Source organism: Leptonychotes weddellii, chromosome 13 (assembly GCF_054177405.1).
Source record: "Leptonychotes weddellii isolate Sample4059 chromosome 13, ASM5417740v2, whole genome shotgun sequence".
NCBI lineage: Eukaryota > Metazoa > Chordata > Mammalia > Carnivora > Phocidae > Leptonychotes > Leptonychotes weddellii.
Genome location: NC_138381.1, coordinates 71,819,233 through 71,889,966, shown reverse-complemented (window position 1 = coordinate 71,889,966; position 70,734 = coordinate 71,819,233). Strand labels below are relative to the sequence as shown.

Genomic DNA, 70,734 nt, shown 5'->3' with positions numbered 1-70,734 from the left:
TCCGCGTGCTGACAGATAGTACCCACACTTATCATGGGGGTCATTTTGTAAGGTATAAAAATATTGAATCACTCTGTTGTATGCTGTATGTTGAAACTGACAGGATATTGTGTATCAATTGTTTGTCAGTTAAAAAAAAAAAAATGTCTCCGGAGGCGCCGGGTGGCTCAGTCGGTTAAGCATCTGATCCCGGGTCCTGGGATCGAGTCCCGCGTCGGGCTCCCTGCTCAGCGGGGAGCATGCTTCTCCCTCTCCCTTTGTCTTTCCCCCCTGTTTGTGCTCTCTCTCTCTCAAATAAATAAATAATCTTTAATAAAAAGTCTCCAGACATGGCTAGATTCCGGGGAGTGAAATCATGCCTGGTTGAGAACAACTGCTCTGGAGTAGGGACCCCGAAGGAAACTGGCTGCATTAGAAGGGTGCACATTTTTCCCTGGAGTTGACAATGCTCCAGAGTACCAGCACGGATTCACAATCTCTAATTTTCTGGGACTATCCTGCGGGCAAACATGCTATCCTTGTCCCTGTGTGTCTGGATTCAGACTTGGGGCCACACCCCCCGAGCACCTCCACTTTTCACACTGCTGCCTGCAGCCCGAAGCTCAGGCATGCTGTCATGTCTAGGAATACAATTCTAGAATCCAGAATCTAGAATGTGAGCCTAAAGGTCGGGAGTAGGAACGTGGGTAAGGAGGAGCCGGGTTCTTTCTGGTTTTCTTCTTTCTTTCCTTTTTTTTTGTTTTAAAGTTCATTCTGCTGAGGGGAGGGGAGGATACTTCCCCCATCCTGCCTCCCCCCACCTGAAATTTCCAGAATCAGTCTCCTTAAGGGGACACAATCTGTATCCTGGTTGCAACCTGAGTTTTATAGGCAATGAGCACAGTGAACAAGAGGAAGGAAGACAAGGTAAGCGGCCGAGAGAAACAGAAAGAAGCTTCCCAGGTCTGTGTGCATCTGTGCTTGGGTGTATGTGTCCGAAAGAAAATTAAATCCACAGGCTGGGAAGGAAGAGGAGGGGTGGGGGAGCCACAGGCCCAGCCAGTCATGTCTCTTTAAGCGAGATAAGCTGCCTGTCCCATCCATCTCTTTGACGCTATCAGCCTGTTGTCTAAAGTACTTACAGTTCCCTCCTCGAGAGGAGAAGCCTGACATGGGGGTGCGGGGGGAGGGGAGACAGGGAGGCATTTAGGACCGGGCGCCCTGGCTGCCTGCTTTCCCAAAGAGCAGAGTGAGGAGGTCACCCCTGCCCCCACGCCTGTTTTTAGATCAGCTCTGAGTGCTGGGGAGATGGTCCCGCCCTGGCTCCCTACCTGGGGCCCCATTCCCAGGGGAACCACTTGAAACCAAAGCTTGTTGTTCTCAAGTGGCTGGGGGAGTGTGAAACGTAGGAAGGAGAGAGTGAGCAAAAGAGAAAGGTCTGTAGTTCCAACCGACCTCAGCTCTGCCCCAGGATCCTTTAAAAACTCACCGTGGCCCCTACTACACTGGGAAATGAGTGCTAGTCTCCTCCCTGTCCCAGAGGCAAGGAAATCAGAGCCAGAGACATTGAGAAACTCTCCTACGGTCACACAGCCAATCAGAGACATCCATGGGATTTGAACCTAGATTTCTCTCGATTCCACAGATGACTCCTTAGTGCTTTAACCAGGGTATTCCTCGCACGCTTCTGTTATGAGAAGTCATGTTGATGAAGGATTGTCTGAATTAATGTACAGCCATTTATTCTGTATTCATTCAACAAATACTTTTGAAGCATCGTCTCTGTGCCAGGGTTTGCTCTGGGTCCTGGTGATAAAGACACGGCCTCAATTGCTTATTGACATCTAGAAAATATCCCCTTCGATTAAGCCAGACCTGCAGAGACCTTGGTTTGGCCTCTGGACCACTTGATTTTGCCAGATTGTGATTTGGGATTTTGTAGTCCATCAAGAGAATCCAGGAGAAACAGTCCTATAATATTCGTTGTCGGGCTTAACATGATGGTATCTTCAAGAACATCACCAAAAGTCACGTAGCACTACATCGTCTTTACAAGAACCCAAAGGAAAACTCTCTCCTGGTTTTTAGCAAACATCTCGACTGGTTTGTCTTGTGCAAACTCTCAGACTATTGTAACCAACTATAATTCTCTCCTTGTTTTGGCAGCTAAGAAGTTCAGAGCCAAATACATTTCTATTAACTACACAGGATGTTCCAGCTCTGAAAGATGAGAAGCAAAATACCCGAATATGTAGTGGCGCTAAGACGATGCTTTCCGATGCTCCTGGATTCTGTGGGTCGGTGATTCAGACAGCGCAGGGCGGGAGCCGGGAGCACAATGAGCTGCAGGCTCTGCGTGCACGTGCTAGCAGGCTGGAGGCTTCAGCTTCCCTCCCGGACCTCTCCTGGACGTGGACCTCTCCTTGTGGGCTCCCCCGGTGGGCTAGTTTAAGTATCTTCACAGCATGGCGACTGGGGCTCAAGAGCGAGCGTCCCGTTGCAGGGGCAAGTAAGGCAGAAATGGTCTCACTGTCCATGACCTCGCCTTGGAAGGTTTTCCCACTGAGGAGGTCACTCCGTTTCCCCACCCTTGACCTGATCTTTGTGCTAGGGAGCATCAACCCCGCCACAGTCTATTTGCCAGAAGTTAGCCGCCACATCCAGCTCATAACCAAGAGGAAAATCAGACTCCATCTCTTGATGGGAAAAGCATCACGGTTCTAGAAGACAATGAGGGATAAAATTGTTGCTATGGCCACTTTGGGAAAAATACAGTCTGCCACATGGGACCAAAGAGAGTCCATTGATCTGTGCTCATGACGCTTGGCTTTATCACCTTAATTGTCATCTGTGAATTGCATGTATGTTGCAGCCCAGGATTCTTTATGGAACCAGGCAAGCTTAATCAGCGCTGTTTTCCGAGTGCTTTTTATGTTTGGTGCTGTACAAATAGATCCTTCCTTCTCCTTCACCGGTTTAATTCACAAACAATCCATTTATCAATATCTTACAAGTAAAGAAACCAGAGCGCAGGAAGCTGACGAAGTTCACCAGATTCAGCTTGGTGGAGAAGAGACAGAGGAGGGGCTCCATCCTGGGCAGCCCGAAGCAGCTCTGCCAGGTAGAGTCCCCCCCTACACTTTCATTCTCGTCCTTGGAGCCTCACTCAGCACCAGGCTCCTGACTTGATATTGTAACACGAAGACGGTAAAAGAAGCCCTTCCTTCCCCCAAATATCTTCTCTGACCCCCGAGTGTTCTTATGTGCAACTTTCTCTGAGAAATAAGAGAGTATTCATTGGCCTCTGCATATATATCAAGATTAACATTCTCTCCAACTTAGATCAGCCAGCCTGTGGGGAGTTGGGGAATTTGGCCGAAAGTCTCTGAGCACCCACTTCCTGCCAGGCCCTGAGCTAACTCTCAGGAATCCAGACACGAGACATTTAATGTCACACTGGCCTGAGATGCGTTTGAAGGCAGGGACCTTGCCATTTGGGCTTTGTAGTTGGGCACTTGGCGAGCACCTCACATCGTGAATGGAGAAAGTGGAAGTGTTTGTCTATTTCAGCAATGAAGCCTTGGGTGAGTGACCACCTCTCTGAGCCTCCATTTGCTCACCTGTAAACTGGGGATAAGAACAGTCCCCGCACACCTCACAGGACTGTATCAGAAATCTCGTAACTTCTAAAAAGCTCAAAAGCAAGTCTGGCGCCTGTTCCTGATCATCATGTAGAAGGCTCAGCACACAATCAGCCCTCAATCCACAGGGCTGTGGAAGCTCTTTGGAGCTGGGTCTAAGCTCAACTGAGGTTGATGGCAAGAGGAGGGAAAGAGTGGATAAGGTCATTGGTCTTCTGGCTTTCCCACCTCTGCAGGTGGCAGCCTCGATGCAATGGGATGCAAGTCAGGGACCCGGTGATTAAGGAACAAACAGAAATCCCCCACGTTCTTTTTTGTTTTGTTTTGTTTTATTTTGTTTGTTTTGTTTTGTTGGTAAACTCTTGATCCTTTAAGCCAAGGTCTTTAGCCAGTGTGTGAATTCGTGGATCTAAGCAAATGCAGTCAATGACCATCAGAGGTTGCAACTTCATGGGTGGGTGCCTGGTTGAGGGCGCCAGGTAAGAAGGTGGACCAGCAGCCTGAAGAATCCGAGACATGAGCTCAACAGACCAGGCGTTGCTTGCTCTCTGTGGGCCCGGTTAGCACCAACCTCGACTTTTATTTTCCATGTAGAATGCGGCTGGTGAGTCAGGAGGAAAGGAGAGCTTCATTATTTGCTTTTTGTTAGCTCTTGAAAATATCAAGAATACTTGGCCCTCAAGACAAACCCCAGCTCTAGGCCTAAACGCTAAGTCCAGATATGTTATATATTTATTCAAGGCAGCAATTGGCCAGGAAACAACTATAAAACACACATTTTGAATAAAAGAGGGAGATTTATGGTGCATTTGTGAATCTGAGTCATATCTCTCTGCCTCCCCCAGGCCACGATCCCTTAATCACTAACATACCCCCAGCTTGTACACTCGGTGGGCATAGAATTGCTTCCTTCTGGTCCCGTCCCAGTTAAAGATGTGATGGGGATCGTGCTACTTTATCTGACAGTCAGTAAATGAATTGCCAATTCATTCTGAACTGCGATGGGGGCTGGTTTTTGCTTTGGGAAGAAAAAAAGTGGGGTCCTTTCATATGTATCTTTGATCAGTCGGGACTTGACAAATTATTTTCATAGGAATTTCTCTGTCCTTAATGCCACAGGGAAAAAAATGGATTTACTCTAAAAGAATAGCTTTTATGTTTCAGAAATTAGAGCAACGTAAAAGTTTTCCTGACCTCTCACTCTCTCTCTTCTTTCTTTCTCCTTTCCCTTCCACTGCATTTTTCTCTAGGGAAAAGAGGCAGGTAGCAGAGAGAGTGGCTGGGCTTCCAGCTGGTTGAGTTACTTCAAGCATATAAACATAACAGGAAAATAAGCTTCACCCCCTGTATACAACTGGTATTGAGAAAGCCAAGTCAGCTCTTCGGCCCCAAGCTTCCCTTGTGATAGCTGACTTTTTTTCTCCTCTGGATTTTTGTTTTAGGCACAAAGTTCAACCTGAAGAATACCTGAATTATGTTTCAGTAGGATTCAACTATACTGCAACTATCTCATGCCCATGGTTTAGACATTGACTTATCTGAAGGCAGAGGGCTGGAGCAGAACATCTCTAAGTGATTTCCATATCAAGACTTTTATCAGCTATGGCACAACGTTAAAGAACAGAATTATGGAGAATATTAGCAGTACAGAGCTGCCATGAACAGTTGGGCAGGCTGCGCACTGCCACAATTCCGAGAGGCACCATTCAGATAGACTGTCATTGTGAAGGCTATGCTCTGAGGGTTGTGTCATGCTCAACCTATACAACTGTGGGTGACAGCTTTGAAAGGGAACTCACAGAAGTGAAGGGAAGATTGGAGAACCACAATTTTAAGAAAGGAACAATCCTTGGGGATGCAGGTGGAAGGAACTAAAAGAGAGTTTAGTTAGGGCCCAGGGTGAGTGAGCACTAGCAGTGTCAGTCTGTTCATTTCTCTGCTCAAGATTCTCTCTCTGGTGGGGCACCTGGGTGACTCAGTCAGTTAAGTGTCTGACTCTTGATCTCAGCCCTGGTCTTGATCTCAGGGTTGTGAGTTCAAGCCCCATGTTTAAAAAATAAAATAAAAAGATTCCTTCTCTGGGAAAGACAGAGACAGAAACAATGAGCCTTTCTTGGGTCAAGCACTCCTACTCTCTGGTCTAAGGGGGTGGGGAGCCGTTGGATTAGCAGTTCTACTTTCTTACTTCAGGATTTCCTCAATGCAGACCCTGAAACAAGGATTTGGGAGCAGGGGTCTGTTTGGGTGAGAGAGAGCAGTGAGACAGGAAGGGAAGGGGGCAGGGGCTTGTTCGAGGTCGTGGGACTATTTAGTGGCAGAGGTGGGGCGAACACCTGCACAAAACTGTATTTGTTCTGGATTCCTCGTGTGATGGCTATTGAATATTTTTCGACCTCCTTGCATCCATTTCTCCTTTTTTTTGAAGAAGGCACCCCAATGTTTCGATGGGGTTTCTCTCTCCCTCATGGTGTGTGGTTTTGGTGGGTCTAAGCAGGTGCTGTGAGTGCCCGGGCCTGACTCCTGGGCCTAGTCCTGTAGGACTGGTGTCTTTCTAAGAGACACCAGAGCTCAGTCTCCCTGTCTTTCCCTCCCTCCCTCCATGCGCACAGAGGACAGGCCAGGTGAGGACACGGCAAGAAGGTAGCCATCTACAAGCCAGAAAGAGAGCCCTGCTCAGAAACCAACCCTTAGGGCACCTTGATCTTGGACTTCCAGCTACCGGAACTGTAGAGAAATCAATTTCTGTTGGTTAGCTGTCCCGTCTATGGTGTTTTGTTCCCACAGCCAAGCAGACCAAGACACTGCCCTTCCTAATAGTCTGCCCTACGGATTTCAGACTCACCTACCGGCCCCCACAAGCACACGAGCCAATCCCCTGCAGTAAATCTCTTACTATATATCTCCATATCTCTTACTTGCTCAGCTGGAAGCCGGGCAGAGAAAACTTAAGAAAAGGCTTGTCTATGACTTACATACACACCATACGCAGCCTGGTCTAAACATCAGAGTGATACAGGACCCCGTGGAGGATGAGAAGTCACGCAGGGCAGAATGAGGTCATCCCATCCAAAGGCCTCCTAGATCCACCCGCCCCCAGCCCATCATCAGCCAATCACAGACACCGGAGCCCAGCCGAGCCCAGCTGAACTTGGCCCAGAACCGCCAGGTCCATTCAACAATGAAACCACCCAGCCACTGTTTTGCGCGTGCACAACACTAAACAGGTGATTGACACAGGCCGCAGGGGCTTTGTGGTGGACCGTTTGGGAGCCCTCATTGGGGCTCCAGACCGTGGCTGGATGCTTGAGGTCAGGTGCTATCAGCACTGCACTGTCCCCCTTTACGCCTCAAATCTGAGGTGGCCAAAGAGGATGCAAACAAGGCGTAAGTCACCTGCCACAGAGTCCTTGACTTCTCGCCGAGCCCTGCTCTCTGAGGAGCACTTGTCTTGAGCCACTTACGAATTCATTCACGACATAGTTGGGGAACACCTTCGGAATGAAAATACAAGCAGGCAAGACTGGAACGTTCCAGTGCTCACGAAGCCCTCCCGACCCCAGGAGAGAAGATACGAGATTACGCAAGTAAGAAGAGTGAACGGCGGTGAATGTTCGGGAAAGGGGAAGGCTCTCCTGACTCATCTGGGGTACAGCAAAGCCTTCCTGGTGGATGTCAGGGCTGAGCTGAGATCTGTCTTTAGGCCTCTGTTTATTAAATGTAGAGAGGGGCCAGATGCCCTGCGGAGCGCATTCCATAAGGGCTCCCGTGTGATCCCTGTCCCACGCCTGCGAGGCTGATCTTATCACCCCCATTTCTCAGACATGGAGACAGAGCCTCAGGAAGTGAATAAGTAGCTCACACACCCGGGGTTAGCGGGGCATCCGAGACCAGGGAGCCCACAGGCCTTGCCCTGCTTCCAGCTGCAAAACTGCACAACCTCCCCTACGTTCCCTGAGGTTGAAGGTCCAGAATGTTGCCCTGGCACACTCCAGCCTCCCTGTCCCTCCCTCTCTCCTCCGGGCCCCCAGGGAAGGGCAGAGACTCCCTCACATTCAGGAGTCAGCAGCACGCGATGGTGGCCAAGCCACTAATAAGCACAGTGACCTTGGACATGTCACGGACACTCTCTGCTTGGGTGCTTCCTCATCTATAAAGCAGGAATAAGACAGGTTCCTACCTCCCGATAAAGGGGCTGTATAGGTATGCTGCTTGCTGTGGCGACCAGCAAACCGTGTATGGTCAGGAGATGAAGCTGTTCTTTATTACTTCTTCTGCTCCTAATAGCAAAAGTAGGGGACGTCAGCCAAACATTAAAGCTTAGCCCGGAAGAGCCTCCCCCTGCTCTCCGGGCCACTCCCAGCCTCCAGCACTCGCCGCTCTAGGCACAGGGAGCAGGTGTTCTTAAATGCATATATTTGGCAGGATTCACATGCATGACTGCTTTTTTTAAGAGGTTGAAGAAGGCATTCTGAGGTCAGAAAAGAGATGGTGCTGGGTTGTCAGCCTTTTAGGGATGTAGAAATTTCTGGTCCCTCTTGGTTGCCACAGAGGATCCAGGGTTGGTAGTCACTTACGATGCCAGCTATTGAAATCATCCTTGAGATGGTGCCTGCGTGGAACAGCTGTGTTTTAATTATTGTTCAAAGTGATGATGATGGTGATGACGATGATGGGGATGTTTTCCTAACCCTGGCTGAGCTGAGGTCCATTATAAAAATAATAGCAATCACAGGGGCCAATTTCCCAACCAGCAAAGGAGGGGCAGGGGTAAGAGGGGGAAAAGGGGACGGAGGACTAGCAATAATAATTGATAGTGATTCATCTTCTTATCAGCCAACCGTTATTGCCCTAAACCAGGCACGGTGTTCAGAACTTCATACTCACTCTCTCACTGCGTGTCCACTAGAACAACTCCCCCGGGGGAATACTCTTATTATCCTCATCCCATAGAGGATTACATAGAGGGTAAAAGAGGTTAAGTGACTTGCCCAAGGTCACGGAAGCAGTGAGTTGGAAAGTGAATTTTATAAGCCAGGTCAGGTAGAGAACAAAGGTGAGATTCTTAAAAGCACCTGAGCCAACAAGTTATGTGTGTGTGCGTGTGTGTTGTATGTGTGTGTTTGCACGTGGGTGTATGTGTCTCTGTGTGTTTATATATGTGTACATTGCATCTGTGTGTTGTGTGTATCTGTGTGTTTGTGTGTGTGTATGTACGAGTGTTTGTGGGTCTATGTGCACGTGCACGTGCCTGCCTGTGTGTTAGATTTGTTAACAAGAGAATCAGAGTCCGCCCCCAGGACAATAGCCCAACCCACCAAGAGGAGCAAGTCAGCAAGGGGCAATCCCAGAAAGTGGAAACAGAGAAGCAGCTGGGTGTCTCCTTGTTTCTGAGGTAGAATGTTCCACGATTAGCGGTCAGCTGACTAGTACCAGTACCCAGCTCTGTCACTTCCCCGGGCCAATGGTGCTCCTTACTGGATCTGCATCCCTTCGTCCTCAAAGTCGACCCAGGGGGCCCCACCTTCCTCACAAACTCGATTTGACCATGGCCAAGGAATACACTAGATTTTATTTTACCAATTCTATTCCTCATTATAAAGATAACTCATCGTCATCACACAAAAAAAATTGAGAAATACCCCAAAACACAAAGAACATGTGAACACTCATAGTCCTGCCACCGTTATTATTTTGTTCTACAAACTGTTTTTTTTCCCCTGCAAGCCGAATGAACACAGTTGCATTTAGTAAGACTGAGAAGCTGCCATGCGCGTTACTTGTAATCAGCTTCTTTTAGTTACAATGTATCTTAAATATCCTTTTCCAATTGTCTTCACAAATGTATTTTTTAGTAAGCCGTGTGGTCTTCCATTGCATGGGTGTACACTAATTTATTTAACCAGCACCATATTAGTGGATAATAAGTCTGTCCCCAGTTTTGTATGATTTTAAAAATCATGATTAACTTCCCAGAAAATTAGTATGATGCACATCCCTGATTATTTCCTTAGGACCAATTCCTCCAAGTGCAATTACCAAACGAACCGATTAGTACGATTTTAAGGCTTCTGATATCTTTTGCCAAATTCTCCTCTTAAAAAGTTTATCTATTTTCATTCCGGCCAGCAGTTTCTGGGATTTATTTTCTCATTAGCAATAGGTATCATGATTACTTAACTATACATTTGCTAAGCCAATGCATACAAGTTAGGCTTGTGTTTCATTGATAAGTCTGTCTTTTCAGGCATTTATGGAACATGTACTGTGGTAGGTACTTTATGGTACATTTCTACAGATATTATTCACTTAAACTTCAAGGGACAATAGTCCTTTGAAGCAGGTACCCTATCTCCTTTTAATGAACAAGGAAGCTAAGGCTTGGGCAGACTGAGGTTTATGCTGAGCTCTGCCGCACACCAGCTGTGTGATGGTGAGGGTGGTGATCCCAACCTCTCTGAGCTCAAGAATACCAATGATCTGAGTCTCTCAAAGTTCCAGTGATCCTTCTAGTGATCCCATGACTTTGAGTCCCATTCAATGTTGGACCAGGAAGCCAGGAGGGGACTTTAACACTCCTCTCTCAAGTACAAAGAAGCCTACCAGCTCACAGATCCAGTCCTTTGCAGTCATGGGAACTAACTGGAAAAGAGCCTAACACAATTAGTAGGTGCTCAACAAATCAGGATGTCTACCACACAGGGTGGGACCTTAACACATGCTTGTTGAATAAATGAATGAATGCAGAGTAGGTCATTACCACCCGTCCATGAACCCTACAGCTCATTCTTTCATCACCATTTCTGCCTCAGGATCTTTGCCCAAGCTGTTCCCTCTGCCTGAAATGCTTTTCCTCCCAACTTTTCATCTGGCTAATTCCTACTTAGCCTTCAGGGCTCAGCCCAGAAGACACCTCCTCCAGATCAAGTGGGGACTCCTTGTCTTATCCCTTTATGACATCATGCATGCTGCCTTCATACGTCTTGCCTTTGCAATCCATCTGCAATCTGATCATGCAGATTACATAAGGGCTGTGTCACTAAACCATACACTCCAGAAGAATACAACCTCTATCACCTTGTTCACTACTGTGTCCTCAGCATTTCCACATGTCCAGTCCAGAAGAAGCATCCACTAAATATACTACAGGAATATGGCAACTTACACCATGTCTCTTGACATCGGAACAATAATAAAACTACACAAATATTTGCATGTGACATCCTTAAGCCTACCAATTCAGTGGAGAGATACTTTGTAACCATTGTTTGGAACCCAAAGAAGTTAACTTGCATCTGTTATGGAACGAGATGTCCCTTCTATGAAACTTGCTGCGAGCACGTTTTGAGTGATTTTCCATCGGCAGCAACTGTTTGAGCGCTGCGCTGGAGGGGTGTTAATTCAGTATTCTTGTAATGTTCTTGTGAAAAAATAAGACTGACTACCTTGTATAGTTGCTAAATGAGTTTTGGAAGGTAATTTTTTCAAATGCAACCTTTTTTTTTTTTTAACCCAACAGAATAAATACCTATTTAGGGTACAGTCAGAATTTATTCAGTGAAACTTTAATTCATTCTCTGCGGGGATGAGAATACATTGACTAGTTTCTCCACTGTACCTGCAAGAAACTGAGTTGTCATTTCTTTATAATTAATTCACATGTCTTGGGAGTTCTTTGCCTAGGAAAAGTTCCAGGGGGATCTGATTAAATGAATAATTTGTAATCAACAATCTAGTTGTTCCTGTTTCAAGGGGATGTGATATATCTGATGGTTCTTGATCATTTGAAAGGTACAGGCATTGAAATTACAACAATTTTGAAAAACTGCAACATGAATTTACTCACAAATCTGCTGCTCTGCTCTGCCCTATATGTATTATACAGGACAAACTCACACATCTTAAATTTGGGTGTTTTAAATAAATAGCCATCGAAGGTCCCTAAGGTTGCTTGCATTAGGACCTCCAAAAACTTGATTCCAGCAATTAATTCAAAGAAAGAGATCCTTCAGAAAATCAAGTACTAGGTGTTAGAGAGTATGACCGATATTTTTTGGTCAGTTGAGATTCCTGATGATCTTTTTTCTTCCAACGCCGACACAAATTCAATGAAAGCAAATAATTCCATCCCAGGGATAAAACCAAGAGATAAATATATTCAACTCCATCACACTCAAGTACGGGATTCCAAATACTCCCTGAGACCAGTTGGAGAAAGAAGATGGGGTAAAAATTGCACCTGCAAGACAACTTTTTCCCATGTCCTCCACCTAATTTCCCCTCTATTCAGTCAGTAGAAAGAACAGGGTAAAAAAAAAAAAAAAGGGTATTCAAGTCCCTTGTACTTTTTAAGCACATGGTATTTATTAGGCATTAATTGGCACACAAATATACGAAACGAGTACTTAATTCTCACCCCACCCCTTAGCAACATAAAAAGGACATAATCGAATGAGGACACTCACGTACAAACATACTCACACACTCGCACGTACTGGGACATACTTAGCCTCACATATTACCCTGTTCTCTTTATTAGGGTCAGTTTAAAAAAAATTTTTTTTTTAATCAAGAAAGCAAAGCACATTCGAAAGAAAAAAAACGCAAACTTGGTTTTGAGTATTAATAAAATTAAAAGCTCTTGGCCAGCTCTTATGCTGGATTTCATTTCATGTTATTACTTAATTAGAACTCCTATTTATAAATAAATAGTACCAGTAAAATATTACATCTGAAGAACCCTGCAATAACATTTTACTTACACGCTTATTTATTTTTTTTAATACTGTTTTCTGCTTTCAATAACCGCAGTTTTGTGTCGGCATCTGGTGTCGGTGTGATTTCTTTGGAGAGAACCAATCGGCGAGCACGTTGGGCCCCTTCTGTAGGAACAGTGGGTTCTGCTTGGCATCCGGGGCGGGTCGTCGGTGATGGAGGTTTGGGAGCTTGGGGCTGGCTTTGTGTTTTATCAGGACCAATATTTACTTTGGCCTTTTTGCAACGCTTGTCAGCACAGAGCTTGCTCCTTGCTTTATCACAGTTCTGCCCACATGTAAACCAGGGCTTTTCAAGTTTTTCAAAGCAAGCTTTCCGGTCGGGAAGCCATAGGCCACGTTTTAGCGACAGACGGCTGGAAAGACACAGAGCTGGGAAGATGGGAGGGCAGAGGGAGATAGGAGGCCAGATGGAGGCCCGCGTTATAAGGAGAGGGCCACACTGGGCTCTGTGATGATGGGCAAGAGAGGAAAAATCGGACAAAAGCTGGGACCTAGGGAACTTTTTTAGGAACATCACATGGCAGAGGTAGGTCATTTCTTAGTCAAGTGCAGGGTGGCAAATTTAGGTTTCAGGGGTGGTATATCTGGGGGGGAACCCCACAAGTACATATTTTGAAACACACTTGCCTCAGACCTCCCCCAAAATAAGGGACTGGGTCCCATTAAGAAAATTGAAAGAAAAAAAATATATTATTATTTATTATATAACAATGTCAACATTAACACCAAGACAGGGAAGACTCCCATCTACGCCATTCGGCTAAAACACTCGGTAAGGCAAGGCTTTCTGGAGACCAAAAGAAGGAATCACTGAGGACATCTGCAGGTGGTGTGAACATGGCCGGCCGACGAGTGCGGTGGTCGTGGGGGGTGGGGGCTCCTCTTTTTTCGGTTGGTTTTGAGACAGAACAACAAAGTCACATTTTTTGAATTGTGGTTTCAAGCGGCCGATTAGATCAGCGCCCAGGGCTCTGGAGTGCAGACGTGAACACTGAAATGAAAAATGCCGTCCGTGGGGTTCTCTCTGCTACTGTCTCTCTCCCGCTCTCCCGCTCTCCCGCTCTCCCTCTCTCTCTCTCTCTCTCTCTCTAGCAACCGTCTGTGAGGAAGCAGGCCTCACTTTAGCTGTTCTCACTCCACTCTGGCACCATGCCCACACCGTGCACCGAGTGATACTGGTGGGGGGACAGGGTCCGCGGCACGCCGTGAGAATAGAGGAACTCGGACGGTTGCAGGCCGCCGGGGGACTGCAGGCCAGTCTGAGGCCCACACTGCCTGACCACAGGCTGGTGGGCCACGGAGGTCTGGTGCTGGAACATTCCCTCTCCGAGCTGCGGGGAGCCGTGGTTGGCCATGCCGGCCAGCCGGGGGACCAGGGGCCCCGAGGTGAAGTGGGCCGAGAAGTGCTGGTAGGGGAGCCTGTCCATGGGCTGCACCGTGGTAACCGTGCAGCTGCTGTAGGAAGGCATGCTGGGCCACGTGTTGCAGCTGATGTCCTCCAGGCTGGGCACCGGCTCGCTGGGTGGCCCGGCACTAGCGTACATGCAGGCCTGCCGCTGGGCGGACTCTGTCCTGTAGGAGGCGCTCAGGCCCTGCTGCTGGGGGTAGCCGGAGCGGTAGAAAGGGTCCTCCTCACTGGGCGACGTCTCCATGTAGGGCTTCTTGTAGGGATGGTCCGCGGTGGAACATTCTTCATCTGCGGAGACAGGAGGACAGAGACCAGTGAGGCCGGGAACTGGAGGCGGACGCAGCCACAGGACTCAAGGATCCCGTCCGGGGGACTCTGAGCGCCAGCCTCCATTCTGATCACGAGAAGTGGGGACAGTAATGGTGGAGGCCCGGAGCACAGACCTTGACCCCTCTGAGCTCGGCGTGTACGTTCCACAAAGGCGGGACATGGTCTGCGCTACCCACCACGGTATTCCCCAGGATCCAGAACCTGGGAGCCAGAATAATACTAAGACCGTCCACGATAACAGTATGAACGCACACAAACGGCATTTACTCCGCCTGGGGCTGTTCCGAGCGCTCTCCGGAAAGGGACCCCATGCAGCCTGCTCAGCAACCCCATGGGGTGGGCTCTGCGAGGATCCCCATTTTGCAGATCACAAAACGGAAGCCCAGAGAGAGGTCAAGCAACCCGCCCGAGGTCTGCAGCTAAACAGTGGAGCGCGGTGGGTTAGAATTCAAGTAATCGAATTACAAGTCTCTGCTCTTCAGGACCACACTACCCAGAGAGGCACGTACTGAGTATCTGTGCAACAGACAGAAGGACGGATGGACAAGTACACAGATGGACGGGAGCTCGGGCGAAGCCCCGGATCCTTCCCCAACGCCTCTGTCGGCAAGTCCCAGTTAGTATCTGTTAAGAGTCGGTACAACTTAACGGGTCACCGTTTCCTTATTGAAAAAGTCACTTCCCTTCCCCCCAGACACCAGCTAGCCCCCAGCGTAGGGCCATGGAGATCATTCTGTCTCTGAAAGAGGGTCTTCCGTAACTACTTTGGGGTCACTGCCTCCTTTGGGAACAGTCACAAGCGCTGGGCTCTCTCCTAGAAACACACACCGAAACACAACGTTTTGAAAACCGCCTGTGTGCCTAGCACAGCTTTGCACTAACTTTCGGGAGCTCAGGGAGCCCCTAAAATCCGGACCCCAAGTTAAGAAGTGTAGACGTATCTGAGTTTCAATCTGGTTCTCCTACTTCCTATCTGCGTGCCAGGAGCAGGGCTGGCCTCCCTGAGACCCACGCTCAGCTTGTCTAAATCAGAGTTAGTAATACTTACCTCACCTGGCCGCTAAGAATTCAATAAATCAAGCACGTAAATCTCCTGATACCTGTCATCAAGAGCAGCTCTTGTTGCAAGGGAAACACCACCAGTCAGTCTCTCAGCAGACCTAACACAGATTAACACACCTCCAGGTGTTTCCTTCGGGGAAGCAATGCTTGAGAGTTTCGATCAAGGTGTAAACCTCAACACAGATTCATTCCTTCGCTGGGATTTTATCCGCCAACCTGGAGATTTTTCTGTCCTCATCTTCCAATCTCTTTCGAATCAATACATGTTAAGAAAAAGTGTCTGTCGTTGGGGGGTGTGAAGAAAAAGGAAACACTGGGGCATCCCTGCACCTGCTGTGATGGTCAGTGGCCTGGGGGCAGGACATGGAACTAAATAATGGGAGGAGATCATCGTGATTAGGTATTGAGCACCTACTAAGCGACCTTTCCCTGGTCTCACAGTAATTCCTCCAGGTGGCCCCTCTTGCGCCTGTCAAGGGGCAGAAACTGAACTCAGAGAAGTGACCTTCCCAAGGTCACGGAACTGGGAAGGAGCACGGGCTGGAATCGAAGCCACGTCTGGCTTCCTTGCCAACCACACCTTGCTTCCAGCTCTCTCGATTTCTCACAGCGAATGCCACTCACCTAGTCATCCAACAGAGATGTGCTGAGCCACGACCAAGTGCCAGTTGCTGGGCATAGAGCGGTCAATAAATAGCCAGGGTCCTGCTCAGTGCACTTTGGAGGTGGGGGGGGCTCTCCATCCCACCCTGAGCAGTGACAGTGGGAGGCTGACGCTCGGTGAACGGGAGGTGGTCCTTGCATATAAAGCTTCACCCCACAGGGAGTCCTTTGGTTTTTGCACAGGATTTTAAAACAGCTCCCCAACTCGAGTAGGAGAGCTTGGGTTTGGGTTCCACCGAATGCTTCCATGGGCATCATACCCTGAGTAACACCCATAGGCGGGTAAAACTCTGCCCCATCTAAACCCATCTATGCTGGGACTGGACCCACCTCCCAGCAAGCACATTTATTTTTAGCTAGACTCTTTCTGGGACACATCTGGGCCCCATAGGACGCCCAAACATTTGTCCAAAATAAAAGCCAAAAACGCGGCCTCTCTTCCAGGTGCTTTATCTACATCATGCCAACCATCCAGATGTTTGAAGACATCCAGATGAGCCCGTGGCCACTTTTTCCACCTTTCAATGGGGCATTTGTCTTTGGTGTCTTGAAGACATTGCTACACTCGACGTTTTCTGTCCTCCCCACCTCCTCCCTCGGTTCCCTCGTGCCTCCATGCTTCCTTCCAACCCACCCACCTCCCCACCCCCCACCCCCCACCCCAGATCCATAAATCTGAATGTTTCCATTATTGCTAGAATCATAATCTTTGGGTTTTCCATTTAACCAGGGCGTTCCCCTTTTCAATAATCAAGAGTACAGCTGCAGGGTACCCTTGGCAAGAGAAAAAAAACAAGGCAAACTAACCATTCCCGAGTTTCTGATCCCCTTCCAGATTTGTTACAAGCAAAAAAAGGAAGAATAATATGAAAAAGGCCGGAGCACATTTTGGAAAATCGTAAAATTACACATTCCAGTCTTTAATAACCCGAAGATCTGATGCAGAGTCCTAAGAAAAGCAAAAGACTGGCTTATTCATGAAAGCGGGTCCTGAGCGTTCTCAAATTCCTCTTTGGACCTCATCACATTGTAAATAAATTCCAAAGCACAGATCCAAATTTCAGGTCGGTGGTGATCAATGGTTGGGATATAATCCCTATGTTTGTTTTGGCCATGGTTTGGTTTCTTTCTCTTTATTGGGAGCCTGATAATTGCTCAACAGCAAAGATCTCTTTCCCAGCCGAGTCGTGTTTCCCTTCCACGGCTGGGGAATAGGTAGTCAAGCATCAAGTCTTCCATGAGATGGGTCCAGAGCTCAGTTTCAGAAAGGTGAGTAGCAGGAGCAGTCAATTATATTCCACCTGTCCTGAACCCAACTGAGTCTCGTGAATAACAGGAAAGCTCTTCCTGATTCTGAGCACTGATCACCACATAGCACCGCGAAATATCCCGGCACCTTGCATTTTTCTAGTGGTTTCTGATTCTGGATAAATGGCTTTAACGATCTTTCCAGAGCACAGATTTTAGGGCATGTCTCTGACTCTCCCTGCCTATCTGACCTTGCATGGGCCACTGCACCATATCCCAATCTCAGTTCTTGACTAGGTAGGGGGATAATGCTTAGATTCCTTGCAGGAATGGAGATGATAATAAAGTGTTCAAATCTTATCTGTCCAAGTAACACGGGTCTCCTCTTTTTTCCCTCTTAGAAGATCGGATGGATGGCTGTGTGGAGGCTGTCCAATGCTTGAAGGTGTCTGGGTGGATCCCAGAGCAGGAAAATTCACAAGGCCGCTTTTAAATTGCTCATCCCATTAAGCAAATATTGTCACTATTTCCAAATGGGTCATTTCTCTTGCTGATTGGGTTTGTTCGGATGAAAGATCTGGGTGAACCGCCACTCCTGGGCTGAGCGACCTTCAGCAAGTCAGAAGTGGAAGTATGATTCAGGCTTTCTGAGTCACAACACAGTGCTCTTTCTGACAGACAGCCTAAGTTTTTCAGTTTCCGTGTCCAGGAAAGATGAAAAGATGGTAACCTTGACCTGGTGGGTGGATGGATGGATGGATGGATGGGACAGCCTAAGCCTTTCGGCTTTTGTGAAACTCACTGTGTCCAGAAAAGATGAAAAGATGGTAACCTTGAGCTGGTGAATGGATGGATGGATGGATGGGTGGACAGATGGATGGATGGTGTGTGTGTGTGTCCCCGTAATGTTAGCTCTTAGCTCAAAGTGGAACAGACTGAATCAGTATTTGTGAGAAGATTCTCAGTTGGGAATCAAAAGACTCGGGTCCAATCCTCACTGAACCACCATCTGAAAATCATGACATTTATTTATTTGCTTATTATCTGTCTCCCCAAGGAGAATACAAATTTCGGGAAAAGAGGGACCTTCGCCCCCTTGCTGTCCCCTTATCCCACGTACAAGGGACAGCGCCCGGTACAAAGTAAATGCTCAACAAATATTTATTTCACGAACGCATCCTGGATCTGCCACTCACCAGCCACACGACCTTGGGAAGCCAATCCAACCTCCTAGTCCCCTGTTACGCCCTGCAAAATGGGGATGGAGGGCACCACTGCCCCCAAGCCCGGCTCAGGGGCTGGAAGGAAGGTCCAGGGAAGGAAGCAGTGTGAAATTGGTCTAAAAAGCACACAGCACGGACAAAATGCAACCCACAGAACCCTTTACTGTATTCTCTTCCTCCCCCCTTCTGCCTTCCCTTTGAATAGCCAGGGTAGTAGATGGCTTTGCTCAAATCTTTATTTGGGTTGCCTCTGGTTTCTAAGGTTGGGGAGGGGGGCGGTTATCAGGGTGGGAGGGGGAAAGAAAGACAGACAAGTGCTCTCCCAGGCCCCGGGGTCCTGGATTTGATTGAGTGGCATTGATAAAAGACCTTCCTGGCTCTTTCGGCTCCATCCACAAGGAGAGATAGTTTGGAGACAGCTGGGTCCAAACACAAGAAACCCTCTGGCCTGCCTGGCCCTTTGACATTTCATTGGGCCTGCCTCCTGGGCTCGTTGGAAAGGAGACAGACAATGAGGGGAAGTCAGATAGTGGGGCAGGCAGGGGCCGCGGGGCGGGGCGGGGGGGGGGAGCCACCCACGGAGCTATCACTTCACGGGAATCCCAAACTGGAAGGAAACCTTGCTGATTCCTTATCACCTTACAATGGAGGCTGATGATGAATTGCTTTTTGTCGGCACGCGGGACAGACAGAGCTCGGCTGGAATGCTCCCTGTCCCCGGGAGCGCCCTTTTGGGGGTGGAGGGAGGTGAGAAGGGCAGAGGTTTGTGGCAAGGTGAAAGGGGTCCTGCAGGGTGCACGCCCCCTGCAGCCCGAATGCACGGACCGTGGCGTGAACTTGGGGTGGGACCACTCACGAGCCGGGTGATGCTGGACCAATCACTCAATCTCCCTGAGCCTCAGTTTCTGCATCTGTGGAAAGGGAGTCATTCTTCACCTTGTTATCGGCAACGGGTCCCTGGGGCCTGACTGTACCCACACCTGCAGATCTTGTGCCGGCAGCCGGGGCTTAGCACTGTCATTTCCCGCCTCAGGGCCTGCAATAGCCTCTCAGCAGAGCTTTGGAGCCAATCCTCGTCCCCCCACCCCTTACCCCCCAACACAGCAAAATGCCTGCTTCAAAACAGAAACCTCATCACGTCCCTTGTGGGTCAAAACCCCTCTGATGGCTGCCTGTTGGGGTCAGGATAAAATCTAAAGTCCTGGGGTGCCTGGGTGGCTCAGTCGTTTGACCCTCTGATTCTTGGTTTGGGCTCAGGTCATGATCTCAGGGCCCTGGGATCGAGCCCCTCATCAGGCTCCCTGCTCAGCATGGCGTCGGCTTGTCCTTCTCCCTCTGCTCCTCCCCCTGCTCATGTGCATGCTTTCTGTCTTTCTCTCATAAATAAACAAATAATCTTTTTTAAAAAAATCTAAAGTCCGGGCGCCTGGGTGGCTCAGTCGTTAAGCGTCTGCCTTCGGCTCAGGTCATGATCCCAGGATCCTGGGATCGAGCCCCACATCGGGCTCCCTGCTCTGCGGGAGGCCTGCTTCTCCCTCTCCCACTCCCCCTGCGTGTGTTCCTGCTCTCGCTATGTCTCTCTCTGTCAAAAAAATAAATAAAATCTTTAAAAAAAAAAAAAATCTAAAGTCCTCAAAATGGCTTACAAGGGCTGGCAGCGTGCTGGTTCCTGCCTTTCTCCATAGCTCATCTGCCTCCCCTTCCCCTCACTGTGTTCCAGCCACAGTGGCCCTGTGTTTGCTCCCCAGAGGGGGCTGGCTCCCCAGTTTCTGAGGGGCTGCACCCATACCCTTCTCTCTGCCTGGATCCCCGGCCATCTCCCCTCTTTCTCCTTCCAGCTTCCGCTCTGCAGACCTTGGCTTAAACTCCCCCCGATCCCCCGGCTCCTGCATCACACCCTGCATCATACGTACGCATCGGCACGTTTCCTATCTCCTTCACAGCATCAGATCACCGTTTTAATCAAGCAGTCGTATCACCGTATATAATTACACATCTGACCCACTTGCAGCCGTGAGCTTCCTAAGTGCAGAGTGGTGGCCAGCTAACACGCATCGAGCACTTAGATGTGTGGGGTACTCTTCCGGGCGCTTCGCATGAACCCTCTCATTCCATCTCATCACGACCCTACGGGGGAGGTGCTACTGTAATCCTCATTTTGCAAAAAAGGGAGTTGAGGCTGAGAAAGCAAGCAGCTTGCCCGTTGCCATGCTGCTGGAAAGCGTCAGCTGCTGGGATGTCCTGCGGCAGACTGGCCACCAAGTCCGGCTTCCCCAGTGGCCACCTCAAGTCGACCCTGAGCTCACCTGAGGATCCCGCCAAATACCCTGTTGTGCGTCATCTGCTCACATCATTGGAAGGCTTCATCCCCTTGCCTTCAAAGCCTTCTCACACCACCCTCCAGGAGAAAAGCCTTTACAAGGATGATGCTGTAGATACTGAATCTAAAAAAGTACCTGGATTCTTTTTAACTTCTTCCTCCCCTTCTTTTGGCCTGGCATTAATTTAATTGACAGAACTCCCTAATTCAAACCTAGTGAGCTCTTCATCAGTATGTTTGACTCAGTCTCCAGGCCAATCTCTAGTGAAAAGTGGCATTCTGAGATTAGGGCTGATAAGCAAAGGTAATGGGGACCGTGTACAATGTGACTCGGAGCTCAAGCAGAGCCTGCAGACCAGGCATGGGTTCAAATTCCCACCTTCGGGAACCACGAGCACATGATTTTACCTTTCTGAGCCTCAGTTTCCCTGTTTGTAAAGTGAGTGAATAACAGCACATACGTAATAGTGTTGTCAAAAGGCTATGGCATAGAACCTAGGCAAGGCTTGCCTTCAATAGGACATAGATCCGAATCTTCATGCAGTACTGTGCCCCAAGGGACATGCTTAAACCCTGCTCGTGCCTGAAGAGGCTGACGTGTTTGCAGGCATCTGGTCTCCAGCCCAGGCGGCAGTGGACATGCTGGGAGCCGGGCCAGGGGGCCCATTGGGGTGATATTATTGTTTAGGCCTTCAAGATCCAAGGAGCTTGGATGGGCTTCAGGTTAAGTCTGGAAACTTAGCCTCGCCCAGGGCAGCTCCCCAGCCCCAGGCTTGAACCAATGACAGCCCTTCTCTCCTTCAAGATCGGTAATATCAAAGAGTCAAACTGTGTTACTTTCCTTGAGTAACCTCAGCTCAGAGAAGACTGCCAAAGCATCCATTTCCCATCAGTTCTTGTTAGTGAGCTGATTTAAAGGAAGAAGAAGATGAATGAGAAGAAGAAAAAGAAGAAGGAGGAGGAGGAGGAGGAAGAAGAGGAGGAGGAAGAGGAGGGAGAGGAGGAGGAAGAGGAGGAGGAAGAAGAAGAAGTAGTTGTTCCAGACACTGGGCGCTGGACTTCTAAAGGCATCGAGTTGGCCACTGAGGCTGGGAGGTATGAGAGACCCCTCTCAAAGACTAAGATCTGGGCCTGCTGGAGCAAACCAGTGACTGCTTCTTGGGTCAACCTTGTGCTAAATATGGCAAGCACACTTTCATGAGATCATCACACCACGCCTATGGGACAGGTCTGATCATGAGACCAAATCTACAGATTAGAAAAAATAAGCCTTAGAGCAGTTAAGGAACTTGCCCCAATCATAAAAACCTGCAAATGGCAAAGGTGGGATTCATCCCAACTGTACGTGGTCCCTGCCCCCCCCATATCTGCTTTCTCGAAACTTCACCCAGATAAGCAGCCTTCCCTTCCTCTGTGGATGCTCTCCCTGGAGCCGTACCTGCCACTCACACAATCAGACCTAACACCTGCTGGGTGCTTACTGAGTATCAGATGCTCTGGGGATCTCAAGCACCATTTACAAGGTGAGAAACTGAGGCATAGAGAGGCCAGGACACCTGCTGAGGTCACACAAGAAGCTGGTGGTAGAGTTGAGACTCAAGCCTGTGTCATCTGGCCCTGTCGCCCATGCTGTCCCCACCTTGCCGGTCTGCCATTCACACAAGCGACCGTTCTATTAAGCTGAACTCAACCACATCTGCTTCGACTCTGGCTCAAAAAATGTGCCACCAGAAATTTCCTTTTGTATTACAGCCCTCAACTCAGATGACTTAGGAAAAGTCACCCATTTCTCATTTGGCAAAGAAGACAATGAAGGGTCTCAGACAGAATTTAAACTAGATTTAAAGACAAAATGCAAAGGAGAGAAGATCAGTTGTGATTTTTTCTTTTTCTTTCTTTTTTTTGATTTTGATCTGGAATGAGAGAAGAGCTCAGAATCCACCCACCCAAGAGAAACCCTAGCACATGAACCAAAGCACATCCAACTACAAGAAGGCTCTCTGCAGCCTGGCTTGCAATACAACCACAAACGCTAGAAGCAGCCACCTTGGCCACTCGTGGGAGTGAAAAATAAATTCTGCTTCATCCTTTTGAGGCCATATTTTCTCTTCAGCAGCTTTTAAAAAGTGCAAGGCAGCTCTAGGTTCATGAAAAGATCATCTACAACGTATTCCCGAGCTTAAGAAAGGCAATGCAAAATACAGACAGTATAATCTCAACTGTTAAAAGTAAAAAGAAAACTATTTTTATGTGTCTCTGCACACATGGTGTGTGTGCACGCACATGTGTAAATGAATTAAATAGGACCGGACAGTTCAAATAAGTTTTCCCCAAGCAAGGGGCCAGAACTGGAGGAGATGTATCAAAGGAGATCCTTCCCTTTTACTGATATGGTTTGAATTTCTTACAATTTCCATGTATTTTTATATTGCTTACATTTTTTAAATAAATAAATGTAGTTGTGTGTACTTTTTTTTTCCCCAAGGTAAGGAAGGAAAAACAGAAAAGGGTCATCACACTCACCTTTCCTCTTGGTGCAATGATAAATCTGACCGTGCTCCTGGGGCAGTGGGTATGGGTTGGGCGGGGGCAGGAGGTCCTGGGAGGGGCCGGACACACCATTCTCGCACTGGTACTGGGACCCCAAGTTGGATGAGGCAGAGAGAGCTCGAGGCTCACTGCTGAAAGGACTGTGGTTGGAGGCTACTTTTTGTCTTACTGTGCTCCTGGGAACCACAGGATATTCTTTACTGAAAGAGAGAAGATGGGAAATAACATTGATCAGTGCCCCGATACAGATCCCCCACTGGCTGAACCACAGGGTCAAAGAATCCACCAAAAATGCATCACAGAATAAGAAAAAAAGGAGTCTTTGATGAACACAGTGATCCAATTATACCCAAGTGCTTCAAACACCACAGACACATATATCCATGCATTAACTTTTCATGCCTTATACATTAGGCAAGTAGGTTTATGAATAGTTCTATGTGTATGCCAAAAATTAAATGAGCATCCCCCACGAGGAACCCCTCTTCACATGGCATTTTGAAATATTTCAACCTCATGTATATGTCTCTGAATTCCCTAACTCAAAAGCTAGAAGAGTGAAGCAGTCACTTAGACTGAACTTCTGGGTTTCCATCTTTAAAACAGGGCTGAGGTCTTGGTCCAACATTAGTAAAGAAGTTGCTGACCACCTAGGATAGTCAGGTATGATCTTCGGCTACCCTAATCTGGGTTGTTTGCTGCCTATGCCTTCAAATTTCCTTTTGAGCAGGTGTACTTGTCACCACTGACAATATTTAACTTATCCTCCATGCCTGGCTAGTAAAAATTCCCAGTTCAAACGTTGCTGAGAGAAGAAATGAACACGTGTGAAAAACTGAACATAGCAAGTGCTCCGCAAATGGCAAGCATCATCATTATTGCCATTGTTTTGAGAGAGTAGGAGAGAGAAAGAGAGGGAAAGAGAGGAAGGAAGGGAGAAGGAAGAGCAAGGATAAAGGAAACCGAGCAAAGAGCATGGGGTCTAAAATTAGGCAGATCCAGATTCACATCCCATCCCCATCACTTACAGACTGTGTGCCCTTCGGAGCTTCAACGGTCACACGAGTGAACCAAGCAGAATAAAATCCAGTGACATCCTATGAATAGCGTCCTCCCAACGGCTCAAAATGTGGTTCCTCACCCTCTTAGGATACACCATCCACACGCCCTTGCCTTCAGCTTTCATACCAGTATTCCCACTCTCTTCCTCACGATAGCCTGGGTACTTCAACTGAAACCTCCCCTGGGAAGGAGGGAGGTGTGCTCAGCAGCCCCAGGAGCCCCACAGGAAGCCAGGTGGGTGGGGAGGGTCAGAGTGGGAGTCTGCAGAGGAGCTGGGAGGAGGGGTGGCTCTAAGATCAAAGGAAGAATTGAGAGAAGCTTAAGAAGAGAATGGTCTGGCCTGGAACACGTGCTCATCCCATGCAGGGGAGGGGGCTGCCAATGTTTGGGGTGGGGAGAGGAAACTGTGGGCAGGAGAATCACAATTACACTGCACAGGCTGGTGGAGGGGTGATCCAGCACATCCTTTCTGGAAGGCAACTGGATAGCATCCCTTTTCTTAAAAACGTACAATAACGTAGATGCAGCAATCCAATTACTATGCGTTTTCCTAAGAAGTTGTTCAAGTCGGGGCACGTGGGTGGCTCAGTCAGTTAAGCGTCTGCCTTCAGCTCGGGTCATGATCCCAGGGTCCTGGGATCGAGCCCCGCATCAGGCTCCCTGCTCAGTGGGAAGCCTGCTTCTCCCTCTCCCGTTGCCCCTCCCCCACTCATGCTCTCTCTCTATCTCAAATACATAAAATCTTAAAAAAGAAAAAGTTGTTCAAGTCGGTGTGCAAAGACATAAGCATGAGGCTTCTCTCTGCAGCACTGTTTATAACAGGGAAAAAACGAGAAACAGCCTAAATGCCCTCATGAATGGTTAAGTAAACTCTGGCAGAGATGAGAATGGAATATTACACAGGCTTCAAAAAGAATATGGAGACTATCCATACATGGATGCAGAAAGCCGTGCGAGATGAACCAAGGTAGTAGGACACAGAACGTCATCTAACTTATGAGATAATTACCAGGGCTCCCTTCAGGAGCCGGGGACATGGGAAAACTTTTAGGGCACTTACTATTTTGTGCAAAGTGGAAGCGCTGCTTGGATGAAAAGCAAAATAGAGATGAAGACGAAGATATTCAAAGCCCTCCCCATGCTTCTCCCAAGAAGACTACTTGCAGGTGGGAGGGGGAGAACCGGATTTGAATCTGATCCCAAGTCACCTGGGAAATGCAGAAAAGCTGCTACTTCCGGGAAATGCCCAGTCTTCATAAAGTCCCCAGAAACGAGTCCCTCCACCGCCCCCCACAGCCTGTAGCACACCCAGGCCAATGTCCTTGCTAGCTCTGTGAGCTCAGATAAAGCAGGTCGCCTCACTAAGCCTTAGTTTCCCCGTCTGTGAGTTGAGGAAAACACAGAGATGATGCGGAGAAACCACACCATTCTACCCTGAGCCCCCCGATACCTTCCTATCCCTGAAGAACCCACTGGACGCTGATTTCTATTTAGATATTTAAGAATCTGGACGTAGTGGAAAGAATGAAGGTGTTGGATTCGGGAAGATATGTGTTCTCTAAAAGATCCGCCATCTAATGCTGTGTGGCCTTGGATGAGGCACTTAACCTCTCTGAGCCTCACGAGACTGTTGAAAAGATCCCACCATATGCCCTAGAAAATACCTGGCACTTAGTAGAAACTTCTGTTATGCCTTCACAAAAATGACTCATGCTTTCAGCCCACGGAATTTCTCAGGAGAAAGCCTGTCTCCTTGACTTGGGAGGCCTTTCCTCAGGGGGAAACTTAAGGTTCTAAATTTGGATTTGTAAAATGACGTCTTTATTTTCATTAATCTTAAATTGAAATTTAGCATTCCTTTCTGTTACAAATGTAGGCAACAAGCCACGGTTGTATTAGCAGCCCTAGCGACTGTCATCAACAGAAATGAAATAATTTCATTTCCACCGCAGCTGCTGTAGATGCCTCAAGATACTATTTGTGCTTATCACAGCTTCAAAATTACAGTCCTTTTAGACCTGCTACTAGATCCCGTTACTTAAGACATTTATAAAGCGCACGTAATCCCATATTGCCGTTTAAAAATATTCTGTTAACCACGTTTCAGGAGAACTGGTTTTCTTTTTGCAATCTACGCATTTGATAGGATGCATTTAATCCCATTATTCTGAGAAGTGTGACCCATAAGTTTCACCAGACCACCAGAGAGGCCCATGGCACCAACAGGCTAAGAATTCCTCCCTAGAAGAAATACGTATCAGTAAATCCCCAACTTAGTTGTGACTTTTGCCATAAACCAACTATTCTTTTATGGCTTAAGAGTCCACCTGAAATCAGGTCAGGTACCAAGAACACTAGATCTAACACAGCGTGAAGGATGCTGCATTGGCCTTTCCATCCTTTCTGTGACCCTATGAAGTAGGTACTGGTTTTATCCCCACTTTCCGCGATGAGGCCACCAGGGCCTTGGGAGGTCAAGCAACTCACCCGTGGTCACAGAGCTAGAAAGAGACACAACCAGGATTCTAACCCAACTGTACCCTCGCTATTCCTAGACAGGCTCCTGATTATTTCTTTCCATTTTTAGGATGCAATATACTTTTAGAGGAGCAGGGGGCTTAGGGCCCAAGATCCCTCTCCTGCTTCTCCCATCCCTCGGGGGTGCAACGATCTCCACCCTGGCCCCTGACTTTGTTTGTCATGTGAAAGCACATCAGAGTAGCCAGGCAGGGGACACGGAGTGTCTGCCAAGTTTCCATGAGGCTACAGAGCCCTCACAACACCCCGGGGTCCCCTGGCCGAGCTTTCCTGTGGCATGTACCACTTCCAAACCAAAGCTGGAGCCATCCTGAGCAGCCACACCACTTGGAATCACCCCCTGGGGCCAGAAGTCTGAAAGGAATGATGTTAGCTTTACAGTCCTCTCTTTGCAGCTCCAGCTACGTAATGGAAAAAAAAAAAAAGGGAGGAGGAGGAGGAAAATTATAATAATAATAAAACATTATAAAAGTTGTCAAATCTCACCGGCAATTCTATTTAGGTCTGCTTAGTTCAAGAACGGAGCTGCCCGAGCTCCAACAGGAAGGGGGAAATCTCTTTTTAGTTTTATATTCTTAATGGGGACGGTTATTTTTTTTAATTAAAGAAAACAACTCCTCCCCGCAAAAGAAAAAGTTGGCTGAGGGATTTTACAAGAGAATGTATCAATGGATTCCGTGGAATTCTCCCTTCCAGTGCTGCCAAATTGCAAAATTACTCTCTAGAAAGGCCAAATCCTGCTTTTGATTACTAACACTCCCAGAAGTGGAAAAGCCATATTATCCCAATAACCACTCATCCCTCGCAGCTTGTTTTTCTCCAGGGCGCTTGAAACATCCTCCCCACCGTCAATCATGAACCCATCCCCGGGTGCCTGCAATCTACGTCCCCAAGTCCAACTGACAGGTGGACTGACAGTGTGCAAGCGTGAAGTGCCTTCTCCATCAGCGTGGGGTTACAGAGGCAAAGGGAAAAAAGCACCGCAATCACACAAGCTGTGGGCATTTTTACTGGGCTCCTCGATGCACCGACCAAAGGAACATGATCCGTGGCAGTATGACCCGCTGTGGACTGTCCTTGCAGTGGGAAGACAGACCCTCCTCCCCTGCAGCTCGAGAGCATCCGTGAGGAATCCAGGGCACAAAGGAAGCAAAGGAAAAGATGAAAAGCCCCTGTGTGTCTGGGAAGAGGGGCAGCAACAAAGTGCTTTTTCCTCAGCCCGATCCTCATCCTCGTCGCCCCCATCTCCAACTCCTCATCAACCTTGTTCTTTGGGGCCTCTTAACGCCCCAGCCGCTCTACTGGTCGACTTCCTGCGTCCCCTCCTTTGATCCAGACAACAAGCCCACTCCACTGGTATGATTAGATACACTTTAGAGGTAAAGACATTGAGGCTCAGAGAGGTTAAGCCCCTGGCCGCAGACTGCACAGCTAAGAAGAGGATAGAGTCGCGCTTGGCCCTGGGTCAGTGCTATTCCCAAGCTCTTGCCAGTGAATTTCAACTTGATCACAGGAGCGGGGCTGCCTTCACACCAACTGGCCTCTATAAGGCCGCCTGGTGCTGAAAGCTGGCCCCGGGCTGCATGGGGCAATGTCAAGTTCTACTGGTCCATCTGTCCGTCCTACTGTTTGAACAACCTTTACTACACCAAATGTCCAACGCCGCTGCTCTCTCTGCCATTGGCCGCATCCCCGCCGACGCTAGCCGGGGGGCGGGGGTCCCCCGGCACCTCGACTCTGCCGTGGGTGTCGGAGCCCGCAGACCAGCTCCTCCCTGGCTCGGGCCCCCTCTCACATTCTGTTCCACGTGAGCGAGTGCAGTGAATGATGCCATTGTTGCCGGGTCTGGTTGTAAAACGTTACAAGGGAACACAAACCCGCGGCCAAACTGCATCTGTAGCCCGCCAGCTAACGAACGCCCGCGAGAACGTTTCTCACTGTGGCCAACTGGTCTTTTCACGGGACAGGTGGCGGGGGCACCGGGGTGTTGGGTGCGGGGGGGGCTCACTCAAGTGTGGGCAGCCATTCTCAAAGGACCGGAGGGAGCAGCGCGCCGGGGCAAGGCCAGGACTGCAGGATCCCCGGTCTCCCTGGAGCGAGCTCCTCCTCTGGCCAGCACCCTGCTCTGTGATGGAAATTCAGAAAGCGGCCCCACCATCCCACAAGAGCTCTCACTTATGAACAGCTCTGGGGGGGACGCTGTTCTGATCTAACGTGCAGGACCGCCCGGGCAGGACTGAGCGCGGGGCAAATCATCATCGCTGCCTCCTCCTCATCTACGAAGTGCTTTACGGTCCTTCGAGCACTCCGTTCACACCAGCCAGCAAAGCTGGGGAAGGGCATGCCGAGAACAGGGCACACAGAGAAGCCACACACCTTTCCCTGCGCTGATCCCACCAAGGCCGTAGGATTCGGGGGGCACCAAGAAATGCCGAGACGTCTCCCTCTCCGGCCTTGAGCAGCCCCCACTTACGGCAACTTTGGTTTGAGAACCCGGGGCTCCCTTGTTAAATCTCTAGGTAATTTACTCTCAGGGTGGTCGTGTGGGGTTGGGGCTGGGTGGACATGCCTCACTTCTGTACTCGGCCTCCAACCTGGCCACGGTGGAGCTGGCTAGGCCTCCAACCTGGCCACAGTGGAGCTGGCTACGTTCCACCTTTTTCTGAGCCTCACTCTTCTGTCTGTAAAATGGGAATAATAAGCCTCACTGCCTCTCGGGGTTGTAAAATGGTACAATGCAGGGAAAGGCTGAGCATGTATTTGAGACACACGGCTCGATATACACCAGCTTACAAATCGCACAGGATTCTATTCTGAAGCAGAAGTTCTTACCTTGCAATGGCTCCGAATGGTCTATGAACTCCCCTCCCTCTCCCCCCAAATATCAGATATTTACTAGAACTTGTCGATTTTTCTAGGGAGAGGTCCATACTCATATCACCTACTCAAAAGCAGTCTATGGTTCCAAAAAAGCTTTTGAGCAACACTATGGGGGCAGTTCCAGAATCACGGAGAAAGCCCTGGGTAGTTGCATGGACCACAGATGAGGCCAGCATTTGCTTCAGTCTCTTTACTCACAGAATGCGAAGCACAAGGTCCACGTCACACGTCCTTGTTGTGAGCCCCCAAAACAAGAGCTGGGGTGTGAAGCTACAGACAGAAACTCGACATTTTGGTGCCGTCTCCTAAAACTAGCAATTTTAACAAGTTTAACCATGCTTTGTCTTAGTAGGTTTTTTTTGTTTTGTTTTGTTTCTGTTTTCATGATTTTGGAGGGAGGACAGGAAGGTGGAGAGGACTTTCCGAGGTTCAGCCTGGGTCTTTCTGGAAGCCGGAAGACTGGAAAGGCCCGGACTTAACAGACCTTTCTCAAACTGCTTCCTATACTGAAGGGGATGGTCTTGAGGCCTTGGTTCTGAGAGGCATCCCCTGGGGGCTCGTCGGTCATACAGAGGGAAGTCAAGCAGCTCCTGGTGACCTTTAGCTCAAATGATGACCTTGGCGAAGTCACCCAAAAGCAACCACTCCTGCAAGAATGCTAAGCGGCCTGCATGCTAATATAAAAATCTGTCTCTCCCCCTCAAAACAAGCACAAACATCTATGAGGGAGTGGGTCTCCAGGGAAACAAGCTTCTAATGTGAGACTTACTGGGATGGGGTAGCTGAGATACAGGGCTGAGGGTGGGGACGGGCAGAGAGACACGAGTGGGTTTCAAGCTTGACTGTAGAGTGCATTCATCTGGGGAATTAAAGAAAAAAAGGCTGACTCCTGTGAAGTCGGTGAAAGGGGTTAAGCATGTAAGTATTTTGATGAGCACTGAGCAACGTATAAAAGTGTTGAATCATAATACTGTACCCCTGAAACTAACAGAACGCTGTATGTTAATTATACTTCAATTTAAAAAAGAAAAAAAATTCTGCAAAGAAAAAAAATACCAAGGCACCTGGGTGGCTCAGTGAGTTGGGCATCTGACTCTTAATTTCAGCTTCGGTCATGATCTCGGGGTTGTGGGATCGAGCCCAGCATTGGGCTCCCTGCTCTTTAAATAAACAAATAAATAAAATCTTAAAAAAAAAAAAAGAAAAAATACTGACTCCTTAGCCCACTCCCACCTCAAGAGTCTGATGCCATTGTTCTGTGGTGCAGCCTGGACTTGAGAAGTTTTTAAAGCTCCCCAGGAGAAAGAAGCCTTATGTGAAAGAGAACTCGCTGTAAGAATCCATTTACACAAAATTCTGAACAGACAAAACTAACTTATAGTAAAAAAAAAAAGTCAAAATATGGATTGCTTCTGGTAGGGAGGTGGAATTAACTGGGGTGGGGCATGAGGGAAATGTCTGGGGTGAGGGAATGTTCTATATTACCACGGGGGCTTGGGTTTCATACGAATGTGTATTTGTCAAAAAGTGAATTGTGCACTTAAGATTTGTGCATTCCACTGTATGTAATTTTACCTAAAACAGAGATTCGTGAGCAAAAATTGAACCTTAATGACATGCATACAGAAGTATAGAGGAGTGAAATGTACTCATGTCTGCCACTCAGTATGAAATGCTTAAAAAAAAATAAGATGGATGGATGGATTGGTGAATGTCTGGCTAAATGGACAAATGGATGGATGGGTCAGTGGATGAATAGATGGATGGTGGATGGATGGATTGATGGATGGTAGATGGATGGATGGGTGGATGGATGGATGGGTGGATGGAATAGGGTAAATATATAGCAAAATATTAACTGCAGAACCTAAGCAATGGGTATGTGGGTGCTCACTGTACATTTCTTCCATGTTTTCTATATGTCTTACATCTTTCATAATAAAACATTAGGGAAGCACTGCAGGTACTTCTCATGTTCAGCCAAAGTTAAGCATTTAGAGCAAAGGGTTATTTTTTATAAAACAGCCCAGCACATGGGATCTATTTCCAGATCTGTTTCACACATTTACCTGAATGCCCTTGCTCGTTCTGCAGAGACAAGGGATTACCCAGCTGCAAGCAGGGGACCCCTCCATCAGAAAACCTGTCAAAAGGCAGTTTCTGAGCCCTCCCTAGAGCCACCGATTCAGAACCTCTGAGGATGAAACCCAGAAATCTGCTTTTCTTAACAAGCTCCCCCCACCCCCAGGTAATTTCGACGTCTGCCAAAAGTCTGAGAAACACTGCTTAAACACGAATGAGTGAGATGCCCACGGACACTGTCCCTGAACAGCAGGTATGCTGGGGCAGAGGGTGGGGGAGGAGAGGTGAGGACAGTGCTGCAGATGAACAGGAAAAGTTCGGGGTGGGGGTGGGGGGCTAGGGGGCATGTTCTCAACATCCATATCCTCCACGGACAACCATGAGCCAAGGTGGGACCCCTTGAGACAAACCTCAATTTCACAACTTAGGCTGGCTTGGCTTCCCAAACAAAACCCCCTCTTGTTTTCCATAAATTCACACTTCTCTGGGGGAAACCGTGTGGCTAGCCAAAAGTATGGCAAGAAGTAGAGAGTTAATGCCATCTCCAGAATGTTGTCTTGGAAATCACTCCTCATTAACCAGGCATTCCGATTACCTTTAACCACAAGCATGGGAATACAAGAGTGCTAAACTGTTTGAAAAGTGACCATTTGAGGTTAAGGAGCTGAACGTTCATTTAAAATCAGGAAGCCAGGCCTGGAGGAGGAGGGAAGGTGCCGATGGAACGCTTTTGACCTTTTAGGGGCCCCAGACCCCTGAGTCCCTTAAAATGGTTTGCAATTTTTGTCTATTTATATCTAGTGAGTTTTTCAGACAGTCCCTGGCTTTCATTGGATTTTTAAAAGGAACCCTGATTAAGAAACCCAGCCCTGGAGGAAGAAGATGGAGGGCAGCAATAATAGCTCAGAGGCAGGTGATTCTCTCCATCCTGAAGAAACTAAGCTCACAGCCAGGCCTCTGCACCCCGACTAGCTGCGCGACCCTGGGCACATCAACCTGGCCTTTGGCTTCCCGAGGGCACGGACCCCGTCTCAACGCCTGACTCAACCTGGCATCAGTCTGGGCCCGATGCCGGGCTGAGCGCTTCCACGCATGTGGGGACGGTGTTAAAACATGGGGACACACTCTTTGACTCTCCTTCTGTCTAGAGGAGGGATCCCTGCCCCTGGAACTGCCCCCCCCCCTTAGTGAGTCCCGTTCAACCAACAGAAAGCAGCAGAAGGAGTACTACATTTTTCAAGGCCTGGTAAACAGAGTCTCGTGGCTTCTTCCTGGTTGTCTTGGGGGCAGCCAGCAGCCACGGAAGGAGTCTGACTCCCCAGGGTCCGCCATGTTGGCCAGGCCTGATGCACATGCTCCAGGGGACAGCCCTGCTGAGATCCCAGCCGAAAGCCAGCATCGGCTGCGGAGTACGGCAGTGAGCCAAACTGGACGTCCGGCCTGGGGCCTTCGGCTACTGCTGCCCCAGCCAACACCTGAAGGCAGGCAGGAATGGCCCAGATGAGCCCTTTCCGAGTTCCTGACCCACACACCATGAACAAAATAAAAGTGCTTTGCTGTTACCTCTTGCTTCACCTTGCATACAGTGGCGACAAGCAATGGCTGGTCTTTTTACCATCAGTAGTACCGATGAGCATTACCGAGCGAGGGTTAGCAGATTGCACCTGGATGAGATTCGGGGCACTCTGAATCTCAGACCTCAGGACTGAGGTCGCCTGCCCTTCCAGGTCCCTTTAGCGGGCTGTGGAGGCACAGGGTAAGTGGTCTTTACCATCTCACACAAAGGATGGCCTAGCTTGCAGCCCCTTCCCAGCCAGGCCCAGGGAAGCCCGGGAATACTCTGTTACGTAGCAATAGTCATCAGGACACACTCATTACCTCCTTTCACCCATGCAACAGCCCTGGAGGCAGGTTCTGTAATCATCCCCCATTTTACAGATGAGGAAGTAGAGGCTGGGCAGAGTTGGGGGAGCCCAACTCTGGAGCTTTCCGCCAGTGGATCCTGCTCCTCTGGGTGCTGATTCACCTTTGCATCCTCAAGACCTGCCGTAGCGTGAGCACTTAATAAATATGTGTTCCCTGAATAACAAATGGACAGATCAAACACTGGAGAAATAAATGAATCTCCAGTCCTCAGTTTCTCCTTCTGCAAAACTAGAAGAGATGTTGTCTCCCATAGTCCCTTCTGTCTCTAGAATGCCATGTTCTCGGAGCAACTGCCCCCCTGTCCCCGGCCCCAGAACCACCCTGTCACTGTGCCACTCCAGCTGGCTTCCAGAGAGCGTCAGAATGTGACCCCTACTCTAGATTCGTAGATCCCTGCCCACTTCTACCCTGACCCAACCCAGAAAACCCTTCTTCCCAACACAAATCCCACTCTTCACACAAGGCCCAGCTCCGACCCTCTCCGACCCTCCTTCCTCCATTGCCCCTCCCCCATCATCCCCACCCCCGCCCCCAGTGACCCAGGCCTTGGCCCCCAGCACCCTTGACTCTTAGAAAGTTCACAGCTTGCCTGAACACATCTTAAAGACTGAAGCCAAGGTCAAAAAAGCAACGTTCCCCGGAAAACCAGGGCCTAGGTCATTTCAAACAGCAGGAAGGCTCCCATACCTTTCTTGTTAGGATGAGCATTTAGGGGTATTTCCCAAATTTCTGTCATTTGCATATCACCTTGACAGGTTCACCAAACCTTTATACCAGTTCTACTCTTATTTAATATCTTCCTTTAAATAATCAGCCTTACTTCTCCCCCTCCCTCCCTCTCTCCTTCCTCCTTTAGAACTTAGTCTCATTCCAAGCAATACCATCTAAAAAATCAGCCTGATGTGCCCATGTATGTACACATTCTAAAATCATCCCATCTGTCACCAGGGTAGAGGTCCTGCAATTTGGGAAATACTGTTTTTTTAGGGTAACAAGTTTTCTTAAGCCGCAGATTAACCTTTTGAAATAACCTTGGCACTTATTCTAATCTGTCAGCTAGAGACAGGATTTTAAAATAATTTTATCTTCTTCCTCGTGCTTTTTCCACAGCTCACCCATTTTTATAATAAGCGGTTCTTGCTTCTGTAACCAGAGCCCATAAATGAACAGTGGAAAAATAACTAAGACACCATCTGCATTTTCCAAACGCAGACCGTGGGGCGGAGAGATAGCAGGGTGAGTGCCCAGACATTGGCCAAGCGAATCCAGACGTTACTGATGTGCGCTAACTGCGAGTCCGTGTCCGGCCCTCTCCTCTTCTTCCAACTGTTGGAATTAGAGGAAATGTCATTCCTCCTGCTTATTCCCCCCGCGGGGCCAGCTGTCACCGGGTGTGTGGGGGACAGGAAACAGGATTGCAAGACGAACAGGGAGACTGCCATTCCAGCCTGGCTGTTATCACGGCCGACTCTGGACAGCCACCTTCCCTACTTGTCACTAGGATTGGGATCACAGCCCAGAATAAATGTCGAACCAGGGCAAAACTGGGAGTACCTGGGAGTCTTCCCCCAAATCAGATACATTGTATTGAGCATGGACTAGGAACCAGGCACCCTATAGACATTTTCTCATATAATTCTTAAAAGAATCCTGGAAAGTGGAAGCTATCATTTATGCCCATTTTACAGGTGGAGATACTGAGGCTCTGGGAGGTTAAGTCACTTGCCCGAGGTCACATGCTGATAAATGCAGAAGCAAGGATGGAAGCCAGGTTCGTCTGAGTCCCATAGCCTTCTGTTGGAGCCACTCTGCCTTACTCCGTCTCCTTCCCAGAGGCCATGTGCACAGGACTGGGCAGATGACCCTGTTCACTCTCCCAGCCTGGTCAGTGCTTAGTTCAGCCCTCTGGCTCCCCAACGCAACTCCTAACATGGCCACAAAGACACACGTGGTTCTTAGGCTGCAGGTTTTAACCGTACATGTCAATTACATAGTGCCTACTAAAAACCCACCACCCTTTCCCGCCTTTTTCCTGCAAGTGCCTACCCTAAGAGGACACCTAGATGACCCCTCAGCCAATCTGCACTAACGGGGGGATGATCGGGACAGCCAATTCAGACCAAAGTAGAGTCATCCACCTAAATACCTAACCAGCTGTGTTTAAAACTTTAGGGGAGAGTCCCCGGGGTGACCGACATTTCATCTCTCAGACACCTGCACTCCCCACCTGACTCTCCTCCGTGTCTATCATTCTATCCCATCAGCTCCCAAAGTGCAGGGCCCGGGCCTGACATAGGAAAGCAGTGAGGAGGGGGCCTGGGGATAGACATCCACAATCTGTGGCCAGGGAACGCTTCTTGGAAGAAAGGACAGCTCCAAGGACACCTAGTGATGGGCAGGAGATGGCCGAGTGAGGAGGAGGGGAGAAAGCCTGAGGCAGACCAGACATGCTGTTCCAAGGGCCAAAAACAGTGGGAAGGATACAGGCGTGGAGCATCCCCTTCAGCATGACAGAGACAGAGAGGGGGCACTGGTGGGAGGCAAAGCGAGGGGGAGTGGCCGGGTCAGACGAGAAGGGCACGGCCCACCACGGGAAGGAGTCTGGACCTTATACTGAGGGCAACCAGACTTGGTGACTGGTTACAGGTGAAGGGGCGATTTAAAACACCTCAAATCCATGATCTCACCTGTTCTTGACTTTGTGGAAAGGAAGGAAGACCCCTGGTTTGCAGGCTGGAACAGGGTGGCTTGCTTCCAGTCCCTACATGCACGGCCTCGACCCTCACCCACAGGAGGATGGAGGTGCGACTCTGTCAAAGCCTAAAATCCCTTAGTGACAACTAGCAGTCAGGACGACAGGGGAGCGTGACCACTGCAGCAACTTCAGCCTGGTACTCTGAGCCCAGGGCTGCAAACAGGCTGACCCCTCCCCGCCCACCAGCTTTCTGTGACACCTGTTGTCAACTTTTCCACTGAACTTGGACTCAGTCCAACTCCAATTTCAAAATGCAGACATTCGAAAAGTCAATTGTTATTTTTTTAACAATAATAATTTAAGAACTTGGTTCTTTTAGCCACAAAAAGCATCTTATTAATCTGTGATGGGGGGGAAAACCGATTCTAAATGCTGAAATGCATATGAGTGGGGCTGAGATGTGCACACCTGAAGGTCACAGTGTATTTCTTTTTTAAAAGCATGCAAAATTTAGGATGCCTGGGTGGCTCAGTCGGTTGAGCTCAGGTCATGATCCCGGCGTCCTGGGATCGAGTCCAGTATTGGGCTCCTTGCTCAGTCTGCTTCTCCCTCTGCCTGCCCCTCCCCCTGCTTGTGCTCTTTCTCTCTCTCTCTGACAAATAAATAAATAAAATCTTTTTTCAAAAAAAAAGTGCTTTTAAAAAAATAATAATAAATAAAAGCACACAAACTTAGATCGGGGAAGCCCGCTTGCTAAAAACAATTTCCATGGCATGAATTTCCAAACCAGTGTGAAAAGGACAACACTGTGGCTTTTCTCTGTTCCTCTCTTAGATCCCTTATTTTTCTTTGAATGCATATGTCTGTCCACCTCCCTGACTCACCCCTCTCCTGTCTTCCAGAAAGGATAAGGAAAACCTTCCTATGTGATCTCATTTTATTTTGAAACACTAAACCCACCAAAAGGGGGGGGTGACGGGGAACCCTTTCTTGGTCAAAGGAATCAAGATGTATTTCTAATTCTCTTGCCATATGGTAAGTTATTTTGGAAGCATATCAAGAGGTAGAGAGAATGTTTGACAAAATTGGCAATACTCATACAATCCTTTCAAATCAGACCAAATTCCCACTATGTACATTTGCTACAGACCCTTCTATTCATCATATCAGCGACTGTGACCACAGGATATGTAAAAATACCGAGCAATTTTTATCACCAGCTCCCAATCCCCCTGTGCCCCCAGACCACCACGTGGTGTCAAATTTGTCTGCATTTCACCCCCAGGAAATCGAGTCATTAACTTCCCTTTCATTTACCAAGAGCTGTTGCCAAAAAGAAAATCATTCATCGGCTGTGACTTATGGGAAGAAAGAGAGAAAGGACTGATTTCACGAGAAGGAGAGAGAAGGCAAAGAAAAGGGAGAGAAAGTTGGAGCTTTTCTTGTCCCGGGGCAGATGGAGAACGCCAAGTTCCCTGGTGCCTTCTCCCCCCTCCCATCTCCGGAGGACACATTCCCCCCACCACCACCACCCAGGGCTGTCCCACAGCGTAAACCACACCGGAGCATGTGGGGGTCGTCAGACGGTGGGACTGAAGGTGCCTATCTCGCCTTTCCTCGATGGCTAACGTGCCTGGGCCTCTGCGGGCAGGAAGGCTGGAGGAGGTAGGTTCTGGGCTGCTGCTGGCTCTCCTGGGTTCCCTGGGGGGGTGGGGGGCACGTGGAGAGAAGGGAGCCCAGCGCTCCACCTTCTTACCTTTGCATTCTTGACATTCTGTGTAGCTCCATGTCATCACTGCCCCGGAATCCTTTGGCGAAGGGATTATTCTCAATCTTTAATTGGGTGATCTGCAGAAAGGCGAGAGAGAGAGAGAGAGAGAGAGAGAGTGTTGGTTTTCACTTGATGGCTGGAAATGCAGCCTCTGGCGACCAAAAGAAGCAAATTAAGCCAGTCACGTCAGTGAGACTCACCACTTCATTCAAGAGGAGGCTTTGAAAAATGCCCTCGATCAGACCACTTTTTAAAAGGGGAAAAAACCTGGTTTCAGTTTGCCCGTTAACTGGAGTCATACTCTGCATCACTCCAGCTGGGTTGGTTTGTTTTTTAATCCTGGCATGTTGTGTTTCAAACACAATCTAGGCCTCAGCACTTGGGAGCCCTCCTTCCCCTCGGAAAGTTGGGCACGGGGACGTGGTGTTGCTCGTCCCGCAGCGTGGTGAGCGCCGTTTGGAGAAACTTGGTTGCTTTCAAAATTCTGTTTCTGTCTCATGCCTTGTTCATTTCAGCTTCACAGACCAGTTAGCTAGCACAGGTGGAAGATGGCACCAGATTAAATAAACACCCACAGAGAGAATTGTAACATACGTGATAGCTGTCTATCAGTTCCAAAGCCCTTCAGTTTTCCAGATAAAGAACACAGAGCCCTCTTCTCCCGAATGTTTGTTGCAATGTACAAAACTTAGCAATAGAACAGGATCTTGGGTTCAAAGGTCAGAACTTCCACAGAAACCATCAACACATTGTCTGTGAGCGTGAGCGTAGAGTAACAGATCCAGATGAAACAGTACATCTGTATGGAGTCTGCTAAAAGTATTTCCTAAAAGCTGCGTGTGAACTGAGTTTTTATTTATCGAATCATTTTAGAACCACCGAGGCAGCATTCACGAGGTTCAATCACGCAAGCTTCACCTTCACCATCATTATTGTATTATATCTATAATCTTATTATATAATAATAGTATATAATACATATTATTATTTATACTTACAATGTAAAACTATTTCTATAATATTATATCTATCTGTACACTGGTCTCTGCTTAGTATTTTGATTTAAATCTAACCACTTTTTGTTTACATTTATTTTATAAAAAATATGGTATCACTTCTCTCTACCTCAAACTGGAATCATGAGCTATTCAATAAAAGGAAAACTATTGTATCAAATTCTCTCTACTGGCCCCCGGCAGAAAGTTCTAAACCCAAGGCCTGCCCTCACTTTTTTTTTTTTTTAAAGATTTTATTTATTTATTTGACAGAGAGAGGCACAGCGAGAGAGGGAACACAAGCAGGGGGAGTGGGAGAGGGAGAAGCAGGCTTCCCGCCGAGCAGGGAGCCCGATGCGGGGCTCGATCCCAGGACCCTGGGATCATGACCTGAGCCGAAGGCAGACACTTAATGACTGAGCCACCCAGGCGCCCTGGCCTGCCCTCACTTTGTTGCAAGGGGAAACGAGACACTTTCAGAGACATATTTAACACACACTGGGACTGAACTCTCTCCCTGATCGATGAATAGAAAGATAATCAAAATGAGAACAATTTTCTTGATCCCAACCTATGCAAGTACCCACAAAAACTACCTCAGCTACCCGCCACAGGAGAGTTCCAGACTTTGAGAAACTGAGCAAGTTCCTTTGAGAAACCAGGAGTAGTAACTAGTGAATGCACCTATAATTCATCCCTTTAGGGGCAGGCATTCTGGTATGTTCTGTTTCAGAAGAGATGGCCTTATAAGGTTTCCTTCTAACTCCAAGACTCTATAATGAACATGAAATTACTATATTACACACGTGTATGTGTGTGTGTGCTTGCCATAAAAAATATACATGAAATTAAAGTTTTAAAAATATGTTATATGATTCCAACCCTATGACATTTTGGAAAAGGCAAAACTATAGAGACAGCAAAAAGGGACCAGTGGTTGCCAGAGTTTGTGTGGGGAGGGAGGGATGAATAGGCAGAGCACCGAGGACTTTAAGTAAAGCTATTCTGTATGATAATGGAACGGTCGATACATGTCCGCGACTCTATATGTGTCCACACCCACAGAATCTACGACCCCCAAGAGTGAGCCCTCATGTAGTTTCTAGGTGATAACAATGTCTCAGTGTAGGTTCATCGATTGTAATAAATGTCCCAGTCTGGTGGGCGGTGGCGATGTTGATCATGGGGGAGCCTTTGTGGAGGGCGGGGGCACAGGGGGTCTAAGAGAACTCTGTATTTTCCACTTTACCTTGCTGTCACCCTAAAACCACTCTAAAAAAATAAGACATATTTTAAAACTTTTAAAATAGGTGTGTGTCTTTATGTATACACACATTCCCTCCTCCCTCATTTTCTTTAAACTGGACCCATTCCTACAACTTTCTGATTTTGACTTGACCCTTCAGAATGAGTAGAAAAACCTGTAAAGGTCTCTTAGAAACACAGTCTTTAAAATGTGCACTCCCGAATCCACTTCTGTTTTGAGTCCAACAGGCCATTACCTAGTAGAGCTTTCTTTCCCACTCAGGCTTTATCATTAAAAAATGCAACCCAATTGACCATAAATCATGCTATTTTTAAAGGTGGGGGGCGGGGGGGGGTAGGATTCTCAAAATGTGAAGTAAAAATCAGATCATTCAAAAAGAGGTGGAGGGAATCCTCGCTGCACTTCCCTGTGAGTTTTGTAGGCAACATGGGTGTGGTATCGGGGCTGGATGAATGGCTAGTCCATGACATCTCTGTTCCAGCAAGAGCTGGGGACAAACAATTACTGTAAGGGGAAAAAAAAGGAAAAAAAAAAAAAAGGAGGGGAGGTGGGCTTTGGTATTTTTATCAGCAAAACTCTTTCGCTTGAAACCATCCCTTGCACCCCAAACAGGTCCTACTACTACCTAATGTTTGAGCTTCCAAAAAGATGATTGCACAGGACAAGCACAGTTTGCTATACAGACACTTCAGTAGGTTGATCTTACGTAAGTCTTATGCATAGACTGAGTATGGAGGTCTAGAAGGCATAAGGATTATTACCCTTGAGAAATGCTCATACACAAGCTCAGCTGCAGGTGAAAATGTCCGCCTGAGTCCGTACAGACCCCAGCTCTGGAATTCCCTTCCAAACACGCTGCATGTTGGCTAGCTCACTCATGGGCACATGATCCGGTCGGATGTCTGAGTTCTACTAAAAGGCTCCAATGAAACGGACTTGCACTCGTCGCACAAATGTACTCCCTCTCCAAGATCAGCATAAAACCGGATATCCGGGGGAGGGTGGAGGGTGAGGGCTAAAACAAATATAAATACCAGCTCCAACCAGTGAGACAGAGGTTGTAAAAATTAATGAGAATAATTGTTGTGAATTCTTGCTTTTGGGAAAAAAAAAAAAAACCCTCACAAGGGCCAAAAATCTTAATTATGTCTCTCTATTAGGGGTTCATTTCCTGGTCCGAACCAGAAAGCTCATACCTCATAAATACAGACTCTTTACACAATGATTTAAGCAGGAGGAAAAATGCCTTTTAACGGCAAAGTAAGTTAATATTGGGGGATAGACATGGCTTGCATACACAGCCATTGTTGCAAGAGCAGAGAAATGAGATGCCCACGTGACCATTTTTTAACACCTAAATATTTCTAGGGCTTGTTCTGGGCGCTGCTGACAGCCTCATCAAAAACCTTACAAAAACGTGTTTCACAGAGCAAACGTCACTGCTACGAAAGAGTCGAGTTTTTTAAATATCTTTTTCAAGCTGTCAGCCATCTGGGAAAATAGCTCCCAGATCCAGCTTGGGATCACAGCTGGGCTGAGGAAACATGTCGTCGTGTCATTAGGAGCCGCGGGGCATACGGGTGTGTGACCCCTGCCTAACAAACGAAGGTCGCCAGGTACCTGCCTCCACCTGGGATACCGGCATCCGAGCAGAGAGAGAGCATTCTGAAGGCATTGGGCCACTTACACCAAAAATGAGTGTCCCAAATTGTTCTGGCAATTTAATCCCGTGGATTGCTGTTCTGTCCTCGCTCGCGTATCCAAAGCATCATGCGGGGCAAAGAGTCCTTGAATTGATGGCATGTTCAGGGACTGAACGAACTCACCCACCAAGACGGACACTTGTAGTGGCTTTTCAAACACGGTAAGAAGAACTTATTTGAAAACTCAGTTCTTCTGATTCTAGAATAATCAGGGAAGGCAAAGAGTTTCCCAGGGCCTGCGTTTTGGATGGAGTTGTCCTGTTATAAATGGATCAGCTGAGTAGTCAATCCACAGCATCATAACTCACCCTCTGCGTGAGCATGCGTGCAATGCTCTGTGCTACGCGTTTTCCAAAGATTATCTCGTTTAGTCCTCACGCTGATAAACATTAGCAATTCTTGTCTCATCCCCATTTTACAGAGGAGGAAAACTGAGTCCAGTAACTTGCCCAAGTCAAATGGATTTAAACCCAGGCAGCCTGCCTCCAGAGTCCCACCTGAACCCTAGGCAAGGGTGAGTAAGAGCGCAAGTGGCTTCTGCCCATGAAATCAAGAGTCTCAATACCTCGCCCAGCCAGATGGGACAATAAAGGAACAAGACAGAGTCCACAAACCACACTCAGCTTGGCCTGAGTGTTTAAGTCACACGTCCTATATCCACGTGGGGAACGCCTGCAGCAGCCCTGGAGTGGGCTGGAAAATTTTACTGCTTTAGACTGCTTCCTGACGAAGAACATAGGGGCCTTTGGTACTTCACAACTAAAAAGTGGGAGGGGGAAGAATGACGGAAAGTTGTCTTCTATGAAATCCCTCTTCCGGATGTCAGGCTGGTGAAAAAAACCTTTATGGCCCAACCAATTAAAAACAAAACAAAACAGTACCCAAATTCCCATCTGTGAACCCGTTGTGTGGTCATCAGACACACATCTCTCTGGATGCGGATTTGGAGACACACATTTTTAGACCCATGAGCATTTAGACACACAATCCCCTAGATTGCACTCAAATCTCACACGTATACACCCTATTAGGCAGACACTCCTTCAAGCGCATAGATCACTAAATATATTCATTGGGAAGGACATTTTAAAAAAACAGAAATATGAGGGAGTAGGGTATATTCACAAGTGGTCACAATGATAAATACATGTCAAACTCGTCAAATTGTATACTTCAAATATTGCAGTTTATTGTATGATACTTATGCCTCAAAAAGCAAAGAAAGAGGGGAGCCTTGGTGTGGCTCAGTTGGTTGAGCGTCTGCCTTCGGCTCAGGTCATGCTCCCGGGGTCCTGGGATCGAGTCCCGCCTTGGGCTCCCTGCTTAGCGGGGAGCCTGCTTCTCCCTCTGCCTGCCGCTCACCCTGCTTGTGCGTTCACTTTCTCTTTCTCTGAGACAAATAAATAAAATCTTTTAAAAAAAAAAGAAAGAGACAGAGAGAGAGAGAGTACATGCTCTCCCAGATCTAGCCTTGCCTGACGGACCCTAAGATCATAACTACACAGAGCTTAGGGATTTCCCCCAAAGGCCCCAAGCACTCACATCTTTCTTTAGCAGGTCACTTTCATGAGTCTACCATTTCCTGTCCTTTCTGTGTGAGTCTGGGCTTTTTTAATTGAAAAGAAAGAAAGAAAATCTGATATATCTTTGGACCCTCTGTCAGGTCTAAGTGTGTGTGTGTGTGTGTGTGTGTATGGATATATAAATATATAGATGTGTGTGTGTGTGTGTGTGTGTGTATACATACATATGAGAGGGAGGGAGGGAGGGAGGGAGCAGTGAGACTGAGTGTGCTCGTTGCTATTTTTTCCAATTTTTTCCCCTGTGACTGTCACCACAAAGTTAAACATAGATTTACAATAGCCATAGAGGAAACAGGTTTCTAGCAGCCAGACCCAAATTAGCCTGAAATAGTTTTGCAATTTTCAGAGTATTTGACCTTAATGTTTTTGCTCTTGTTGGTTTGACAAGTCAGGGGTGGAATTCAGAAAAATCCTTCTTCCCCTTTAAAAAGTAATTGCATTTTGGAGAGAGCGAGTTTTCTTCTGGAGGGAAGCTCTCTCAAGGCTTGAGTCCCCAGACAGGACTTGCAGCCTAGAAAGGACCATCCATCACAACTTGGCCTGGTGACTGACAAGCTGAATTTGGACATTACCATCTTATAACTGCCTTGGCTTCCTGGTGGTGGTGGTGGGGGGGGTGTTATCTGACCCCCAGCATATAGGCGGGAGGCTTTAGGGTGCTAAACCTACCCCTCACCCCTGCCCTGGCCTCTTCCACCTGGCTTCACGGCCCCTGTAACTTCCCGCCACCCTTCCTTGCAGGTGGGGACAGGAGCTGTGGAGGAGGAAGGGCGTCACCATCCCCATGTCCATCTCCTTATATTGCCCCAGTGACCTGCCCTCACTGATCCCATATGGAAGTCCCTACATTCGCCTTCAACAGTCCTCCAACCCAGATCACACTACTTAATGCTAACAACCTGCACCCCTACAGTGCCCCCTTCCCTGTATCTTGCCTTGCCAGATTCTATATGTCTTTTCAGAACTAGGCTTAAGAATCACTCAATCCTGCCCCCCCACCAATAAAATGAATCCAGAAGCACTTAAGTTTCGAAAGAACAGAAGTGAACCATGAGAAGTCAAGAGAAGCCCTTTCTCCTGGGAAAAAAGAAAAGATATCCCCCCAACCTGCAGTGAGGGGGTAACCTGTTCCAGCACCATTGTCCAGCTTGGAAATGCCCAAATTGGGGCCTGGATTTTGAACAGCGTGGGAGTTGACGTTGACAGGATCGAGCTGTACCCTCCCACGTCTACACCACACTGCAGCCTCCTTCTGGAAGACTGAGGCATCCGCAAGCTGTGGTTTTGCTGCGGTCTCCTCTAACTCCTGGGAGCTGGGGCGGGGGCCGGGGGGAGGTGGCAGAGGTCGCTTGGGTTTTTTGGGTTTTTGTTCTGATTTTCAACAATGCCAACCCTGCCTCACTGTGGTCTGTCCAGGATCAGTAACCACGGAGACAATGAGAGAAGCATCTTGCAAATCCAAGCCCAAGGCTCCTGGCAATTTTTCACCTGCCCCAGGTCAAGCTGAAATGCATCCCAAAGGCAAACTGGAGGAGAGACCCTCACCTGAGAAAGAGGTTCCACGAAGGTGGCCCCAGGCCCCCACCCAAGAGCACGGAGCCCTGCAATAAAGTGACCTTTCTTCCTGCCGATCACTTCATGCGTGCAGAGAGATGCGTTCCTGTATTTGAATGCGCGGTCACCTACAGTCTGACAAGTTTGTTTCTAACCGGTGTGTGTGTGAGAGAGAGACAGAGACAGAGAGACAAGGAGAGACAGAGAGACAGAGAAGAGAGTCCCGAAAATCCCTGAATATAGTACAAAGAGCTGCAACCCTCAGGATGTAGCTTGGTCCCTGCCCCAGCCCCCTGGGGTAGAAGCTGGTGCCCGCTGTGAGCGAATGAAGAAGCCCTCAGAGCTTAAGAGTTTCAGCAGGAGACCCCTGCATCCTCCTGCAAAGGCTCAGGCAGTGGCCCCAGCACGCCGGTTCCCGGGCCTCGGGCTTACCTTGTGGTTCTGGTAGGAAGTCACGGCGATAAACGCCGTCTCAGGAAAGACGTGGGTGCAGAACGCAGTATTTTTTGAGCCAAATCCATTATTTTCATCCGCCTTCACGATGTGTAATCTGGGCTGGTATTTGTGCATGGAATTTAGAATAATCTAAAAATAATAAGGAAAATGAGATTGTAAGAAAAATCAAAACCCCTTTGTTTCCCAATAAATCCCCTCTCTCCACCCTTAAAATTCACCTCCTTATACAGGCTCTCAAAAAACGGTCTGATTTTTTTTTTCTCCTGTTTTGAAAAGGGGGCCAGTGATTTCATTAAAAAGAAACATTTCAAAGATGACAATTTCCAACCCAAAAAGCCAGGGTAATATTCCAGGAATCTACCCAAAGCACACACGGCAGTAAATCAGAATTCTTAATAAAGTTTGCTTAATAAATTAACTCCTGCATAGGGTACTTCCCCCCCACCCCCATAGGAGAGAAGCAAGTCTGGAGCAAGGAACTGGTTTCCCAGGGGGAAGTTTAAGCGTCAATTTCAGAATGAAAGGGGAGAAGACACAAACGAATAAACAAACATCCCCCCACCCCCCAAAAAAAGAAACCGGCTAAAAGACCGAAAAGAAAAAGACCAGTGTTTGCAGAACTGGAGTAAAAATCACAGGCTTGGCCCTTTGTTAGGAGAACGTGCAAAATAGAGTCAATGGAAAAAAGAAGAAGATAATGGGATGGGGAGTGGGCCTCTAAGGATGGAGAGATTGGAGCGAAGAAGCACCCGCCATCACACTGCCACCAAAGGAGGGCCTGCTTCTCTCCAGGTTCCCTTTCTACAACTTTATCAACGTTTTCGGGATCCACTGTGGGAACTATCTCCAGACTTGGCCCCAGACAGAAGGACTGCATCTACCTTTTTGGGAATGCGCTCTTTCTCCTTCCTTTCTACCGACTCAATGTTTGAGGTGCTCCCAGGGACAAGCGGGGTCTTACTGCTGCAGCTGCACCTTTAACAGGACGACTCTAAACAGTACTAAGGGGGAGAGAGGCTCCAGACTCCACACCCTCTCTGCTGGAGCAGGACTAGCCCCAGCGGATGAGCATCTTTGCTAATGAAACTGGCTTTGCTGTTTGGAGGACGCCTGGCTTTTGATGATTTCGGGAGGCTGCCTAGGCGAACATTTATCAAAGCGTTCGGATATATACCCACCGAATGCGCCAATCGCCGCGCTCAACGGGCTGAAAATCTGGCCTGCTTTTTCCCCAGGACCGCCAACTGGAGCGGCGGAGACTGTCCCGGTGTCTTTGATTATTCGCGTTGATGACCCTGGGGCAGGGTCCTTGGGCCAACCCTAGAGACCCGCCCGGAGGAGGGGGAGGGGAGGTGGGGAGGGGCGAGAACCCGGGACCCCGCGGCTCCCGACGACCCCGGCCGCGCGGCTCTAATCTCCGGCCGCCGCGGCCCCGGCCGCCTCCCTGGCCGATAGCGACGCCGGCCGGGGCGGCGTGGCGACAGAGAGACGCAGCGGGGCCCCGCGGGCCGCCGCAGTCCCCGGCCGGCGCGCCCATCGTCCCGGCTTAGCCAAATTGCTTTGACGGCCGGGGACAGTGTGGAGACGTCAGCGCGAGGGCGATCTAATGGCTCCTAATTTCATTAGGGCGGCTCTGGACTCCGAGTCCGGAGTTGGGGGGCAGGGCTGCGTGGCAGCGGGGGAGTCCGGGGCCACCCCGAGCGCCCTCCCTCTCCCGCGGGCTCGGGAGGACTGGAAACTCGCAAGGGTGCCGGAGCCTGGTTGCGGGGCCGCGCGCCTTCCCCAGGCGCCCACCCCAACGCGCCCAAAGGGCACCCCCGGGACGCACGCAGAGAGAAAGCCAGGCGCCCGAGTGAGACAGTCCCACTGTCTGGCACCAAGGTTCCACGGGGTCCCCCACAAAAGGGTCCTACCCAGCCTCCTGGAGGCCGCCAGCCAGGAGGGGAAAACCATCCCATTTCTCCCCGGCGCTTAACCTAGACAGAGTCCCGGTTCTGCGTCCGCAGGTACGCGTCACCCCGGCCAGCCGCCGCCCCTGGAAGCTCGAGGGCATTTCTCGGCGGGGATGCTCCCGCCCGCAGCAGGCTGCCGGCAAACTGCCTGGTTGAAACGCGGAGGAGGCCGGGCGGTTTGCCCTGAAACACCTCTCTGCACCCTCTGCTCCTTCCCCACCAAGCAGGAAGGGAATGGGCCTTCCTTCTCTCTTCCTCCCAGCGGCCAACAGTTCAAGCTCCCGGGGACCACGTGCAGAGATGGCGGTGGCCTGCATCACTGTCCCAACCCCACCACACACCCTGCGGGTTCAGTGTTTTAGCCCTAAGGCCCCACAGGAGCAGGTTCTCCCTTTGGACATTCCCAAACGGTCCTCCTCCGGATCAAATCCATTCAAACCCAGTACCCTCAACCGAGGACCCTGTGTTTGTTGATTTTCCCTAAAGAGACCACATGGCAGGATAGAGACCACTCTTGGAATTAGAGAGATCAAGCCTCAAATCCCTGCTGCCAAAAACAAGCTGCATGACCCTGGGCAAGTGCCCTCCTGTCCCCTGGACTCCCATTTATAAAGGGTGCATATTTGTGTCCTCCTTTCTAGGCTGCTATGAAGGCCAAGTGCCCGAAGATGAAGGAGCCCACTTGATGGTGGAATCATCAAGCCAAGGGTTCTGAACACACTGAATTCAGAGACTGTGTCCTGTCCTGGTGATCAGTTATTGCCAACGAAAAGAGCTAGAGACATTTTCCCCCAAATCGGTGTTTTGTTCTTCATTTGTTTTTTGTTGAGGAAGAGAATCTACTTAAAGCGAGAGAATCTGCGAAAAAGCTACACATTCTTTTGGAAGGTGGGAAGGGGCAGGACACTCAATGTCCCACATGCAGATTCAGGGGGTTCACCAGGCCGCTCTTGGGGGACCCATGCGGACTCCAGGTTTAGGGCTCTGGTCCAGGTTTGCCTGCTCCGGGCGTGGTGGGGGCGGGGCAGGGGGGAAGCTGGAAGTTGGGGGGAAAAACTGATAATCCCAAGCTATCAGCTAAAAAGGGGTACCAGGGGCGCCTGGGTGGCTCAGTTGGTTAAGCGACTGCCTTCGGCTCAGGTCATGATCCTGGAGTCCCGGGATCGAGTCTCGCATCGGGCTCCCTGCTCGGCAGGGCGTCTGCTTCTCCCTCTGACCCTAACCCCTCTCATGTGCTCTCTCTCATTCTCTCTCTCTCAAATAAATAAATAAAATCTTTAAAAAATAAAAATAAAAAGGGGTACCAGGGTTGGCCTCCGGCAGGTTGGTTTCCCCTTCTGTAAAAGAGGGAGCAGGTGGCCTGGGGTCCCCCTGTCAGCTGGAACATCTCAATAATAAGGCAAGATGTGGAAGTGAGCAAGGAAGGTATCTATGGCTCCCACCACGGTCCAGCCTCTGGGCAAGCCTGTGCCGGAGTCCCCACTGGGTTAGAAGGACCCGGTTTTCTGAGATCTGAAACACCCAGCCCCCCACCCCTCATCACCGATGGGACTGAGGTCCAGACCAGGCATGTGCGCTTCAGTCTCCCCCAGGCCCTGGTCTCCAGCTACCCGGGGAAAGGCGGCCCCAGAGCATGGGACGGTGGCCCACAGAGAGGACTGCACAGGAGAGCGGTGGAGCCAGAAGGGAAGAAGGCCGGATCAGGGAGGCCAAGAGAGGAAAAGACCCAGGCGGGTGGAGTGGGGCGAGGAAAGGAAAAACGTGAGTGTGAGGAGCCAAGAAGAGAGAGAAACTCAGGAAGCAGGGGTAGGAGAGAGGGCAAGACAGACAGACGGACAGAGACTGAGAGCAGGCTGCACGAGGTACTTACGTGCCCAAATGGGTCCAGGTGGTTGTTGGTGAGCTTGAGTTTCTGGAAGGAGACCAGCTGCCGCATCCAATGCGCCCCCGTGGCTGGCGAGTCCGGGTGAACATAAAGACGGCCCGGCATGGCGGGCTCTGCTTTGCCCGTCACAGACCTGGACCAAGGAGGGGCAAAACCCGCCTAGACTTAGCGCCCTGTCATGCTGGTGGGGTCCTGTGCCGGGCCAGGCAAGGGCTGCTGAATAGGAGAATGATCTGGAAATGGCCTGACCCTTGGGCCTCGCCTGGCCATCTGTAAGCCCAGGTGCCCAGAAGGCCTGGGGCCAGTGTCCAGGCGAGCCCCTCACCCGGCTCTTTCTTCTTCTACCTCACTCCTCCCCCTGCACCAGGGGTGCCGCTGCCGGGCCTCGCAGCCTCTTGCTGCCCATGGACCATCGGTAGGTTCTGGAAGCCTGGACAAAAAAGTTTAAGCGGAGTCCTTGAGGGCTTTCAAACGGGCCTTCCTGTTTGAGCCTCTGCACGCTTGACAGCTATGGGAGCAATCCACCCGAGGAATGGACCTCTCCTCTCTTGCCTGTTTAACTCAAATACCATGGCCTGACTTTGCAATTTCATAAAAAGGCATCTTCAAAGCAGGTAACTCATAAAAAATAACTGTAAATGGTTTTATGCCCCCAGAAATACCTCCAGCGCTTGGAAACAATACCCTTTTCTAAAATCCACAACCCGCGGGTGCAGCAACAGATACAGGCCCTTCACTTACTCTGAGCCTCAGTTTTGTTGTCTATAAAATGGGGGCTAAAGGCTGCAGTGTCTTCCTCTCAGAGTGGTCCGGGATAGGAGCAAAAGCCTCTGGCCCACAGTAGGGAGTTCCAAAAATGTTTCTTGGTTCAATGCGGGGCGGGAGGGGGGGGTGGTGAGGGGAGTCTGGCTTTCCACTTCCCCCACCCCCCGCCTTCCCCACCTGCCCACGCCGCTAGGTGCCTACCATTTATTATCTGCGAACTTGTATCTGTGGTCATCGGCCGGAACAATGTCCATGAGGAGAATGTATTTCGTTTTGGGATTAAGGCCCGTCACCTTCACTTTGTAACTGGGAAACATCCGCCTGGGAGAGAAGGGGAGGAAGACGGAGAAAGGGAGGGGGAGGGAGAGAAGGAGAAAGAGAGAAAGAGAATATTACTGCCAGTACTGTAAAGAGCAGGTCTACACATTTTAATAAAAGAAGCAACTCCTCGAGAAGCGGTGCAGGAGAAAAGTGGCCCCCGCTCCGCTCTTGGCAAGATCCATTCCAGGTTTCCCTTGAAGTTTTGGGGAGGAGATAGGCCCGGAGGTGAGCAGGAGGCTGGTGACTATTTGTAACCAGGAGGAAAATAGAAAGCTGGAGGCCAAGGCTTCTAGAAAAGAACCAGTTATGTAGAAGGCCCTGCTTGGAGCCTCCATTTGTTCTTTGTAAACGCTCTTTTTCAGAGCCAGAGACCTACTTTATAATTTAGGGGTAGAAGGAGCTCTATTAGGGGAAAAGCTGGCCTCCCGAGCCCAGGCGAGTGCTGGGGCCACTGAGCCCACTGCTGCTGCCTCATGAGGACCCCAGGCTGTGTGCGCCCTCGGGACTGCACACCCATGGGTGCCCATACACCTCCTGTCCTGGCCACAGTCCTCCGTCCCTAGAGCAGAGCTCAGTTGGTGACCTCTGCCACGAGGCTCTAGCTGAATTTTATTCCCAAATGCCCCCCAACTTCTCCAAGGCACCTGGCACTCTTCCTTGGAGAGTCTAAACACTTTGGCCCTCCGCGAAGAAACTCAAAACCCATCCGGGTTTGGTTTCGGAAATTAAACAACCGCGATGGGGTCATGGGCAGGTGGGTGCTTGGGACCTGCAGGCTCTGTACCCGCGCCCTCTGCGCTCTGGGGTGCGCACTCCAAATTCCCAGCCCTCCTGTCGGAGGAGGGGTGGCGGTGGCGTGCGCCCCGGAAAGCCAGCAAGGACAAGCTGCTGGACCCTGGCTCGCCCGGGGATGGCGGGAAGGGGGTGAGTGAAGGGAGGCCTTGGAGCCCAAGCCTGGTGGTGTTTATCTGCCCGAGCGCGTGCGCCTGCAGGCGGGCGCGCGGGAGGCTTCCCAGGCCTTTTATAGTTAAATCCCCTCGGCTCAGGCCGGGGGCAGAGGGGGCCGGGCCATGTCTTTCCTTCCTCGGCAGAACGGGAAGAAGAGCTTAGTTCTTCAGTATAAACAGAACGCGCCTCCTAGTTCACTCAGGCCGAGCGGGGGAGCAGACATTGTTTAATTTCAAATAATAATAAATGTCACTGTTGTCAGTTTATTGCGGGAGGCTTCGGCCGGAGAACGGGGGGCGTCTGGTGAGACGGTTCCACCCTCCCCCTTCACACACTCCGTGGCTTGGGCCTACTGGCCTCGCCAGCTTCACAGGCGGGCTTCACACGCCAGCTCGGGGCTGACTGCGGGCTTTCTGTCCTTGGGGACACGGAGCACCGGGGCGGGGGGGGGGGCTGTGGTGAGGATGGCCCCAGGCCTGGGCACACTGGCACCCTGAGATACAGAGCTGTACGACCCTCCCCCAGCCTCCTCCAGCCGTCTAGCACTTCTAGCACAAAACGGTGAGCTTTTAAGAGGAACTCTGGGGTGAGTGTCTTGGCAAAACTGCCGAAACTGCCGTGTTTATCGGTGTCTGTATATAGAGCCCGGCCGAGCCCCGGTTCAGTTTCAAAGGCTTCGCCTGCTTTCTATAAACAATGAAAGAGGTAGCGAATACATTCGACGATTCAGAGTTTGGCAATCGGGTGGGACTCTGGACCCACTCCAAGGTCGAGGAGGGTGGGAAGGAGGGTGGGGGCCAGGAGTCAAGGCTGGAAGCGGGTCTCATCTCTGTGCCGACTCCGCACCTCTCTGGCTTCCCGTTCCCTCTCCCCCTTGTCCCACTTTCTCCCACTACCAATCAGTCCACTGAGCGCAGCCTCCCAAGCTCTCCATTCTTCTATACGAGGCGGGAGAAATGCCCTGCTTCTCGCAGGCGTTTCCCCCACCAGGGATGGGGGTCACTGGAGGACTTCTCCAGGCATCTTTAACCCAAATCAGGTCAAACAAAATACATTCATTCTCTCTCTCTCCTCTATTCTGTTCTCGCCTTTCTCTGCCCCTCTGCCTTCTCTGGGTCTCCGTCTCTTGGGTCTCCGAGACACCTTTCCTTCTCCGTCTCCCCCACAAATTCCCCAGGCCCTCCACAAAGGTGGCCAGCTCACCTCCCAGCCTTGGTTATGATCATTTCCGTGCCTACTTCGTGAAATTTCAGCCACAGCTCTCTTTCGTGGAGAAACACCTTGATCCCTTCCATGCCCTATAGGAAAGAGAGAAAAGTCATACAGACGAGCCCCAGGAGCAGTGGGCCTTTCCTCCCCAAACTTCCCCCAAACACAGATGTCTCCTTCCCTCTGGAGTCTCTGGACTCCGAGGCTGAGAACTGCCCCCAGCCCACGGCAGGGCTGCCTGGACTCTGGGGGTGGGGGTGGGGAGATAGGAATCCCTGTGCAGGCCCCGTGCACCTCCCCCCCACGATGCACTGCTGTCTCCTGATGCCACCAACACAAAGCTAGAGAAAAGTCCCCAAACATCAGGGTGCTCTAGCATGCCCATGGGAGGACAGACAGAGACCAAAAAAAAGAAAAAAAAAGGGACCAATCTCAAACCCTTTCAGCCAAGATGCAACTAAAAAACAAAAGCAAAAACAAAAACGCTCGATCTCAAAAAGCCCACTCAGAACATCCTTCTGTAGACACCCGCATGGGCACACACAAACACACACACGTGCAAATCCCGTACATACGCGTGTTTAGTCTCACCGTGGCGGTGCAAACATAGACATACGTGAATATCTCAGCTTAAAAATGTGTCTAGAATAGGTTCCAGCAGTCAAAAAAAAATTCAAATGTCTATATTAGCAAACCTTCTAGGTTCTCCTCACAGCCAACTTCGTTCACTTCGAGCTGTTTTGATTCTGGGCACAGCCGAAACTATTCAACATTTCCACTTTCAGCTAAAAGCTATTTTACAAAACCGATGCAAAAAAATATATACATAAAAATCTTCGCTTTGCCATAATCCGTAACTGCCTCGTAAGTGGATTTGCTTTTCCAAAAAGAAAAGCAATCGAAGTTTCCCAAACTCTGTGCCCACCGCCCTCTGCCTCTCTATAACCATACACGCGTCTTCCTGAGACGGGAAGGGCAAACACAGGTGATAAAGTAGCTAGGAAGGACATCGATCGATCGAAATCCCAAAGAAAGGATTTGGCTACGTCCAAATATCTCTGCTGGTCAAGTCACCCCGCTTGGCACCCCATCTGACACCCTGTGTAAATTATCAAGAGCTATGCGGGCCTCCTTGAGCATCCAGAGTGCCCAGGAAAGAAGGTACAGAGAGTGCGCCGAGGCCTCACCCTCCACTCGGGCCCAGCTTCCAGCCAGGGGATCCTATGGCTCCCAGCAACCTCCCAGCACAGCCGGGCGCTCCCCGCCACCGGCCAGGGCGAGCCAGCCTTCCAGAGCCTGGCCCAAGACAAATAGTGCAACTCCCGGGTCCCAGCGGCGGCGCGAAGGAGGTGGACGGAGGCGAAGGCTAGGGAAGATCTGAAGAGGGGTCAAGCCATCGCTCACGCCGGCCTGAAGCGGCCGCTGACCCAGCCCTTAATGAGGTGCTCGGGGCTGAGTCTACACCTAGCGCAGGAGCACAGGAATGATCTGGGCTATTGTTAGCTGGCCCCAAATAGCCAGATAATTAAGCCTTCTCTAACAAGTTAAACATATGTCCAAATTCCTCTGGCCGTAAAGATTATCGTCACAATAAAGGGGATGGGAGTATACTGGGATCTGGGGACGCGGGGCATAGAAAGGTGGAATGAGCGGGGATAGAAAGGAAAGGGGACAATTAATGGGCAACGGGCAACCCACCCCCGCCCCTCCCCCACAGGAGGGCCTTCGGTTTCTGCAATGGGCCGAGAGGCTAGAGATCTTCTTACCTGCTGGGTGAAGGCAGCCTGCGGGGACGCCGGGGATTTGCTGGGGGCCCCTAGCGTGCTCTCGGGCTTGGAGTCGCAGGGCAGATCCTTTGAGTCAGGTTCCAGGGGTGTGTGTGCCAGGCCAAAGCCTTCGTCTGCGTCGGCCATGGTGTGCCTGGCGCCCTGTGCCCGCGAAGGGTCCTGCTCTGAAGACAGGAAGCAGAGAGAGAGAGAGAGAGAGAGAGAGGCAGAGAAAGAGAAAAGAAGGTTGGAAACGCTGTTCTAGTGACAGGAGGGAGCAGCTGGGTCCCCAGTTTCCAGCCCCCAGCACCTCCGTTCCCCGTGGAAGGAGGTTGCCGAAGGTCCCCTTATTATTATCATTATTAGTACTTTTATGACCACGCACAACCTCTTGCGAAAGACCCGGGTCAGGCCAGGCGGAGGCGAGGCCCGCATCTCCCCTGCGCAGGCTCCCCCACGATAAGCCAGCTGCCGGTCAAATTTGTCTGGACTTCTGGAAGAGCCAATAAAGATAAGACCTGGGTATTTTTGGAAGCCGCTGGGTACGAACCAAAAACAAAACAAAAACCTAGTGTCCTTTTGAGAATTGTTTTTCTTCGTCAAATTCACGGAAGGACATCACAGCCGTGTTTATTAAAACTCGCAACAGGCATATTTTTCCGCAGCAGGCAAAATGTCTGCAACAACCCGCCTCTTGCAAAACCAAAAACAGAGGAGGGGAAAGATTTTGCAGATCGAGAGACCAGGTCGGCAGGAGAATTCACGTTCATCCTTTATCAGTTACAGGCCTTAAAATTAAAAGTCCTTCAACAGTAAGAGTCCTCCTCCCTTTTCCCCCAACTTTTAGCAACGGTAAAAAAAAGAAAGAAAGAAAGAAAGAAAAGTAGCCCAACGAAAAGGGCAGGAAAGCGGCGGTGGGCAGTGCGCAGGAGGGCGCACCCCGGGGCGCCGGCGGCCAGCAGTCGGCCGCCTGCCCCGGCGGTGCGTTCTCCCGGCGACCTCGGCTTCCTGGGCTCCCCAGCCCGGGACGGCATTTTGATGAGCGGCCAGGCCGAGGGGAGTTTCTCCGAGCTTCAGCCGGGCCTGGCTCGCTGGAAGTGCAGGCCAGGCTTGGGGGGCGGGGGGGCGGTGGCGAGGATCTAGTGGGTCCCAGATAAATTCTGGGCTTCAGGCGTTGGATCGGCCTCCTGGGTCGGGCGCAAGGGGTAGAAGGGCCTGGGTTGCAGGCTTAGGAGTTTGGAACACGAAAAATAACAGCTGCGGAACTGTTCAAGCCCAGAGGAGCCTGCCTCTCGCTCTGATCGCTTTCCAATCTCCTCCACGTTTCCAAGTAAGGATTTCCTCCCTCAAAAGCCAGTGAGACTGGGAAGGGAGCGCCAAGGATGGCCCCCCAGAGCTTAGCAGCCGCTTCAGCCACACGCTGGGTCCCACCCAGGGCTGCGGGGGCTGGAGACCCAGAGCGGGGCCGAGGAGGACGGCATCCGAGGCCCAACTCCCAAGCAGCTTCCCTCACCACACCCTCGGGGTTCGGGAGAGGCGGTGCTGGGAGCCCCCGCAGCCGGCTTGCAACAAAAGAACCCGGGGCTGGTGTCCCCCACGTGCGCTCGCCTCCGCCGCCGGCCGCAGGGACGATCGCATCCGGCGCCCGGGTCGGGGTCGGCGGCGGCTCGGGGCTGGCGGGGGCGAGCTAGATGCAGTTTGACAGAACCAGGCCGCGCGTCCTGCAAACCTCCACGCCGCTCCTGGGCCGCGCGCCTCCCCGGCTGGCTCCACGCGCCAGGAGCTCTCTGCAAGCCGGGCTCGGCAGAATCCCGGGCAGGGCTGCAGTCCCGCCGTCCGCGCCTCCCGGAGCCCACTCGGCCGGAGCGCTCCCTCCCGAGCCTCCCGGGCCATCTGCGGGGACCGTTACCTCGCTGGGCGAAGCCGGCGCATTCACCACATCCCTTCTTGCTCCTAGCAGGGAAGCCGGCGGCGAGGCGGGGGCGCGGGCATCGTGGCTCCGGGGCTTATGCCGGGGACTGCTCGCCCAGAGTAGCGGCTACCGCTGCCTCCAAAGGATCGCCCACCGCTGGGGCCTCGGCAGCGACTGCCCACCTCCAACACACACCTCCTCCGCTTTGCGCTCGCTCGCTCGCTCGCTCTCCCTAAAGACTTCCAAGTTGTCAGGCGCCAGAAGGGCTCCAAGGGACGCAAGCAACAGCCTCCGGGAGCACCCTCAACGTTAACACCTCAGGACCCTGCTCCTCACTTGCACCCCTGGGGAGGGGAAGCTGGGAGGTGGGAGGGAGCTGTGGGAATGGTCAAGGTCCTTTCTGGGCGCCGCTTTCAGGGTTAAAGTTCTGGAATCCGAGGAAAGAGAGTCTGTCTGTCTCTCTCTCTCTCTCAGAAATACAAGCCGACTTAGCTGAGCTCAGTGACGTTGGGCTGCCTTGATGCTTACAAAGTACTGAAATTGCTTATCCAACTAGCTCCCACTGCACACAGCCTGCCTCTGCCTCTTTCCCGCCCCCCCCCCCTCCCTCCCTTTCTCCCTCTCTCCCTCCCTCTCTCTTCTCACTCCCTCCCCCAACCACCTTTTCCATCAGATTTCCCGAACACTCAAATCACAGCACTACTCTCAAACCCAGACCTGGAGATCACCCCTCCTCTCCACCCCCTTCCCAACCTCCATCCATCTCTGCTGCTCTGAGCTCGGCTCGGTGGCTGCAAAAAATCCTGCACAAATCATCGCAAAACCAGTCGGCTTCTGCCCGGGAAGTAATCTCGGGGACACGGCCATGCAGAGAACGGAGTCTGAACGCCTTCCGCTGCACACACACGCCTCGCGCCTCCTCTGAAAGCCTGGCCCACGTTCTCCCTCCAACGCTGACCTCAAGACAGAGCCGCGTGACCCCGCCTGGCCCGGCTGGCCGCCGACGGCTGCCCTGACATCTCTCCCCCTCCCCACTCACCACCCCGACTCCCAGCGACTCCAGGGTGAAGGCAGGGTGAAGGTGCATTGGGATGGGGGCCCAGATCAAAGATGCCAAGAAACTGCCGGGGGCTCCCACCCCCAGGGCCAGCAGACCTCCCTGGCTGGAGGTATACGCCAGGCGGTACCCAGTTTTATTAAAATAATCAAACAGTCATGGGAGACTGGCTGGGATTTTCATCTCCACTGGGCCCCTCTCCCTGCCCTCCCCCTGTCTGAAATGTATTATTTTGCGGGTTGAAGAGGTCAATAGAAGCGTAAACACAGTGAGTAGGTCTTAGCCTGAGCAGACCCAGTTTGGAGCACCAAGTATTGGTGCTTGGAATAAATGTCAGGGTTCCCTTCCGTTTCCCACCCTTGCCTCCCGTACCCCCTCACCTTATTCTTTTCTGGGACTCTGACTAGAGACTTGGGCCTGCAGGCCAAGGTCTGGGGAGAGGGATGGAGAGAGGAGAAATGCACTGGAGATCAGCAGCCGGCTGGGTGTAACACCCCTTGCAAAATTACAAAGCGGATCGTCCATCCCTAAAAGTGGGGTGACCAGGGGGTAAAAAGCAAGCCCAGTGTCCTCGGCTACAGTTCTCACTCCACCTTCCAGGTTTGTTTGCAAACAACCTTTCACCACAGCAGTTTATTTGTGTGAAAACACCCTCACCCTTCCAGAATGTCAGCTCAGAGGGCTTTGGGCTTACTAAAGAGGTGACCCCGGGCCAAAGAGTGGAAACAAACATGGTTTCAGGATGAGCTTGAATCTCTGCATCTCTGGCAAAAGGAAGGGGAAATCCAGAAAGGCTTCTCCAATCCCTTTAAACTCTCCGAGATTTGCGGATAAAATAAATTCCCATAAATAATTTGCAGGCCCCTCCCGGGAGGGCAAATCTGAACTCCCCCAAGTAACTGCCTGGCCAGATTCACTTGGTCTGTGGAGTGCAGGCTGTGCTGGACCCCAAGTGAAATTGGGATTTTGAAACCTCCAGCGGGAATCTATTCCTGCCAGGTGACACTCCAAGGCGAAATGCAGGAGAGTGCATTCTTATTTCCACCGTGAAAAACAGCATCTCTGGGAAGGGGTATTCAGCAGGGCCGAGCTGGGGCAGGGAAGCCAGGGGGCCTTTGCCAGGCCAAGTGCGGAGCAGAACCTATCCCTCCCCCATAGCTGTCCAGGGGGACACTCACCTCCAAAAATCCCACCTCTTCTTTCCAGCGCAGAAGCCAGCAGTGGTGCCTTGCGCAGGAGTGGGTGTTCAAGTGAAGAGTTTGCCAAGGGCCCCCAAAAGAGACCCCTTTAAGGCCAAGCCTTCTTCCAACGTCTGTCAAGAGTAGTATGTACCTCCCAGCTCGAGGCTGGTTTGTGGTCTTCGACAAATTAAATATTACTATTTATTACCAGGCATACCCCAATAAAATAAAGAGGCAACCAGGCGATACCGACTATCTCACCAGCCGCTGCACCTATAGGACTTGGAGACGTCACGAGTCACGCAACCGGCCCGCGCACTGTCACGCTCGACTGGGGGGCAACGGCGGGAGGTTAATTTCTGTCGGTCTTCGTCTATCAGCCCCGGGTCTGCGCAGCCCCAAGTCCCAGACGTCTCGGCCACGGGAATAAATAAAGAAATAAACAAACCCAGCGCTCTCTGGGGAAATGGGGGTGGTGAACATCAGGCACAAATAGAGCCAAGATCGATTTTCTTAGGGAGGGGGAGGGGGGGCTCTTGGCGAAGGGAGGTGGGAGCCCACGTCGGCCCACGATTGGGAAGAAATCAAGTTGTTCCGGGGTGGACCGAGGTCCCTTGGAGGAGGCACGAGAGTCCTTTTATTATTTAAAAAATTACTTTTTTTCCGAGGAGGAGCTCTCCGCAAACGAATATCGAGGCGCCGCTCCAGCTGGTTCTGTTTGGGACGCGATAAGTCAGCGCCGGCTTGCAGATCTGCATAGAAGTAATTACCGGGTTATCGCGCAGGGGAAATGCGACCGAGGCGTGGAAGAAAGAGAGGAGTACGCAATGTTCTTGCTGAGAAAAAGTCCATTCTGCGAGAGCTCCTCTAGTTAGGTCTGGGGATGCAACTCGTCCCAGTTTGGCTTGGCCGGGGCTGGGTGCGAGTGGGTGGTGGGGTGGGGGTAGAGGGGGTGATTTCTGCAGAGAGAAATTACAGCGACCGGAGCTGCACTGGGTGTGAGACGCTCTATTTTGTTTTGCAATAAGGATTGGCATTATTTTTGGTCTCACCAATGGGCATAACTTCTAAGCGCCCCGTGGCGGATGCGCTCGAGCTTTTGCGCGCATCTGGGAACGCGCTGGGTGCAGTTGCGAAAACGTACTGCGGGGGAAGAGCTAGGCCTGCCTGGGACTGAGCAAGCGAGCGCGGGGCCTTCCTCAAGGGTAAGCTCCCCGCCAAGGGGCAGAGAGGGAAGCGGTCGTCGGAATCTGGCCTTGCCCCCAGCTCCGGTGTTCCATCCCGGGTTTCACTCGCCCCTAACCCCCAGGGCTTTCCGAAGCAGGGCCTGGCTCCGGGCCCGGCCGTCTGGGGCCTGAGCGGCCGCGAAAAGTCAAGAACGCAGCCAACCGAGCAGCCCCAGGAGCCAAGGTCAGGCCCGCGGGGAGAAAGGGCAGAGGTTTCCAGCGCCTGGCGCGGGCAACCGGGCTAGCCGGGCCTCAGACCCTGGGGCTTCCAGCAAGCAGGACCCGCGTCCCTCCGCCCGGCCAGACCGCAGCGACTGCCCCCAATTCTCTTTCGTTTCCCAAGTTATTAACAATTATCTTTTCCCCGATCCGAGGCCCGTTGGGTGCAGCGTTGGCTCCCAGACGCCAAGACTGCAAGCCGAAATCCTTCGCCCGAGGCCTCGAGATGGGTCCCCGTTTGACCTCTGGGCCGAGGTGGGCCGGAAACGGAGGCCTGGGCCCCGCCGGCGCTGGAAGGGGAAGGCGCAACTCCGAGCGCGGCGAGTTCCTTTCCGTTTGGCTCCCTTCTCTCGCATCCCCGGCGCGGGCCCCGCCACCCCCCGGACCAGCTCGCAGAGGATTCCAAAGCCTCAGCTTCCCCTTCCCGCTGTTCCGGACGCTCCGGAGGAGGCCAGACCACGGGCCGAGTAAATTAAAGACCTCCACCAGTGTTGAGCATCTCCATTCTTTCCCCCAGTCATTGAGCAGTAAGTTCCAGAGCGAGGCGGCAACACGCAGCCTCCCCTCCTTCTCCGGGTGGATCGCCGCTTTCCGCGACCCGCTCCCAGCTGCGTTTGCGACCCCCCCCCCACGCATTTTCCTCATTGTGCAAAATTCCGGCCCTGATTTTAATATCGCCGTGAGTAGAAGAATAAAGATTCCCACTTAAAAAGTCCAAAAACAAAACCAGGCAAAAGCAAGTGGAGACCACTGTTGATCTTCACTCCTGCCTCTGTTTTTGAGAAAGTCGAGTCCCAAACCACCTTCTTTCTTTCCTCCCTAAAAAAGAACTGGCTTAAGAAGACACCCTCTTTTCCGTTTCTTCTCCAATGCATCCCTGCCTGACTCGGGTCTCTCCTGGAGGCCAACAAGTAGGGCGAAGAGCAGAAGGGCCTGGGAAAATGAATAAGAATTATAACAAAAGATATGACCAAACTTGGACCAACTCCTTTTGCAAAAGAGGGAGTCAGACTAAGGGAGAGAAATTCCCTCGTTTCTCAGGGGGTCACTTCCCCTCCTGCCTAGTTAAATCTGGCTCTGTTATTTTTTTTTCCAGGACGGTGGTATCTCCCTTCCCAATTTTATAATAAAACTTCTGAGTTTTATTCCATTCCTAGATTCTTCCCTTTGGACTGGAAGCATCTGGGAAGAATACTGGCTATTGCTATTATTGTAATATCCAATATTCTCCTCCAGTATTTTCACCGAGAATTATTACTGCTACTGTTCTCCTTCACGTTGGTGCTCTTCCCTGTGCTTTGGAAACATTCCTCCCCACTCCCCCAAGTTTGGCGGATGAGGTACCCCCGCTCCATCAGGGTGATAAAATGAGAAATGGAAGTGGGAGCATCATTCTAGAAGCCCAGCTGAGATCTCAAGGCTAGAGCTTTGCAAACGCCCAAAGAGCAGAGAAGGTGGTAAGGCTCAGGATGCAAAGGAACATCTCTGTTTTTGCCTCTCCAATTTAGAGAGTCCTCCGTGGAGGAGAAGGGTGAGGGTCTTGAACTGAGAGGGAACCTGGAGCCACCTCCTACCCCATGGGCTGCACTGAGCCTGAGCGCTCCAACCTTATCTGCAGCCCAGAACCCACAGAAAGGCCTCCCGTGTAGTCAGCCTGTCCCCAGAGCCCCCAAAAGATGTGGGGAAAATATACTGAATTCCAGGGCTCTGACCCAGTACAATAGAGACCCGGGCTAATACCTCCAGGTCTGGCGGAGAGCCTGTCTGGGTACCCCCTCCCTCAACTGGAGGGTGCAGTGGAAATTTGGGAACCCACTGCTCTCCGGGACTCTGGAAAGACAAATTTTCTTTGGCAAAGGGAACGGTGTCGCGCTGTCGACACGGCAGACTATTTTTCTTGTTCCCTCACAAGGGGGTGGGGGGGAGAAAAGAAAGCGAGAAAGAAAGGGAAATTAAATCCACACGTGTTAAGCTTGCTCAAAGGGCCGGATTCAAAACCAGAGTCGAAACCGCGACTCCAGTTCTGGCTGCCCGTGGGCCTCCTTCCAGCCAGCCTGGGCCTCACAGAACAAGACGTCCACACCGGAGAGAACCCAATCTGAGGTTTCATAAAGCACTTTCTTTAAGGGGAAAGGGACACGGTTCCTGTCTGTGCTGCAGGGAGTTCGGAGGTGGACTGTTTGCAGCAAAGCAAACAAAGGGGATAGGAGTGGTGACAGTCCCCTCCCCCCCACCCCCCTTTAAGAAGGTTCAGCTTGATCCCTCCTAGTCAAGTCAATGATTCCGGTAACATTGACTTTATAGCCAAAACGAGGCAGGCCAGTGATTTTGGAAATTCCTAAGGTCTGACCAAGCTCTCAGACTTGGACCTGCCTGGGTCTAGAGAACCTGAAAAGCTTGGACACTGACGCTGAATAGCCAGCTTAATCTGCACGGCTCCGCCCCGCATCCCTTGCTTCTCTCTTTCGGGGAGAAACTTGCCAGGACGGCTCCAGGCCCCAGCCGCGGGAGAAGCCCTGTTCGGGTGCCTGCCGGGGAAGTGGGGGTGGAGAGCACGCAGCGGCCTCCCCGCTCGGAGCTGCGAGTGAGAACTCTAGTAATGACCTTGAAGAGGTGAAGGGACGCGTGTGGGGGTGCGGGTGACGAGGGCTGCCAGACCCCAAACTGGAAGGATCCGTCACCAAAACGATTGCTTGGTCAAGACCTCTAATTTTTCTTCCCTTTCAGCCCAGGGCCTCGAGTGCCGCAGCGGGTCCCCTCCCTTCCTCCCCACCCCCCGCCACCCCAGACCCCCTGGCCTCCCGGTGCTGGGTTTCTGGCCTTTGGGGCAGCCCCGACGGAAAGGTCCGGAAGCGGGGACCCCAGACGCCCAGCTGCCGTGCACAATCGCACCCGGAAAATCCTGGGGGTGAAACTGACCAAGGCTTGCGGTGGGGTGCCCCTGACAGCGGGGTGGCAAAGAAAAGTTCCCGGGCGACCGGTTCCGCAGGGGCCCTCGGTTTCCTGGTCACCATGGCAACCCCGGAGTCCCGTCGAACGCTCGGCAACAACGCGGCGCCCGCAGGACCGTAGTGCTTTCGCCGCGGGTTCCGAGGCCTGCAAGGCTCTACTTCCGCCCGTCGCTCTGGGCTTTCCCGAGCCTCCCGCGTGGGTTCAACCAGCAGGGACTGACAAACTCCCCCGCTTTTTGAAACGGAGGAGAAAATCGAGATTTAGTGCCATCTCTGCCGGGTGGGTTCGGGTCCGGAGCAAAAGCCCCCACTTGGAGCTGCCGGCCGTGACCTCAGGGGCGCGCGCTCAGGCTGGGCGGGCGAGCGGCGGGATGCTTTCACCCAAGCCTGAACCCCGAAATCTCAGCCAGGGACCTGGGACTCGAGGAGTGCTGGGTCTCTCCACACATACTATTCACCCCAATCGGCTGGAGAGGCTCCCTGCGGCAGTCCAAGCAACCCTTTTGCCTGCCTGGATTAACTTCTAAATGGAACGAGGAAAGTCAGGAACTCGAAATTGTGGCTTTCACGTCCGCAGGGCCTTACAGAGAGAAAGAATACATTATACCCCTTTTAGAGAAAACATTTTCCATTGTGGGTGTAATATAAACAACATTAAAATTGTATGTTGGGGTTCCATTGCTTTCTTCTTGAACCTGCAGGGCGAAATGCCCCCTCTTTTTTCTGGGGGTGGGCAGTGCATAATACAGGCCGACTTTTCTGTTTCCATTCTGGAGGCAGCAAGCTTAGAAAGAGCCGGGGCACTGACCGGCTTAGAGGCCATCGAGGGAGCCCGAAAGAGAGGGCCTCAGAGAGAAGGGGTGCAGGCCTGTGTGCGGGCAGAGACCCATGGCTTCAGGTTTGGGGTTTGGGGCGACGACTCCTCTGGGGTCCTCCCCTCTCGTTTCACTCTCTGCAGGGGACACCGTCCATGTCCAGGCTGGTCAGGAAGGACAAAACTCCTCTCCCTCAGCTTCCACTGGGGCATCTAATGTCCCCAAAAGCTCCAGGCTGGCTTGCACTGTCCCCATCCACTCCTTTCCAGTCTGAGCCCCAGGCAGCCAGCAGAGGCAGCCCCCATTGTCTTTCCTTCCCAGCATTTTCCTTTAATATTTTCAGAAGAGTCCTGCTTGAGTCTCTACAGCCACGAAGGGAAAAATGTGGATATTCCAGGCTCAAAAAAGCTGCTAGCATTTGAGGAGCGGTAATAGCTACCATTTACAGCAGGCCAGAAGCTGTGGGAACACGGTTTCACTCATTCATTTAGCTCTCAATAGCTCAGTGAGGAGGTGGGCTCCTGGGGCTCCGGCCACAGGCACCCTCTGGTGGGATTTGAACCCAGGCAGTCTGACTCCAGAAGCCAGGAGTGACTCTTAACGCTCAACAAGGCTTCTCTATCAAGCCAGGGAAGGGAAGGGCGATGGGAGGAGGTCTGTTAAATTGGGTGAGTGCGATGGGCACATTTTAAGCATCTAAAAGCGCATTCAGTCAAAGGACGGCAGTTGCTGGAGACTTAGCAATTGGAGTAAGGGCTCAGATCTCTCTGTCTCCACCCCCTCCTCTCATTCCCACTGAGGAAGCAGAAGAGGCCTGTGTGGGCATGCGGAGCCAGATTCAGGAGAACCTAGCAGGATGCGAGAGAGGACGTAGAGGTGCTGACATTCCCCACTCTAAGCCTCAGATGTTCTGTTCCCAAACCTTGGCCATATTCATCACAGCCTCAACCCCAGTACACAGTGTTCCCTGGCAGGAGAGAAATGGGGTTGGGATGCGGGGCAGGCAGGGAGGACATGCCCCTGGTTGCATTTTTAAAAAACAGATAATTAGGCTCAGAGTGGGTGAAGACTTGCCCGGATCACACAGCCTCTGCTGAAATGCACCCAGCTCCTTGGCATTCCTTAGACTCTGCACGTTTAGGGAGAGCCTGAAAGGGAACCCCGGCCACTTCCCACAGGTAGCTATGGGCTCAGCCTGCTGAGGGCGCCCCCCTTGGAGGCACAGAGGCCAAAATTTGCGGGTCCCCAGTGTTCCCCTCCCAGATGCTCAGCTCTCAGGGTGACCCTTCTGTCTTTGCGCCAACCCAGACCCACTGGGCTTCAGGGTGTGTATGGATTCCATGGCCTCCAGGTCCCATTGGCGGGTCTCAGGAAGGTCCCAAGTCTTTTAGGAACTCCAGTTCCTGGGACCCAGAGGCCTGATGTTGGTCGTGAGGCCTCCCCACGTGTGGCTTTTCACCTTCCCGCTTCCAGACCCTTTTTCTTGCTCCCTGTTTGCCCCTGCCCATACTCCTCCCAGGCCAGCCCCTGGTGCAGCGCTGGCTGCCACTAGTTAGGAAGGGAAGGACTTCTTTCGAAGGTGGGGACTCTGAGATCAAAAGCCTGAGAGGAGCACCCCAAAGGGAGGTCCAAGGGGTCCCCACTCTCCAGCAGCCCCTCTTCAGTTCCCTCCACCCGGGACCCGCCAGCCTTCCTTCCAGGCCAGCCTGGCCAGCCTGGCCTTCCAGGGAATGATTCTTCCCACCCCCATGCAAAATGCACTCCCTGGGAGGCTGCCACCTCTCCAGACCAACCCCCCTTCTCCCACCCCCTCTCCCTCCAGTTGCTGGCAAGACAACACCAAGCTGGCTTGTTCTGGGGTTCCTCCCAGACCTCTCAAACACCAGCTCCTCGCCACAAACAGCTTCCCCGAGGGCCCCACGTGCTGGCTCCTGGTGCATCTTGGTGAGTCCCCGACCCCAGAACTCCTGAATCAGAGCACAGGCAAGGGTGGATCCTGCTGCATCCCCAGCCTCCTTCCCAGGCTGCATCTCTTGTAACAAAGCTGGAGGGACTGCCCTCCGCCTGGAGCCATGGGCCGTATGTCTCTTCTGTGTGACTGAATATGACATTGTCCCTGAGTCTCTCTGCGTGACCGCGTGTCATTCGTGGAGAAACCGTGTGTCTTTCTGCCATCGTGTTAGTTTGTGTGTGTGTGTATGTCACCGTGTCCTTCTTTGATATATATATATTTTCTGTGTAATTCCTTACACGAAAACACCTATGAGGCCGCGGTGCCGACCTGTGTGGGTGTGGGTGTGTAAGGCTCTGTGTGTGTGTCCCCTGCAGGGCAGCCACCAGCCAAACATCACAACAGGTCAAGTGGTGTCCTGGGCTCATAACCCAGCGTTCAGCTCCCCTCCATTTTTATTGACCACTTTTATGATTATTATTTTTACCCACAGCTCCAAGTGGAGACCTGCAGGCCTGGGCCCCCTGGAAGGCAGCTGACGTCCTGCCATTCACCCGGGAGGCCAGAGGGGCTGTCCACAGGCGGCTGGGCGACCAGAGTCTATATTTGGAAACAAATTCCACACTCACTTCCTGGGAACTGGGTGAGAGGTGCCTGGGAGTGGAGGGGCCCGTGTTCTTAATGAAGCCCCCTGCCCGCCCCCACTGTGCTCAGGGGAAGCCCCACGCCCTCGGCAGGTTGGAAACGTCAAGTGCAAGAAGTGGACCCCGATACACACCTGGACAGTCAGCGGAGCCCAGTTTCTTCCTCTGCAGGCAGAGCTAAGCATGGGGGGGGTGCTAACACACAAGCACACCTCACCCCCCCGGGGCCCATCATGCCCCCCGACCGGGGCACACATTCCCCGGGCACACCTCCAGGGCCCTCCCCAATCCTGGAGGGACAGAGTTGACTCTAAATCCTAACTGTGTTTACTTGTTGGAAGTCGGTTCCCAAGGGATCCGGTGCTGCTGCCCGGCTGCCCCCCAGTGCCTCACTCCAGGCAGCCTTTGACCTTGTCCCCCAGGTCGAGGGGCCTGGTGGGCTCCCCCCCGATGGATCTGCTGCTCCCTGTGGCCCCTGCAGACAGACAGACAGATGCCAGGGCAAGGCTAAAGGGGTGGCAGGGCAGCTTGCAGAAGTCCTTCTGGAGCCGGGGAGGGGGCACGGCGCTTACCTGGGCTGCTGAGCCAGTCCCTGTCCCCCTGTCCCAGCCCCTCGTGCCCCTGAACGCGGTCTCTGGCCTCAGCCACTTGTGTCCCCCGGTGCTGGGAGGAAGCTGGCTACCCTGAGCCCGCCCCTCGCGGACGCAGCTGGCAGGACACTCTGTCTTCAAGAGGTCAGGCCATAAGATGCCCCGGGCCCGGCCATTTGGGAGTCACTTGCAGTACACACAGTCGTGCACAGCCAGCCAGTGCGCGCGCGTGGGCACGCGCACACACACACACACACACACACACAGTCTCCCACTCACCCGCACACCAGGACACAGCTACATCACACAAACACACAATCGTGGTCACACACACACGTGGACATGAATTCAGCCACACATACGATCATAAGCTGTCACACCAGCCCACGGTCAGCCACACCCCCAGCACCCCGAGTCACACACACCAGCCCGTGTGCAGAGGCGCGCACGCTCCCACACACGGCTACATTCACATCTGTGCATTCATGATTCACGCTCAGTCCCCATGTCCGCAGTCCACCCCACGTCTCCCCCCAGCCTGGACCCTCACGTCGCCTCTGCTGTGGTCATGCACACAGGAGCACCCGGAGGCCGCCCCCAGCCCGGGAGAAGTACTCGGACGGGCACCACCAGGGATCATTCTCCAAGGCCCGGTGAGGTTCCCCTGGACAGACCCCTTGATTCAACAGGTCCCCCCTTCCTAGGCTGGACAATACCAGTTCAGGAGAAAGAAGGCCATGCACGTTTTGCAGCAGGCAAGGGAGAAGCCCATCTCCAGATAAACCCTCAACCTCCAGCCCTCCTCGTTCCCAGCCCCCCACCAACCCCTGCAGAGGCCCCGGGGCTTTGACACAGACCTGTCCCAGAGGGAGGGAACCTATAGTGGGCCCTGAGCACTAACTAGTCCAGCTCTCATTTTACGTGTGGGGAGACTGAGGTCTAGAGGTGCTGAGATCAGAAAGGGAATTGCCAAAGCTTCTCAGGATTTTGGAACAGAGCTGTGACTGGGACCCCTGTCTTCTGCCCACTGTGCCGCTCACACGGAGAGATTATAGGACACCCCCCCACACTGCCACCATCACCCTTCCACCCACTGGCCTGGTGCAGCCCCAAGAGTGAGCTACCTACCCCTGAGCTATCTGCCTCTAAGCAAAAACGAGGCCTTAGGTCATGTCCCATCCCTGCCTATGCAGGCCCTCCAATGGCACCTCAAAAGTCTTAATGATAGAATCCCAACTCCTTCTCACATATTTAAGGCTTTGTATGAACTGGCCCCAGCCCACCCCTCTCACCTTGTCTCCTGGCCCCATTTCTGCCTCCACATTCCATCCACCTTCCTCTCTGTTTCTCATTTGCACCAACCTTTGTTCTCACCCCAGGGCCTTTGCACATTCCACTCCCTCTGCCCCTCCCCAGCTTTCCTCATGGTCATGCCTCCTATCATTTTTATTATGTGCTTGTTTATTATCTGTCCTCACCTCAGACTCTCAGCTGCTGAGAACAGAGATCATGGCACCCATCCCATTCACATAGTCGATGCTAGATAAATACTTGTTGAATAAAGTATGTGAAGGTAATAAACAGATGGACTCAGAGTCAAAAATGTGGAGACAGAGAACATATATAAGGAAACACTGAAGGGCACAGGACTACCCGCTCCATGCAATAATATAAGGATTGAAGTCTGAACGGTGATAAGTTTAGAGGGGGGATAAAACCCACAGCATAGTTTCGGCTTTCTGAGGCTTGAAGCCCTGAAATGCTTCCTCTCTCCCTCCCAAGGGCACCCCCTCCCTGACTACCCCTCCCTTGTCCTGTGGACCTTCCTTTTGTCCACCCTTCTATCTGGTCCCAGGAGCCTGGAGAAGGAGCCAGTAGATTAGTGAAAGTGGTATTTTTATAGACTGATAAAAACCCTGCTTATCTAGAAAGCTTTGTCCCATTTCCCCCCAAGTATCCCTAATTGGTCATTTGCCCAATGTCCTCTCCACCCTCCCGGCCCTCTTGCCTCTGCTCTGTTCCCCGCGGCCCTTCCCTCCAGCAAGGGCTGCTCCACAGGAAACCTTTGCCAGGAGGATTTGTGGGATGGGGGGGTGAGAAGAGATGGGGAAGAGGGGTGGTGCTGGGGGAGGGGTCCGGCCTCCTCCAAGTGAGTTTGCTACGCCACTATTTAATGATGCCAAATATATTAAATTCTATACTCTAGCAGCCTCTTAAATCCGTTTATGGCTCATGCTAGACCCTGGGCTATAATAATAATAAAAGTAAAAGAAAGGATTTATGTAGCCAGGGTGTGGACCCGTCACTGGCAGAAAAGAAAGAACTGTTTCTAGCTGATCTTGTTGGCCTGTCGCCCACCCTCTGACCTCCCGTTTCCCTGGGTGGAGGCTCCCGGGGGCAGGGAGGGGGAGAACTGGGTTCCTCGGTGGACAGAGTTAGGAAGCTGAGGGAAATGTCCACTTTAAAAGGAGCATTTGGGGGCGCCTGGGTGGCTCAGATGGTTAAGCGTCTGCCTTCGGCTCAGGTCATGATCCCAGGGTCCTGGACCTGGGGATCCTTGCTCAACAGGGAGCCTACTTCTCCCTCTCCCTCTGCATCTCCCCCTGCTTATGCTCTCTCTCTCTCTCTCTCTGTATCTCTGTGTCTCAAATTAATAAATAAAATCTTAAAAAAAAAATAAAAGAAGCATTTGCTGGGCTTTTCTCAAACCGATGTTTCCAGACCAATCCCTCCATTTCTCTCTTGGGCTCCTGGAGAAGGACTTTCCTGTGTTACAGTACAAAGAGGAACAGGGACCAGGAGTTGAGGTGAGAGCAGAGATCTGGGGTGGGAAAGGCCTCCAGAAGAAGAGAAGAAGGCCCTCACGGTTGCTTCTTCGGCTCCTGGACATCGTCTCGGGCTCAGGTCCCTTCCGAGTTGTGTGACCTGAGCAAACCTCTTTGCCTCCCCCAGCCTCGGTGTCTCCATCTGTACAATGGGTCTCCTAAGAATGCCAGCCTCAGTGGTTATTATGAGGGGAAAAGAAATGATATATTTAAACGTCTGGCGCTGGCTGAGAGTAACAACGCATGCACTGAGCAAGGCGCCCTGCTGAAGAACGCGGACCCTCTCCCGGTGAGTGCAGCCCAGGACCGGAAGAGGAGGTAAGGGACCGGGCCCTGGAGAACAGTACTACCAGCTTCCGGTGTCTGGAAGGAGGAGCCAGAGGTGTCTGTCCTCTGACCAAGGTTTCTGGGACCCAGGAGGCTGGGCAAGGGCAGGAGAAGGAGGCCGGAAGGGCCCAGCGAGCCCAGGCCTCAGTTCCGGGGGGAGGGGAGGAGACGGGAAGGAGAGCACCCGTTCTTTTGTGACTTCAGTATCGTGGGGACAGGGTCTGTGACAGCACCTCCCATACCTCTGCTAAGAACCTAAGCTGTGACCACTGACTCCCAGGCCCGGGTCCCCTAAGACACAGCCCTTGTGGTCATCCCCCAGCTCCCAGAACCTGAAGAAACGCTCACTGTGAATGGCTGAAAGACTGAATGGAGGCTGGCCCTCTCTCTGGCTTTGTGGTCCTGGGTCTGGGGCTCCATGAGGCCAGGGTCCACGGGGGAGTGAGACGATCCCGTTTCTCTGCTAGCTGGCGTACAACT

The 70,734-nt window shown here is 51.1% G+C and overlaps 1 protein-coding gene across 1 annotated transcript; it reads right to left on the bottom strand.

Annotated features, from left to right (window-relative positions):
- Positions 1–13,075: 13,075 nt before the first annotated feature.
- On the bottom strand, positions 13,076–57,057 carry TBX5 (T-box transcription factor 5). Its single transcript, XM_081802152.1, has 9 exons — positions 56,466–57,057; positions 54,557–54,741; positions 52,785–52,879; positions 50,514–50,633; positions 49,533–49,680; positions 45,687–45,839; positions 38,138–38,229; positions 23,172–23,398; positions 13,076–14,090 (listed from the first exon to the last, which is right to left on the bottom strand). Exons 2-9 carry the CDS (start codon positions 54,701–54,703, stop codon positions 13,516–13,518), a joined length of 1,557 nt encoding a protein of 518 aa, XP_081658278.1. The 5' UTR covers positions 54,704–54,741; positions 56,466–57,057; the 3' UTR covers positions 13,076–13,515.
- Between the last annotated feature and the right edge of the window lie 13,677 nt (positions 57,058–70,734).

What these genes read in the sequence shown, in the direction of transcription:
- TBX5 (XM_081802152.1), bottom strand. Translation starts at nt 54,703, where the DNA reads ATGGCCGACGCAGACGAAGGCTTTGGCCTGGCACACACACCCCTGGAA. An exon ending in AGGCTGCCTTCACCCAGCAG is followed by an intron (nt 52,880 to 54,556) that starts GTAAGAAGATCT and finishes TCTTTCCTATAG; the next exon opens with GGCATGGAAGGGATCAAGGT. An exon ending in ATCATAACCAAGGCTGGGAG is followed by an intron (nt 50,634 to 52,784) that starts GTGAGCTGGCCA and finishes CTTCTCTCCCAG; the next exon opens with GCGGATGTTTCCCAGTTACA.